Here is a 72,089-nt window from a genome sequence, read left to right on the forward strand (position 1 = left end):
TGCTGCCCCGGAGGGGGTCGCCGGGACGGCGCAGCGGCAGGCGCTGGCCCCACCCTTGGTCCTGCCGGCAGTTCCTCCAGCAGCAGCGACGACGCTTGGGAGTCCAGCGACTCTCCCGAGCCCTACAAGACTCTGGAGACGAGCGACGGCAGCTACGTGCCCCCGAGCTCTCGCCGTGCCCGGACGCGGTAGCGGCGTTCGCCTGTCGCCGCCGTTGATCTGGATGGGGTTGGCGTTGGCCTCCTGTGGCCCACTGTTGATGATGGCGTCGGCGGCGACGCCTGTAGATACGGCTCCTAGAAACCTTCTTTTTTTTGTTCCCTGCGAGGAATCGAGGTGAACCCCGTGGGGGTGTGTAAAGGATCTGTAGTGCCTTTTGCGTCAATATCATCCTTATTACGAAGATTTACAATTGTGTGTCTTGCTTCGGCTTGGTCCCCCCTTTCCAACCTCGCGGTAGCTTAGTGCTCTACGCCAACAGGTCCCAGTCCCCAGGCAGGCTGCAGCCGTCGCTGGTATGCTAGGTCGCGGTGCCATGGTCAAGGCCAGGAGGTGAGCGGCCCAAGGTCCGGTGAGAGCTCCCGAGGCGCGATGCTCAAGAGGTCCCCTTTAGCGTGCAAGCAACTAGCTGAAGGCAGGAAAGGAAGGTGGCATCGCCGTAGCAAGGCTGCAAGAGATGGAAATCATGTGTCACAGCGCTGGGCTGGCTTGAGTGCGAAACTTATCTTAGCGACTTTGGGTCGGCTTCTGTGTGCAGCGTCCGATTCGTGCATCAGTGGCTGTGGACGTTTGGGTTAGGCTCGCGCTGGCCTCTCTCCCTTTTCATGCTCTTCTGGGTGCTCTGCATCCTCGGGTCCCGACCCTCGAGTGAGCTCAGCCGCCACTGGTATGCCAGGTCGCGGTGCCGTGGTCAAGGCCAGGGGATGAGGGCTGGAGGGTCAGTAGGAGCTCCTGAGACGCGATGCTGAGGAGCCCCCCTTTAACGCGCAAGCGAATTGCGTGGAAAAGAAGGAGCCTGTGGCACCGTCCACCGTCGGCCTCCGGAGATTCCTGCACGTTAGCGCGAGGGAGGAGTGCAGACTGCAACCGTGTCTGCTGGTCTGCCGCCGGTCGTTCTGCAAGAAGATGAATGCACTGAGGGCCTGGTGAGGTGACGTGCGCGGGGCGTGCCGCGAGCCAGAGCTCGACCACTCAGGTTTGTCAGCGTTGTAGGGACGGACCCGAGCACAAGCGCCGTGCTAGCATGTATAGCCCTCGTTGCAGGATGAGCAGGAGGCCGGCCAGCAACACAGGTGGCCGCGAGGGACAACAGGTAAACATGTGATAATCATGAAATGACTCAAGCAATGAGGCAGGTTAGCTCAGATAGATGCAAGAACGATACATGCCACTGGGACGGACTCGAGCGGCCTGGGGATAATGCAGCCCGAGAGGCGCTCCCAACAGAATAAGCTAAAGATGCAAAAGGATACACGTCGCGGGGACAGGCCCGTGTGACTTGGGGATAATGCTGCCCGAAGGGCGCCCCCAACTGAATGAACTGGAAAGAGTCACCTGATACCGTAGCTGGAGTGACGTTGGAGTAGCCGAAGATGCATGCTGAAGAGGTTGCTCCTCACGAGCCGCCTGGGTCCTGAGCCTCAGGAGGCTCCGTAGGCCCAGGTGGCTCCTGAAGAACTGTCGCCATCTCCGTCAGGACGGCGTGATGCCTGGCCTCCTGAGCCGCCAGAACGCTCTACAGGTGGTGTTGGAAGGTGACAGCCACGTTCGGCAAGCCGAATGGCATGCGAACATAGCTGTGAGGTGGACCCTCGCACCGTCCAACGCGGAAAGGCCATAAACGTCCCTGGGACGCGACCCTGTTGAGCCCTGAAATATCGATGCAGATGCACAGCCCGCCGTCCTCGCCGGGATGGGGGGCTACGATGGGTGGTGGGCAACGGTCGCCGCGTATGGTCCTTGCCTCTTGAAGCTCCTGGGTCGCCTTGGGGATGAACTCCTGAGCACCGGGCACTCCACGCCTTGTGCACTCTTGAGGGAAACATGCGGCAAAGCATGCCTCCACATGGTGCCCGACCGCCTCCCTCGTGACGTTGGCTAGGTCTGAGGCCCTCCAGAAGAGAGCCCCCGAGCCCAGCCTGAGGAGGGCGCCGGGCGCGCCTTCCTATGCAAGGGAGGGAGGCGCCCCGGCTGCGGCGCTGATCTTGAGGTAGTGCCACTGGAAACGACGCTCTCTTGAAGCCCTGGGTGGAGTAGTTGCTTCTTCTTCTTGGGGATGGCCTCAGGAGGGTACAGGGTGCCTTCGTTGTCGGGGTCTTTGGTCACTGCAACTTGGTAAGCGCGCTCGAGGGAGCACACCGCATCTCTTTCTTCTCAGGGGACCATGATGATGCCGCCGCTCCCTGGCATCTTGAGGACGTTGTAGCCGTGGTGGGTCACTCCATAAACTTGGCCAAAGCTGGATACCCAAGGATGGCGTTGTACGGCAGGCGGATGTGGGCGACGTCAAAGTCGATGAGCTCGGTGCGGTAGTTGTTACGCTGGCCGAAGGTAACAGGGAGGCGAACCTGCCCTATCGGGGTAGTGGAGCCGTCGGTCACTCCTGAGAAGGGCTTGGAGGCTATCGAACGTCTGGACGGACATGACGTTGAGCCCTGCGCCACCGTCGATGAGGTTCTTGGTGACTTGGACGTTGCTGATGACGGGTGAGCAGAGCATCGGGAGGGCGCCGGCGGTTGCTGCGCACTTGAGCTGATCTGACGAGCTGAAGGTGATGGCGCACTTGGACCACCTGAGCGGGCGCGTGGCTTCGAGCCTGGGAAGGGCCGTGTTCACCTCACGAGCAAACTGCTTGAAGATACGCTGAGAGGCAGGGGCTTGAGCACCACCCAAGATGCATGCGATGGCACGAGGCTCTTGGAAGCCCCCAGCCCCCTCGTCCTGATGATGGTCGACGTTCCTCCTCGGTGGCGGCGGCAGTGGAGGGAGGCCGGCGTTGCCCTGAGGGCGGTCCTCACGAGGCTGGTCTCTCCAGACGCCCTCGCGAGGTTGGTCTTGCCAACGGTCCTCACAAGGCCGATAGCGCCACTCCTGGCGGGGGCCGCGGTCGTCCCAGCGTCCCCCAATTTGTCCTCCTCCTCGGTCGTAGCCTCGGTCGTTGCGCTCGGGGCATCGACCAAAGCGCCCATCACGGATGGCCCTAAGCTCCTGACAGTCCCTGATGTTGTGGCTGTGAACGTTGTGGAAGGCGCAGAATGGGCGGTTGGCCTTGGATGACTCGGGATGGTCGCGGCCGCGCTTCATCTCTGGCTCTGCCGCGAGCACGACAGCCCCCTTGAGCTTCACGTCCTTGATCTTGGCCTTCTTGTCCTCCTGGTCGGCAACTGGGAGCTCAAGGAGGGAAAGGCGCCCTTCCTCAGCCCTCGTGCACTTGGTTGCCATGTTGAACATCTCTAGGGCCGTGCATAGCTCCTCGTGGATGGCGAGCTCCTCCTTCATCTTGACGTCGCCGACGCCATCGGAGAATGCGGAGATGATGGCCTCGTCCGTCACCTTGGGGATCTTGAGGCGCACGCTGTTGAAGCGCTGGATGTACTTCTGCAGAGTTTCCCCTAGCTGCTGCTTGATGCACCGAAGGTCGCCTGCGGCCGGCGGGCGGTCGCGAGTGCCCTAGAAGTTGGCGACGAAACGCTTGCGCATCTCCCCAGGAGGAGATCGATCCCACGGGCAGGTTCAGGAGCCACGAGCGCACGCCATCCTTGAGAGCCGTGGGAAACCAATTCGCCATGACCTTCTCGTCACCATTGGCCGCCTCGATGCTTAGCTCATAGAGATGCAAGAACTCCACGGGGTCGGGGGTGCCGTCGTAGCGCGGAGGCAGGTCTGGCTTGAACTTGCCGGGCCAGACGACGCTGCGCAGTTCAGGTGTCACATCCCTAGTTCTGGTTTACTCTAGGCTAGCTAGTCATGTGTGCATCATGTTTAAATTTCAATGAATTTGAAATGGGGACATGTGAAAGCCTCAGAAATCATTTCTGAAAAAGACCAAGATAAAAATTGCTTCAAATGGGTCCAAGAAAATGTTCATGTTTCTCTATGAAAATATTGGCCAGAATTAAAATTCAAACCAATATTTTTAGGAGCTCATACATATTTATTTTGGGCATTTGAAGCTAATTTATACTTGCTATATATCGAATATGTGTCCAATAATTCTGAGAAATTGTGAGGGGCTTTGGGATAATCCTTTCAGTCCCTGCAAAATTATCAAAAGAAAGCAAAATGGTTTAGTGCTTAAAACTAAATCAAAACAAATAACAGAAAAGGAAAACAGAAAACAGAAATAGAAAGGTGAGAGAGAGGAACCTCACCTGGGCTTACCTGGCGGCCCAAGTGGCCGGCCCAGCCCACCACCGCAACCCCCTCTGTCGCCTTCCTCCTCGCGCCAGAAGGCAGGGGCGCGTGCCCGGCGCGCGCAGCCACACGTCGGCCACCTCCTCCCTGCCTGGCTGCCTCCTCCTCCCCCCGGATGTCTCTCGCAGCGCCAGGCAGCCCCCTGGTCCCTCTCACTCACTCCCGACCTCTTTTCCCTTCTCTGCTCTCTCTCCCTCTCTGCCCGAGTGGAGCTCGTCGACGCCGCTCGCCGTTGCCGTGGCCACCGAGCCCCCCTCGCCTAGCTAGGATGCCCAGCAGCTCCGCCACCTCGCGCTACGCCTCTCCACCGAAAGAAGCCACTCCGGACGCCCTGCAACGACTGCATCGTCATCGTCTTCGAGCTTCGGCCGCCGGCAACCCCATCGTCGATTCGACGCCGTCCGTGCCTCCCCGAGCTCGCCGAGAAGCTCTTCGTGACCGCGGTGAGCCCCCAGTCATTACCCCCTAACCCTGCCCCCGTTTGGTTGCCGTAGCACCGTTCCCCACGAGCACCGAAGCCGCCGTCCGCCATTGCCGATGCACGCATAGCCTCCGTGCTCCCCTGGCCTCACCGTGCTGCTCTTAGTGCTTACCCGTGCCTAGCAGGTGCTGCCCAGCCCCTCCATTTGCTCACTGATACACCGTAGCGACGCGCCCGTGCACCACCGAACACCGCCGCCGCCAAAGCTCGTCGCCGGCATGAATTCCGGTGACCCCGCGACCTCTCACTTGGTCCTTTGGATGCGCAAGATCAAGGGCTATCCCCTGGTGCCCTAAGCGTGCCAAGCTGACGCCTCTAGCGCAAGTCCGGCGTGCCCCGCCGTGTTCTGTGGTCGCCGCCGGATGGACTCCGGTGGCTGGTGACGTGGCACCGTCATCAGCGCCTAACTAACCCCCCCTAGAGTCACTGACAGTGGGCCCCGCCGAGCTAATTATTTTTAGTTAGGATTTAATAAGCCACATAATTAGCACCGTTACACTGACAGGTAGGTCCCACGAGTCAGATTTGACTTTGGTCAATGCTGACGTCACCCTGACGCAATGCTGACGCGGTAATTTAATTACTGGAATTATTCTTATACAGGAAATTCCAGAAAATCCCACAAACTTAAAAAATCATAGAAAATAATCTATAACTCAGAATGAAATAAATTATATATGGAAAATGATCAGAAAAATCCAAGGAATCTGAATATGGCATTTTCATGCATGTTTGAACAACTTAACCTCACTGTTTAGTCCAAAACATGATAATGCACTATTTGAATTCATAGTTTGAATTTGAATTTGAACCTTGAGTTCAAATCAACGCAAACCTTTCTGTTGCTAGTTGCATTAGGCCAGATCACATCATATTACCATGTCATAATCATGCATCATAATTGTTGCATTGCATTGATTGTGTTCTTCCTTGTTTGTCGGTGGTTGTCCCCTCTCGATAGACGTGGTTCCGACGATGAGTTCGATGACACCGATGAAGAACTATAGTATCTTCAGAAGTGCCAGGCAAGCAAAACCCCCTTGTTCATTCCGATACAATCCCACTCTCTCGCTCCTGGTCTCTTTTACTGCATTAGGACAACAACGATTCATCTGTTACTTGCTGCGGTAGCTGAACCCCTTTATCCTCTGCATGACCTGTCATTGCCACAATAAATAGGTGAAACCCACTAGCATGAGTAGGAGTTGTTTGAGCCCTGATGTGCCTACTCATTCATGCTTGTTTGTCATGCCTGCTATTGCTTAGAGTTGTGTCAGGTCTGATTCATCGGGAATGAATTGGAAAGTTGTGAACATGTCCTACTGTGTGAGAGCTAAGTGTGTGAACACGATTTGGTAAAGGTAGCGGTGAGAGGCCATGTAGGAGTGCATGGTGGGTTGTCTCATTGCAGCCGTCCTCAGGAACTGAGTTCTGTGTTTGTGATCCATGAACAGTTAATACCACACATTGGAATGCTTAAGTGCCCCTCTCGACTTATTAATCAACTTGATCTCTGTCCAGGAGTTGCAACTAGTTTCTGGTGTTTGTAGGTTGTGTTAGTAGTCTACCAAGTGGTACCCGGTACAGGTGGGCTTGGGACAGACTAGGCACCGTGGCACGGTGTACCAAGCGTAGATCCATCCGTCGAGGTGGGCTTGGGAACCCTGTATACATCGTTTGGGGCCGTGAGCAACACCCCGGCCGGATCTCCTTGCGGATGGAACCCGAATAGGCGATAAACCTGGACGAGAGACTCGTGTGGTTAGTCAGGTCGTGGCCGACTCCCTCGCCAGGCTTCCGCTTGAAGGTTGCCGAGGTACACGACGTGTACATGGTGGTAAGTGGCGAGAGCGTGTGTGAAGAAGTACACCCCTGCAGGGTTAACATCATCTATTCGAATAGCCGTGTCCGCGGTAAAGGACTTCTGGGTTGCCTGTACAGTTCATAGACAAGTGAAAGTGGATACTCTAAAATGCGCAAGATAAGCGTGAGTGCTATGGATAGCGTTCTCGTAGGGAGACGGGGGCGGAACCATAGTGGTGTATTGATATGGTGAATATGTGGACTCGTGTGCGCCACCTCAAAAGAGTTACTTGCAGTCATAGTTTAGGATAGCCACCGAGTCAAAGCTGGCTTGCTGCAGTCAAACTCCACCACCCCCTTTGTTGATACCGATGCATATGTAGCTAGTTCTGATGTAAGTCTTGCTGGGTACATTTGTACTCATGTTTTCCTATTTTATGTTTTGCAGAGAGACGTCAGTCTCGCTAGTAGTGCTGTGTGGACTTCGACGTTTAGCTTGATACCTCAGCTACGATCTTGTGCCCTCGGCAGGATCTTGTAGATAGTTAGGCTTCGCAGCCTTTTTCTTTTGTAGATGTCTGTACTCAGACATGTTAAGCTTCCGCATGTGCTTTGACTTGTATGCTCTGAATGTTGGGTCATGAGACCTATGTTTGTAATATCTCGCTCTTCAGAGCCTAATGAATAAATACTCTGAGTCGTAGAGTCTTGTTGTGATGCCATGTTGTATTTGCACATATCGAGCATATTGTGTGTATGATTGAAATGCTTGGTATGTGTGGGATCCGACAACCTAGTTGTTTATCCTTGGTAGCCTCTCTTATGGGGAAATGCAGTCTTGTGCTTCCATGAGCCATAGTAGTCCGCTACAGCCCGGTTCACCGGAGTCCTGCTAGCCCAGCACTACTGCTCCGGAACACTTGACTGGCCGGCATGTGATTCACTTCGTTCCTATGTCTGTCCCTTCGGGGAAATGTCACACGGTGACATCCGGAGTCCTGCCAAGCCTGCTACAGCCCGGGTTCCCGGAGTGCTGTTAGCCCAGTGCTACAGCCCGGATTCACACGCTGCTGACCAACATGCTCGATGTTGATTCATGTATGCCTGTCCCCGTAAGTTAGTGCCACTTCGGGTTCACAACTAGTCATGTCGGCCCGGGTTCTCTGTCATATGGATGCTAGCGACACTATCATATACGTGAGCCAAAAGGCGCAAACGGTCCCGGGCCATGGTAAGGCGACACCCGTGGGAATACCGTGCGTGAGGCCGCAAAGTGATATGAGGTGTTACCGGCTAGATCGATGTGACTTCGAATCGGGGTCCTGACATCAAGAGTGAAGGCACGGCAGCCTGTCGTGGTCACCGGAGCCTATCGCGGAGGCGGAGCCTGATCTTGATATCCACGCGCCGCCGCCGTAGGCGGCACGCGGGCTTGACGCAGTGGTGCAGGAGTGTTTTCTTGCGGCCGAGGGACTTCTTGGCAGCTTCCTTCTTTGTGCGCGGGCGCCCTGCGTGGCTGGTCGCGCCACGGGGCTGCGCGTCTTGGTGCGAGGGCGGCATCTTGATGAGGAGGTGGTGGAGGTGCTCCGTGGGCTACGTCGCCCGCTGCTGGAGGTGGTCGAGGTAGCGAGAGGGATTGTGTAGGAGAGCCCCCAGCGGCGCTGACGAGCTCAGCGATGCGTTCCAGCCAGTCGTCGTAGAGGTCGTCGACGGGGCGGTAGCGCAGGAGCTCGCGTGCCATGAGAAGCGCGGCCTGCGCATCCGTGGGCGCGCGACGAGCGTGGGACGACGAGCCGGCCGGAGTGAGCGACGGGGTGGCAGTGCATCCATCCCGCCGCACGGAAGGGTGAAACAACGAAGCTTGCTGCTCGTTCCTGGCCAGGCCAGTGGCAGCGTTGGCAGCAGGTGATGGAGAACAGAAGGGAGGTCCGCCAACGGGCGCTGTCTGAGCAACGCGGGCAGCAAGGGCAGCCCGGCGCTCAGCACGGGCTCGGCGGGCGTCAGCCATGGATACGGTGGAGCGGCGGAGCGTGGATCGATGGAAGAAAGGCTTCAGCGCACCCCTACTTGGCGCGCCAAATGTTGGATTACGGGTTTCGACAAACCCTTGAGGTTCGAACACTGGGATGCGCACGAAGATCTCTCTCTCCCTAGTTCGCTCTCGCAACGATCTCAAGGCCTAGCTCGTCGAACCCAAGGAACAAGAGACATGAGAGTTTATACTGGTTCGGGCCACCGTTGTGGTGTAATACCCTACTCCGGTGTGGTGTGGTGGATTGCCTCGTGGGATGAACAGCCTCCAGAGGAGGGGTGTTCTTGAGCTCGGTGAGCTTGTGTGTGCGAGGATGGTCTCAATGATCCGTCCAAGATGAGTTGCCTCCTATGGTGGTGGCTAGCCCTATTTATAGAGGCCTTGGTCCTCTTCCCAAATATAAGCGGGAAGGTGTCACATCCCCAGTCTGGTAGTGCTCTACGCTAGCTTTTGCATCCATGCATCATGTCTAAGTTTATTTTGAAAGTTGAAATGGGGATTGTTCAAACCCTAGCATCGGATCAAATCAACTAGGATCAAATAAAAATATTCTCAATGAACCCAAAATGCCCTTTAGAAAAGTTCATCATTTTTGGATTGGTTGAAAACCTCTGCCAAAAATGTTGCACATATTTCTAGGACAATTCTGGATTTTTGAATTAAATCGTAAAGTATTTGAATTTGGGCATTTAAATGCTATAAATATTTTAATTGCCTAAATAATTCTGATAATGGTTGAGGGCTGCTGAAAAACATTTCAACAGTGCCCAAAATGTATTTCAGGACTTTTAGAAAGGGTTTAGTATTTCTACTAAATCTAAACAAAGGAAGAAAAATAGAAAATAGAAAGAAATAAGAGAGAGAGAAACTCACCTGGCCTCGCCTACCTGGCGTACCTGGAGGCCCACTGGCCGGCCCATCCCACCACCACCGTCGTCCTCCTGGCGCCAGTCGGCCAGGCGCGTGGCCGACGCGCGCGCACGCACGGCACGCCAGGCCACCAGGGCGCTTGCTTGCCTCCTCCTGCCAGCGAGACGACGCGAGAAACCACCCCAGAGACGTCTGGATCTCGTCGACCGCTCCATCCCTCCCCCTCGTCTCTCCCTCGCCCTCCCGACGCCATAGCCGAACGTTGCCGTCGCCATCGCTCGCTGTCACCGCGTCCATCGTGATTCCCGAGCTGCCCCGAGCCGTCCCCGAGCTCCGCTACCTCGTTCCCAACCTCCTCACCGAGCCACGTGACCGGAAGGGCCCCGAAGCACCACCCCCGACGCCTTTCCCCTCCTCGGCTGCCGGAGATCCGCCTCACCACCCCATTCAGCTCCAGCCTTCCCCGAGCCCGCCTCGATGCCTGCTGCAACCGCCGTGAGCTCCTGCCCGTTCCCCCTCCTTCGTTTTGCTCGTTTCCATGCCATAGCACCCTCACCCGCGAGCCCCGAACTCCGGCGGCCGCAACCGAGCTCGCCGCCGTCAACTCCGGCCACCCCAGGCCCAACCACGGCAACCAACGGACGCGCCGTTGCGCCAGCTACCCGTAGAGCCCAACGACGCCTCGAACGGTGCCCCGTGGAGGAATCCCGAGCCCCTCCGTCGTCTCTGGCCTTGCCGGCGACGAGCCCCGGGTCAACTCCGGCGAGTTTGACCTGGGTTTGACCCGAGTTTGACCTCCCATGGGTCTTTGACATGTGGGCCCCAGCCCTACTAACTTTGGGTTAAGTTTATAACTAAACTTAATTAACCCACTGACACACTGACTAGTGGGCCCAGGCCCCACTGACAGTTTAGTTAGTATTAATTTAACGCTAATTAACCTTGCTAATTAGTGGTGACACTGACACGCGGGCCCCACTCTTTAGGTTTGACCTGGACCAGCCCTGTTGACCGCTGACATCACAGTGATGTCATGCTGATGCAGTAATTCTTTTCTGGAATTTAAATAAATCTTAAATGGTTTATTTATTTCAGAAAATGTTATAAACTTCTAAAAATCATATAAAATCAACCGTAACTCCAAATGAAATAAGTTATATATGAAAAATGATCAGAAAAATCCAATCTATCCATTTGTACTGGTTTCATGCATGATAAAGAAACTTAACCCTGCTGTTTAGATCAAAACATGATAATGCATTATATGAGTTCATAACTTGAGTTTGAATTTGAACCCTTGGTTCAAATAAGCTCAAACCCTTCTGTTCTAGTTGCATTAGCTCAAATCACAACATGTTGACATGTCATGATCATGCATCATATTGCGCATTGCATTGATTGTGTTCCTTCTCTGTTTTCGGTATTCGACCCCTCTCAGTAGACGTGGTTCCGGCGATGAGTTCGATGACACCGATGAAGAGCTATGTTATCTTCAGAAGTGCAGGCAAGCAAAACCCCCTTGTTCATTCCGATACAACCCCACTCTCTCGCTCCTGCTCTCCTTTACTGCATTAGGACAACAACGATTCAACTGTTACATGCTGCGGTAGCTGAACCCCATTGACCTGGACCGCGCTGTTGACCTGATGACGTCATCCTGACGTAGTGCTGACGCAGTAATTTAATTACTGGAATTATTCTTATACAGGAAATTCCAGAAAATAGTGCAAACTTCTAAAATTCATAGAAATTCAACCGTAGCTCCAAATCAAATAATTTATATATGAAAAATTATCAGAAAAATCCAATCTATCCAGTTATGCTACTTTCATGCATGAAAAACCAACTTATACCTGCTGTATAAGTGAAAACATTCAAATGGCATTTTAAATGCTCAAACTAGAGTTTGCATTTGAACCTTTGGACTCCCTTGCACTTGTTGCTAGCTGCATTAGCTCAATTCACAGCATATTGCCATGTCACATTCATGCATCATATTGTGCATTGCATTGATTGTGTTCTTCCTTGTTTGCCGGTGTTTGCCCCCTCTCGATAGATGTGGTTCCGACGATGAGTTCGATGACACCGATGAAGAACTATACTATCTTCAGAAGTGCCAGGCAAGCAAAAACCCCTTGTTCATTCCGATACAATCCCACTCTCTCGCTCCTGCTCCCTTTTACTGCATTAGGACAACAGCGATTCAACTGTTACATGCTGTGGTAGTTGAACCCCTTTCCTCTGCATGACCTGTCATTGCCACAGTAAATAGATGAAACCCACTAGCATGAGTAGGAGTTGTTTGAGTCCTGATGTGCCTACTCATTCATGCTTGTTGTCATGCCTACTACTGCCCAGAGTTGAGTCAGGTCTGATTCATCGGGGATGAATTGGAATGTGGTGAACATGTCCTACTGTTGAGAGCTAAGTGTATGAACACGATTTGGTAAAGGTAGCGGTGAGAGGCCATGTAGGAGTACATGGTTGGTTGTCTCATTGAACCCGTCCTCAGGAACTGAGTTCTGTGTTTGTGATCCATGAACAGCTACTACCACGCATTGGAATGCTTAAGTGCCCCTCTCGACTTATTAATCGCCTTGATCTCTGTCCAGGAGTTGCAACTAGTTTCTGGTGTTTGTAGGATATATGTTGGAGGCCGTGCGTAGCGCTGACCCTGGGGGTGGGCTATGATGCGGTAGATACACCGTGGCATGGTGTACCGAGTCGCCCGTTTGTGTGTCTCGGGAACCCTGCACACATCGTTTGGGGTCGTGAGCGACACCCCGGCTGGATCTCCTTGCAGATGGAACCCGAATAGGCGATAAACCTGGACTAGAGACTTGTGTGCTTAGTCAGGTCGTGGCCAACACCCTCGCCAGGCCTCCGCTTGAAGGTTGCCGAGATACATGACGTGTACATGGCGGTAAGTGGCGAGAGCGTGTGTGAAGAAGTACACCCCTGCAGGGTTAACATCATCTATTCGAATAGTCGTGTCCGCGGTAAAGGACTTCTAGGTTGCATGTACAGTTCATAGACAAGTGAAAGTGGATACACTAAAATGCGCAAGATAAGCGTGAGTGCTATGGATGGCCTTCTCGTAGGGGACGGGAGCGGATCCATAGTGGTGTATTGATATGGTGAATAGGTGGACTCATGTGCACCACCTCAAAAGAGTTACTTGCAGTCGTAGTACAGGATAGCCACTGAGTCAAAGCTGGCTTGCTGCAGTTAAACTCCACCACCCCTTTGTTGATACTGATTCATATGTAGTTAGTTCTGATGTAAGTCTTGCTGGGTACATTTGTACTCATGTTTGCTTAATTTATGTTTTGCAGAGAGACGTTAGTGTCACTAGTAATTCTGTGTGGACTTCGATGTTTAGCTTGTTACCTCAGCTACGATCTTGTGCTCTCGGCAGGGTCTTGTAGATAGTCGGGCTTCTTACCCTTTTCTTTTGTAGTTGTCTGTACTCAGACAAGTTAAGCTTCCGCATGTGCTTATTGCTTGTATGCTCTGTATGTTGGGTCATGAGATCCATGTTTGTAATACTTGGCTCCTCGGAGCCTAATGAATGAATACTTTGAGTTGTAGAGTTTTGTTGTGATGCCATGTTGTATTTGCACATATCGAGCATATTGTGTGTATGATTTGAAATGCTTGGTATGTGTGGGATCCGACAACCTAGTTGTCTATCCTTGGTAGCCTCTCTTATGGGGAAATGTAGTCTAGTGCTTCCACTGAGCCATGGTAGTCTCCTACAGCCCGGTTTACCGGAGTCCTGTTAGCCCAGTTGCTACTGCTCCGGAGCCACGCCCTGGGCCGCAGGTAGGCAAGTCTGTATTTTATAAGAGTAGAGATATGTAAGTGTCACTGCCCCCCCACCCACCCACAAACACACACTTCCCGACACCGAAGGAGTAGGGTGACACCTCGATCTTGATACTAATCTATCGGTTGGCTTCTCTCTCAAACACACACACACACGCACACTACCCGACAGCGAAGGAGTAGGGTGGCACCTCGATCTTGATAGTAATCTATCTACTCCTCTTTCAAACACACACACATACACAGACACTCGCTAGTTGTGCCTCTGTGCCTACCGCACACACTCTCGATACATCTTTCTCTCCCTTCCCCTCCCCACCCCCACCAAACCCCAAAATTGACAGCAGAAGGGTGACAACTCAATCTGATCTTAATCTGTCAATTGGTTTCTCTCTCAAACATTGTGTCTCTGTGCCTCGCTCAGGCACACTCGATACGTCTTTTTCTCCGTAGCCCCCTCGATATGTAGACTTCTCCCGCGCGCACATCTGTAGTGATGATGACGCTGAACCCAGCGTGCCCTGTTTTTACCGGCCTCATGTGATAGTTTTCACCATGTTTTCTGTTAATTAACAAGACAACCTTTTCTTTGTTACTACCAGTGAATCTGAAATCATTCGGGGCAGACATAAAATATATCACTTCAACCCAATTATCGCAGTAACTGTTTTAAAAGAAACTAGCTAGATGCCCGTGCGTTGCACGGAACATCAAGATGCATTTGTATGAGTAGTTTATCTTGTGAGAGACTAGCAAGATGCCCATGCGTTGCACGGGACATCAAGATGCATTTATATGAGTAGTTTATCTTGTGAGAGAAAAGGATGAACGAGGGAAGGCCTTATTTGCAAATGTGGAGAGGGGTGTGGGTATCTTTTTGCAAAATTGCCATAGTTTCCTTCCTATCTGTCAGATATAAATCGGACGGCCTATACTGCAGGATGGCAGGCACACCATCATCACCAACTCTGTTTTTTATCTCTACTCTTATAAAAAACAAATCTCGAGTTTGGCACGAGTTCGTGCAGCGGTAGCACCACAAGGCCTGGCGCAGGAGTTACATTTACCTCTCGGGGCCCTCGGGACTGAGCTTCAGCGCCTTACTACACCTGCCTTTGAGTCAATAACATGTGGACCCGATAGGTGGCTGGTCCACATGTAATGCTCCCGAAGGAAGAGGGGCAGTGGGGCCGAGAGGGGTGAGCCGCAGGTCAGGGGACGTGTGGTGTCATGGGTTCGAGCGGCATCGTGGGAATCGTGTGTGGCTGTGGTAGAAACTTGATGCTCGCCACATTTCAGTTGGCCCACATGTCATGCACATAAAGGCAGAGGGGCGGTGCGGCCGAGAGGGGTGAGGCGCACGTCGGGGGACGTGGTGCCGTGGGTTGGAGAGGCGTCGTGGGAATCGCGAGTGGAAGAGGATGAAACATGATGGTCGTCGTAGTTGAACTTCCATGGAGAAGCCGTCATGTCTACGGACACATGCATTGCATACCGATCACTGGAAGGAGTGGTAGAGAAAGCTAGGCGGATAAGGGCATGTACAATGGTGCTATCTTAGGAGTGCCACGCAGGATAAATGATGAGGTGGATGAGAGAGAACTCATAAGAAAAGGCTTGTCTTCTCTTATTTAAGAGAAGACAAGAGATGCTCTCTTAGCACAATATGTCTCACCATATTTTTAGGAATGACTAGTTATTGAAGATAAGGCTAAGAGATGACCATTGTAGACAATTTTTTTATCATCTCTAAATTACATGGAAGACTTAAGATAAGACTATCTTATCAACCATTGTACATGCCCTAAATAGTTCCTTATAGTCAAGCGGACCCACGCTACTACTTGTTCCAAAGACATGCACACCATCGAAATAGTCCATCTATATCAATATACACAGAGAGGGAATAAATTTTTTTACAAGAGAGGAAATAGTTCATCCATCCATAATGCCCTGCTGCTGGTGCAGCATCTTCTTCTTCTTCTCGTTCTCATTTTCTGTGGGAGACGGCTTCGCAACAAGCTCTCTGGACCTTGCAGCTGTCTCAAAAATCACAAGGACATCGAGGGCAGCATATTTTATTCGCTCGTACATCAAGGGATAATTCTCCCATCCAGACGACCTTAATGCCAGCGTCTCGTCACCCTTCTGAATATTTGTTCCGAGCACAAAATTTGCTATGTCGAATAGGGATGGTGTCGGTTTATCACAATCTTCTACAGGAATTTTTATTTTCGTTTGTACGTCAGCGATGCTTTTCAAATCAAGGTTGTACGGCTCCAACTTCTGTTTGTCCCCTGCGATGGCTGCCCCACACAAGTATATGTCCTCCCGAGACAAGAAATCGTGAAGCTCACCTGGTATGGAGGGCGCGTGTATGATGTGGTACACCAAAATATCATCTTCAAGGCATAGCTGAAGGACGGCGGCGCATTGGATCTTCCCAGTGGCATGCTCCGTGTACTCTGCGTCGAGACCGATGACCTTCATCTCCACCTTTTGGAGGGAGTTGGATACATTGTTGATCCACTTCCGAACAACCCTTGGGTCGTCAATGACTGTGGCAACTATGCTCAACGAGCCTTCGACGAGCTAAAAACCTGCATCTCAATCTCTTTCTTCATTTGGAACCGCTGGACCGGAGGGCTATGGTTTGGAGAATTAGGATTAGATGGCTTGTCTAACTGAAGAAGATGATTATTTATAGGGGCTTCGGAATTACTCCAGGAGGATGTGAAGAGGTTAAAACAATGTGAATGCAGTGTGGTTTGGATGCAAATGAACATGAAGGAGTAGTGAAGAAGCCAAGGAAAATCGGTTCCTGATGGAGAAGTAAATGGGAGAAGTGGCCTGCAGGCAGTTGATTAGACGGCTAGGTAGACTAAATGAAAAGGCTACGCGGGTAGACTGAGGAGTGGGGCCTGTCCCTGTACGTGCCCATCCTTCTAGCGCTACATATGCCACTGGCTAGTTGAGGTCACTCTTTCGAATCACTGTGGCGAGACATTTTATGATTCCTTTTTATTTCTGCACCCCTCCTGGCAGGTGGGACCTATGCAAACGGATACAAAAATGTGTCGTAGCTGGTTTGGATGGATATTGGCGCATGCGTGGGAGACACAACATTCTCTAGTTAAGGAATATGCGGTTATCCTCAAAAAAGAAAAGTCCTTCTCCGCGCTTCCGCATGCACGAGAATTTGGTTCTGCTCGCAATATGGATGCTACCTGGAGGATGAAGTGAACCCAGAGGCATGCTAGCACGGGAGTACTGCTCATGTTCCTACTACTCCTACTAGTAGTAGTAGTACCACTGTGGTACACTTGATGGTCAAAATACTATTATCCATCCGGTCCTCACAGTGAAGTGACAAGACCCTGCACCCGAGGTGACACCAGTCCAGACGGCGTGTCCGGGTTACCAAAGTCAGCCTCACCTTGTGCACTATGCAGTCACTGTCACCGCCGCTGTATAGCATGCCTCACCTCGTCTCCCTCTCCCCTAGCACCACTCCATCTCCATCTCCGTCTCTGTCTCGCCGGAGATCCTGAGGTCACTCTTCATCATCTCACTGTGCCCCTGCGTACCCTCGCCTCGCTCGCCTTCCCCAATACCACTATTCCCTCGCTAGCCGCTCCAGCACTGAGAGCCTTCTCCCCCGTAAATCAAGCCCCCCAAAACCCCACCTTCCAAACTCCACCATGGCCGAACGCGAACCGCGTAGCATCCATATGAGCCGCGATTGGAGCAATCTCCCCAATGATGTCCTCGACCTTTGTTGTTCGTGTATGGATATGTTGAGCGCCCTGCGGCTGGCTGCATGCTCGAGGGGCATGCACACGTCCATCGTCGAAGCGAGGCCTAAGCTTTTCAAGACACCCTGCTTGCTACTATCTGGTCTTGCGAGATTTGCTCACCATGATACGGAGGCGTACATGATGCCCCTCGACTTCAATCCGACCTCCATTAGCCGAAACTTCTTTGCAGGTATGTAGTGGGTCGCCGTACATCATTTCCCTCGACTTCGATCTGATCACCATCGCCCAAAACTTCTTGCAGGTATGTACTGGGTCGGCATGAACTCCCACTGGATGGCTGCCATCAGAGAAGACGGGAAAAAGTTGGTGCTCGTGAACTTCCAGACCTCCCATGAGATTATCCTTCCTCCGCTGGATGATATAGAGTTTTACCGTCGCGGTCCAAGTCATCTAGATTACATTGTTTGTTGGACGCACCTTGTTTTGCAGAAGATTGTAATCTGCCAAGTGCCCACACGACATGCGGATTACGCAGACTTCAAGCTAATTGCCTTGTTCGACAAGGGACTCGCCTATCTTTCCGTCGGTGCCTTCATTAGCTGGAGACAGCTCAGCTCGCAGTGGATCGTCGTCAAAGCTGATACACACTTATGTGATGCTATTGAACACAATGGCATCATCTACGCGATCGACAAAGCAGATGGCACCACGTATTGCTGGTACGGCGTGTGTAAGTTGTTTCCGTCTGATGTTAATGATGACGCTGACACTGTTTGAACTTTTTGTGATGATTGGCATATCCTTGTTTGAGCATAATTTGAGTAGAACTATGACAATGTATTAGAGACGCCGTAAATCAGCTATATTTGGAATGAGTTAATTCATGCGATTGTGACCATGTCATTACAGCCAATTTGTACCCCTGAATAATCAAACGGTTAGGAAGATATTGATATTCTCCTTATTTTATAGTAATCTATATACTACAAAATATGAGTGTGTATTAATGGTCATGTTAGTTTCCTCATTTTCATGATGTAGAAACATGCATCACACTGTTGGTTTCATCTAACCATACATTAGGGAAGTAAATGTGCATATGGAGAACTCTATATTTGGAAATAGTGAAATCCTGTAATGCTTACCATGTGTACATACCTATGTTCGCCCTTCAGAAATCAATGGCTAGAATAATATGCTCACAAAAATTTTGCCCACAGAACATGAGTATATAACAATGCATGGTCTGTTAGTTTCCTTGAAGAATTTGTTTGTGAGGACAGAACATGATTACATAACATGCATGACATGGTAGTTTCCTGTGAAGGATCTATTGCGAAATAACATGAGTATAACCATGCATGGCACTTCTATATTTTCGAACCCAGTATACATTTCCCTGTATTTTCCTCCCAGTTCCAACAGGGACATATCAATGGTGTTTCTTGCATTATCCTACTCATACTCTGAACAATGCTGATCTTACATTAACAATGCCTGTCCTTTTTGATATGATGCAGTGTCCTACAGTTACTGCCCTTTGTAATCACACCACCTTTGCCAAAAACAGGGAAGCACAACTGGTTCCTCGCTCGATCAGACGACGGCAAAAGACTGATGATCATTCGGACACATGAGCCGAAAAAGTTATATTGCAAAAAACCCACTGTATGCAAGCACCGTGAAATACGTGAGTATCCAGACAGTGGTTGTTACGTCTATGAGCAGGATACCAGCTTGTTGGGGCCTTCAGGATTTTTGAGTTGGAGGCGGGTAAACAACCTTGGTTCACACTCTCTATTTCTCGGACTCAATTATCCGATTAACCAGGAGATCACCATTGGCAAGGACCTTGATGGCAGAGAGGCTCTGTTTTCTATGGAAACATGTGTCTACATGGCGAGCCCTAGGAGTTCGGGAGCAAACTCCCCTGATTGTCAACGATACAGCCTGCAGCCAAAAGAAGGTGAGAATGACAATGGCATCTGGATTAACTTTGATCCTTGGATGTGTCGAGTCCGACAGGCAGTGATGTGGTTCAAGCCTTAAGGTTGAGAGGTAATTGGGTTGTTCCGTCGAAAGGGTGGAGTACTGGTGTCTCCGGATCACTAGTGGCTGAACCGGGGCTGCAAATTATGATGATGTTGGATCATCCCTCTTCGAATGACCTGTTGTCTTTGCTGCTTGTTCTGGATGGGTAGTTCTCTCTTTTGGGATGCATATTCCTTGTCATTTGGTCATCCTCGTCTTTGTCACTCTTACTATGTAATAGTTGCCTCTATTTAGAATGTCATTCTCTTCTGGATCACGAGAGTCTGAGCGCTGCAGATGGGTGCGTTTTGGTGGCGTATCAAGACTTCTTATGAACTATCTTGTCTTGATGTTTATGTCAGTAGTAGTCACTAGTCAGTGTTCGAATGTTGTATTTATTGTTGTTTCGAACTGTTTATTATCTCGAACTGCTGGTGGGCTAAATGAGGGCATCACGATTCTCCAGTGTTCAGAGTATATCTCCTTTTTTAAGTTATAATTTGAGCTCAGTGTCTTTTTGATGATGTACACTTGTTTGGGCCAGTGAGGTGTCGTTGAATATGGGCCGAGTAGTAACGCAATGCCAAATAGGTCAATTATGACTCTCAGGCCAGGCTCTCAAAAGATCCTAAAAAAGGCCGGGCTCTCAAAAAAAAGAATAGGGACACTTAGGCCAACATGTGGGCGCACCGGTGTTTTCGTGCGCTTGCGCGCCGAGAGCATATTGGCGCGTGTTCGAAATTCATGCTACCTTTTCATCCCCAATCTCCCGCCCCTCCCCCACCTCTGGAATCTCGATTCCTACTCCAGTTCCCCCAAATCCCCCTCCTGTACTCCCTGTACTCAAGCGCACTATCCTGTCGCCGGTCAACGCGGATCTCCGAGCCGGAGATCCTGAGGTCCGTCCTGCCTTCGGGCGCTGTGTGCTGTCGCTCAATAGTGGCATGGCGGCTCTTGACGACCAGTTTGCCGGCAAAGTGCTGATGGTTATGGCATGGATGAAGAAGCCGTCCACCATACCAAGGTGATTGGTGTTGAGATACCGGTGCAGGAACCGAGGTTGTACTATTCGTCGCCACCAAGGCCGCCGCAGACCATGTTAGGGATGTACCTGTATCGAGTGTTCGTGCATGTCGAAGAAGTGGTCAATCCATAAATCGAAGTCCTGCCGCCGCCGCTGGTGCCCGGGTCCATCGACGACGTCCATTATAGGAGTCAACGTCAGACTTTCCCCGTGTTGCTCGGAACGATGGATGGCACAGGGCCTACTCCATCGTGCGGCGGAGGCCACTGCTTTTTTGGGAGAAGAGGCAGGGCTGGCTGCCTGGATGTGCTCTCATTTGAGGTAACAACTGAATCTTGTCAGATAGTGTACTAGTTAAATCCGAGTTATGGGTGTGAAGCACTGATGTGCCAGTACATTTGATTGTGACCTATTCTATTTTTTACCTAATTTTTTTTAGAAAGGGTTGTACGTCAACTTAATGTTCTAGCAGAACTTTTCTGTTGTCTGTCTGTTTTCTTTGCACAACATTCAAGATATTTCCCCGTCATTGATAAAGACAATGAACCGTTATGTACGAGTTCGTTGGTTTCAACATAGCCCTACCTGTAGCGATCCACTGCTTCCACCCTGATTGTGCCACCTGCGTGAAATTTTGTATGCAAATTCAGCATGCTATGATGTTCTATATGATTGTGTCAACTATACAAGTTTTTACTGAGCATCATCAATGCATATGGTTGAAAGATGTATTTACGAGCATCGACCGATGGGTCTCTCTCTCTCTCACACACACACACAAACACACACACGCACACACACACACACGCACAAGTGGGACCCGTTGAATTATTTCTTCGCTTGTGACAGCTTTTAATTAGGTTCCACTGTACTCTAATTTTTTTCTTAAGTTATTAATTGAGCTCAGTGATTTCAAAAAGTTTTACAGAAGCCTTGTTTGGGCCTTTCCGGCGTTGCTGAATGTGGGCTGAGTAGCCATGTAAGGTTGTACTACAAATGCCTTTTTTTCAACATTAGCAATGCAACTGGGCCGACAGTTGTGCACAATCCGGGTCAACTTGTTATTCTCCGCCCCACTGGGCTGCAAATCTTTCCTAGAAGGGATGCATTAGGCTTGACAAGAAAATGAGCTTTAAGAAATAATAAATGGGATGTAATTATAAAAACTGGGCAGTAACTATAAAAAAATGCACCAAACACGTAATTAGTTTATAAAATATTACTTTTGAATTTTGAAATTTTTAATTTCATTAATTGTTGCGCGCGCGATGTTTCGTTGGATTTTTACATAATACAAATTTATATTAAAACCTATTATCTATTATCTATTATCTATTATCTATTATCTATTATTATTTAATTAAGACAGAAGACAAACAAGCCATCACATTAATCCACATAGGCTAAAAATATTACCCGTTGATCTAAATTACAACGATTGAGATTAAAAGATTTTAAGAGTTACGTACAACAATATAGGTGCCCATAGACACGTCTCATATGACACGTACAATGGACGATGCAAAAAGAAAACTTCATCGAACACCCATAGGACGATCCAACACGTCCTCATGTCTTGCATCCATTAGAAGCAAAGGATCAATATGTCCCTATAATAAAAATAATAAATCATACACGGTCCAACATGTCGAAGTGTTCGACATGGAAACCCAAAGAGACAAAGAATGTCACGACATGATGGCCGAACAAAAACAGACAAGGACACATATAGATACATGCAAATAGGACAAGGAAACTCAACACTGTGCCGGCTACAACAGCCTATACCTCAACACGATGTCTGCTACTCCCCGCAAAAAAAAAACACACGATGTCTGCTACAATAGGCTAGCCAAACCAACCAATATATACAAGCCCTGAACACCGACGCATATCCAACTGTACAGGCCGAACAACGACCGAAGTCCGTCCCGTGGGTGACGGTGTGGTCTCCTGTAGCGACGACAGGGCGATTGTGAGGTCCCCTTTGACCTCCTGGTGACCGCCGCCGCCGCCCAGCCCCGCCACCGTCCCTCCCTCCCACCCACCCACCCCCCCCCTCGCCGGGGCGCCGGGCACCCCGTTCCCCCTCCCCTCCTCCACGTACAGCCTTCGGAGCGTTGCAGGGGCGCGCCGTCATGCTCCACCACAAACCCTAGCTTTTCCTCTGCTTGAGATCTTGGTTCCAGTTTCAGATTCGAGATGGAGCGTGTTGAGGGGCTGATGAGCAGCTTGAAGTTGACTGATTTGGAGAGCAAGGGCCGGAAGATAGCATGGAGTGGAGGGGGGAAGAGGGGAGTAGTGGAACCACAGGCGCTTGCAAAGCTGATGTCGGATAAACCGGCCTTTGCAGATGGTATGGTGAATTCTTTGGGGAAGATTTGGTGCCCGCTGAGGGGCGTGGACTGCAAAAATTTGGGAGACAATATGAACTCATTACTAGTGTTGGAGGAGTATGATCCTAATAAGAGCATAAAGGAATATGAATTTAAGAGGTTTCCGGTCTGGGTCCGGGTCTTTGATCTGCCTTTGGGGTTGATGTGCCGTGATGCTGGACTTGCCATCGGAGATATAATTGGTGAAGCTCTAGAGGTTGATGTCGGGTCAGACGGTATGGCAGTGGGCAAGTTCTTAAGGATCAAAGTTCGCATGGACATTTCTAATCCAATCATGAGGGGCTTTGTCCTTGACATGGACGACGAGCAGGAAAAGGGAGAGAAGCCCCTAACTAAGGAGGAACAAAAGAAGAGGATGGAGGACAATTGGTGCCGTTTTGAATATGAGTTCATGCCAGATTTTTGCTACACATGTGGGATGCTCGATCAGTGGAGAAGGAATGTTCCATAAGGCTCAAGAGGGGAGAGGAGAAGCAATTCGGTCCTTGGCTCAAGGCACATATACCCAGGTCTACAAATGATAATGGTAGGGGTAGGTGGAACGAAGGCCACAGCATGTTCCCTGGGCATAGTGGTGGCAGCGGAAGGAACCTCAGCCTGGGCTATTCAAAGGGGAAATCGGGGAGCGATAGCGAGAACTGGAGGAAGGACAAACGGGGTGTAGGGCACCAGCCTACGAATAAAGTATGTCATGACCAGGAGGTGACTAGTCCCTTAAAAAAGCAAAATATAGAAGCACAAGCGGAAGAAGGGAAGACCGTGGCAGAAGGAAGAGAGGGACTGAATGATAGGAGAAAGCATCTAACCTTTGGGGTAGCGGGAGAGGGGTGTGTGCAGAAGGAGAACGATATGGATACATCTGGCGGGAATTATGACTCAGCCTCGATCGATGTGGGTGCGGATGGAAATGAGGATAAGGAGATAGAAGGGAATTCTGATGTGCCTCCGTTAGAAAAGACAGTGTGTGAGCAAGCAGGAAATAAGAACAGAAACAGCAATGGATAAAATTCCACAGGTACGACCGAAAGGGTAAGAACGGAGACAAGACGATCCTGGGTGTTAGCATGGGCAAGAAGAGGGGGAGAGGAGATGGAATGTGACGAGGTGGGAGTTGGAGAGGCAAAGAGGAACAAGACGGGAACTAGCACAAGCAACCAAAATGGAGCGGGGCTGTCAGAACAGCCCTGCGAACGCCAATGAAAGTTATTGCTTGGAACTGCCATGGGCTTGGGAACCCATCGGCAGTTCGAAGCTTGCTCGAGCTTCAACGGGCAGAAGATCCCGACATCCTCTTTCTCTCTGAAACGAAGCTGAGGGAGAAGGAGATTGAGTTCTTGAGGTGGAGATGGAGTCTAGTGCACATGGTGGTGCAGGATTGCGATGGGAGATGTGGTGGACTGGCGCTGTTTTGGCGAAGGGGTGTGGAGGTGAATCTCAGGTCGAAGGGCCGATGCCACATAGATGCGGAGGTTGTGGCGGAGGATGGTGTGAAGTGGAGGCTGACGAGGATCTACGGAGAATCAAAGGCGGGGGAGAAGGAGAACACGTGGAGGCTGCTGCGGACACTGCATGGCCAAACGGACCTGCCATGGCTGTGTCTTGGCGATTTTAACGAGATTCTTTTCGTGCGGGAGAAGGAAGGAGGGCCGGCTCGGGCCCAGGGCTGCATGGACGCTTTTCGAAGGGCGTTGGAAGCTTGCGAGCTGAATGATTTGGGGTATGTTGGGGACCCCTTCACCTGGAGGAACAATTGGAGAGATGCGGCCGGTTACACAAGGGAACGTCTGGATCGGGCGGTAGCAAACGTTGGCTGGAGATGTCTTTTCCCCCTATACAAAATTATCAAAGGTGACCCACGACACTCGGACCACCGGCCTGTGATCGCGGAGTTGAATGGGCAAACAATAGGGGGCTTTCAAGGTGGGGGGCAGAGGTGTTTTCGTTTTGAGGCTCGATGGCTGAAGGAGGAGGGGTGTGAGCAGGTGGTTACGGAGGCATGGGAGGCGGCGATAAATGAAGAATTCTGCTCAGTAGGGGCGGCGGTGAGGAGGATTGGTGGTAGTCTAGTTCGATGGGACAGGGAGGTCCTAGGGGAGCCGCGCAATAGGATAAGGAGAGCAAAAAAGGACTTGGAGAAATGTCGGCGCGGAGTCATTGACCAACATCAGGTTTCACGTGAGCATCTTTTGAGGTATAAGCTAAGTCGGCTGGAGGACCAATATAATCTCTATTGGCAACAGCGAGCCCACGTCAATTGGCTCAAAAATGGTGACCGCAATACAGGATTCTTCCATGCTCATGCCTCTGAGAGGAGAAGGGTGAATACTATCAGGAGCTTGAAGAGGGACGGGGGTGGTGTGGTGGAGAGGGAAGAGGAGATTGGGCCCTTTATCTCTAACTACTACAAAAGTTTGTTCATGTCTTCTGCAGGCCCCCTAAATGATGAACTTCTCCAACATGTGCCTAAAACAGTAACCCATGAGATGAACGAGCAGCTTATGAAGCCTTTAAGTGGGGACGAGATTACACATGCTCTGAACAGTATTGGGGATTTTAAGGCCCCGGGTCCGGATGGGATGCCGGCGATCTTCTACAAAAAGTTCTGGGAGAAGATGGGAGCTAAAATTCAGGAGGAAGTCCTGAGTGTTTTGAACGGTGGTGACATGCCCGCGGGGTGGAATGAGACAATTATAGTGTTGATCCCGAAGGTAAAGAACCCTGATCGTCTCACCCAATACCGTCCAATTAGCCTTTGCAATGTTCTTTATAAACTTATCTCAAAGGTCTTGGCAAACCGCTTGAAGGTCATCCTCCCGGACATCATATCCCCGACCCAATCTGCTTTCGTGCCGGGGCGCATGATCACGGATAATGTATTGCTTGCTTATGAGATCACCCACATGATGCATAGGAAGAAAGGAGGCCGAGACGGGCTGGTGGCGGTCAAATTGGACATGAGTAAAGCCTATGACAGGGTGGAATGGGACTTCCTTGAGAAAATGATGGTGCATATGGGCTTCTCGAGTGCTTGGGTGAGTATTATTATGAACTGTGTGCGATCTGTTTCATACCGAGTGAAAGTGAATGGAAAACTAACCGAGGTTTTCCTTCCTCAGCGGGGCCTCCGGCAGGGCGACCCATTATCACCGTACTTGTTCATCTTATGTGCGGAAGCTTTCTCCATCCTTCTGCAGCATGCTGAGCTTGATCATACGATTGAGGGGATCCAGATCTGCCCACAAGCACACAGAATCAACCATCTATTTTTTGCGGATGATTCACTCATTGTTATGAAAGCGACAGTGGCCAGTGCGGAGAAGCTCCAGCAAGTCTTGGCTCTGTATGAAGCTCAGTCGGGCCAGATGATCAACAAAGATAAGTCGTCTGCTTTCTTTAGCAAGGGTATGAGTGGACCTCGGAAACAACAAGTGCTCAATGCGCTCCACATTCCGTCTGAATCAAAAAAACGAACGTTACTTGGGGCTCCCAGTTCACCTGGGGGCTGCAAAAAGTAAAGAATTTGAATATTTGAAAGAGAAAATCTAGAAGCATATACAGGGCTGGATCGAAAAACTGCTCTCGAAGGCGGGTAAGGAAGTTCTCATCAAAGCAGTTGCTCAGGCCATACCCACCTATGCCATGTCTTGCTTTGATCTAACTAAATCTCTGTGTGAAGATATTGGCAAGATGATTTGCCGGTACTGGTGGAGTCAGCAGGACGGCAAGGACAAGTGCCATTGGGTCAGCTGGGAACGGATGACAAAATCAAAAAAGGAAGGGGGTCTTGGTCTCAGGGATCTGCACTTATTCAATATGGCAATGCTATCTCGGCAAAGCTGGAGGCTCCTGCAGTTTCCAGACACCCTTTGTGCAACTGTTTTGAAAGCAAAATATTTCCCTGAGTGCTCCATTCTTGAGGTTGTAGCTCAACCAGGCGCGTCGTACACTTGGCGGAGTATTTTACTTGGGCGTGATCTGTTAAAGGAAGGGATAGTGTGGAGAATTGGTGACGGCACCTCTGTGCGGGTCTGGACCGACCCTTGGATTCCGAGGGGTTCTTCTAGACAGCCAGCGACACATCAAGGACATGCAATAGTCTCTAAAGTCTCGGAGCTCATTAACCCAGTCACCGACCAGTGGAATGAGGCCCTAGTGCGTATGCTTTTTTCGGAGGAGGATGCACACTCAATTCTGGCTATACTCCTGAGGCAGGGCATGGAGGACTTCATTTCCTGGCATTTTGACAAGAGAGGTCAGTTCTCGGTCAAATCTGCTTATCAGCTGGGGGTTGCCATCCGAGAGAGAAGCCTACACCATGATGCCAGCACTTCTGCTATTCAAGAACAGGGATCCCCCCTCTGGAACAAATTGTGGCCTTTGGGTGTTCCGAGCAAGGTGCGCTTGTTCACTTGGCGTCTGGCTCATAATAGCCTACCCACAAGACTGAATATCAATAGAAAACAGATCGAGCTTGACACTCGTTGCCCCATGTGCCTGCGCTTGGATGAAGATGGTGGTCACCTGTTTCTTAAGTGCAAGAAGGTGAAAGCCCTGTGGCGGGAAAGATGCCTGGAAGATATTCGGGTAGCCCTATGTGAATGCAAGAGCCCAAAGGAGGTCCTCGGACAGATCTGGACGCTTCCCCAGGATAAACAGGTGCATGTGGTCTCTCTCCTGTGGGACTGGTGGACAGCAAGAAACAAGGTAAACGCTGGTGAAAAGGCACTATCAATTGCTGAAACTAGTGCTTTTATTACCAAGCATTTGATGGATTTCTCCCAGGATCAAAATACTACAGTTTCTCTTGCTCCTGTTGATCCTGATGCTCATGTTTGGAAGCCGCCTAAGCAAAATTTCATCAAAATAAATTTTGATGCAGCTTTCCTTCAGGACACAGGCTCCGGTGCATGGGGCTTCATTGCGCGGGATGAGGCGGGCTCTTTCATTGCTGCAGCAGCAGGCAAACTTGATCATGTCCAAAACGCTCTTCAGGCTGAAGCTTTGGCTTGTCTCAAGGCGATCGAGGGGGCTGCTGACCTGGGAGCTTATAGGATTGCGTTTGAATCAGACTGTCAGGTTTTGGTGGGGGCGCTGAAGTCAAGATATTATGATAATTCCTACATTGGCATCCTCCTGCGTGAGGCTCGTAGTTTATGCTATACCTCTTTTGAGGTCTCAGACTTCTTATTCTGTAGGAGAACCTGTAATACTGCTGCACATTTGTTGGCGCAGTTTGGTCTGAAGGCGTCGGTGCCTTTCACCATTTGGGCAGATGGTGCCCCTGACTGTGTTGCTGGTGTGGTGACTAGCGAAAGTGCTAGGAGCCAAGTATGAGTGGAATAGATTTATTCCTTTTCAATATATATAGCGCTATTCGTCACCCAGGGTGTTCACCCCAGCCCTTTCAGCGTCCAAACCATCCTTGCTGTAAGAAAATTGGACCTGGGTGGTATGGTTTGCCTTCGTGAGCCAACGACCAGCAAACTAGACGAGGTAAGATTATGGTTTGCCTTCATGATCCAACCACCAGCAAACTAGACGAGGTAAGATTATGGCCTTCGTGATCCAACCACCAGCAAACTAGCCAAGGTAATGTAATATTACGACACACCGACGTGACACCAGATTACGTACAGATTTCTTTTTTTCTTTTTGCCTCCTTGAGCCAATGACCATGAAACTGAAGTAACAAGTATACCGAGAGGTGACATTTCCCACGTAAAATTCTTGATACATACGCCATGTGGGACCTGGCCCCACATGTCATCCACACTACAGCACCATATGGTACTGCAGAGGATCTGAACCCGTTGTTGTAGAGATGAATGTAAGCAAACTGTCGTTTATTTATTTATAAAACCTGTATTTCACACGTCAGGACAAGAAAAAAAATGAAATATGCATCACTATAGCTTATTGTAAAATCACACGAAATAAGAATAATCAGCAAGACCAAAATCAGACGGCATAAGAACTTCTCACATGGCCTCGTGTGCCCATAAAAGTTTGCAATATAAAACTGTTTTCTACAGATTCGTGCAACGTAATGACTATCAACTAGTATATCTCCCATGCATTGGTACTATATAACTAAAACTAGCACATGTTGAGTGTCTCAAGATACTTAGTCTCCAAGTCGCTTACAAACAGCTTCTTCCTTCCTTGATTATAGCAGATTCACTATTTGCCATTTTCCTGATAAAATCACAAAACGTGGATCAAGTGAGATAAGGTCAGCTAAAAAAATACATGCGTATTTGCATATGGTGCAACCGATGAACCAGAATTGCTCATCATGTACATTCTACCAAAAAAACTTTCTTCCATACCTTACAAAAAATGCAAGGCAAATTCAAGCAGTGACTTTCATAAGGCAATTACACAAGTCCATTACACAATAGCCCTAAAGTCGATACACACTAGGGGAATTCTGCAAAGAGGAGAAAACATTATGTTTCCATGGAGTTCATCATGATTGATGACAATAACTAGAGCTTAGTTATATGGTGCGGCCTCACGTGGATCACTCCAAAAACAAAAACTGAACTAGAGAATGAACCGCGCTTCAATTGATATAAACCACATCAAGAAACAACGCTAGTTGGAAACAAATACCTTCCTTTTGACATTGGATATTTGTTCCTCCATGAGAATGACGAAACAGTAGAAGAACATGCCAACAAAATTAACACCTAGCATCCACCCAAACTACAAGCTGGAGAAAAATTGCAAGAACCCAAACTACAAGCTTAAGAAAATTTGCAAGAGGCTAGATACCAAGGTCGCAGCTATGCTTGCGTTGTGGTAGATGCCGCAGGACGCCTATGCACTTTCTGTTGACCAGCTCAATACCAACATAGAACTGCTACCTAACTAGAGGTCAACGAGGCAACACAGGACATGTAAAATTTAATATTGCTATGCAATTTTATTCCACTAGTTCCAAACAATCGAACACATTATAAAATATGCAACCCAAAAATCCTGGTTCTGAAATTGATAAATGGGTTCTTCCCCATTACAGTTTCCAGAAACCAGTGGCTCTAACATGATGATTTTGGCAGAAACTTTAGGAAAAACTTACAACAACTACTATTGTTCTATAGTGAAAGATCGCATTAAATATACATGGACATATTGTGCGAAGGTAGAGTAAAGGGTAATGCCATCATCAAGATCACGTTTTACAAGACATCTTTTTTGGATCAATAAACATGTACACAGTTCTATGAGGTAACTAAAGCCCATGTATCGTCATATGATGTGTTGATCCCAGAATGATTAGTTTTGCTAAGCATACCTAATGTTGCCATTAGAGTGTCCAAAACTGAAATGCATAGTGCTAATGGAAATAGTACAGTACAGATTAAACTCAAACTCAGAAGAGAATGAGTGCGTTTCCTTGAGAGGAAAAACCTAGACATGCCCATGCAAATGTGATGGTGTCGAGCTATTTTTCTTTAAAACAAACATCAATTGGTGAGATTTGCCATGTTCCTTCAATGGATCTTCCAAGAATGCAAGTGTGGCAACTTTATTATGTTTGTTATTGATCCTACTAATCAGTGGAGTTACTTTTTAGAAAGAAGATTAAAAGAAAGAGGAGCTACAAATCTGTAACAAAAACACTTAAGTGTCAACTGAACCAAAACTTGCAAAATCATCTTGCGCTTCTCGGTTGTTGTATCCATGAACAAGGTCAGTAGGAGCTAAAACAAGACGAACCAAAATAGAAACAGGATTGGGACCCTCAACAGTTAAACTAATACACTGAGAGGTCCTAATCCTGTTTGTAAGAATTCTGAGAGACAAAGATAAGAGATATAGGGCCAACAAAAAATAGGAGCATGTCCAACTAATACATTTTCCAAACTTGCATGCAACGTACTCCCTCCGTTCCTAAATGTAAGTCTTTTTAGACATTTCAAATAGACTATAAGATACGGATGTATGTAGACATATTTTAGAGTGCATATTCGCTCATTTTGCTCCGTATATAGTCACTTGTTGGAGTATCTTAAAAGACTTACATTTGGGAACGGAGGGAGTAGATTGCATCGCTTGTTTACATCAACGTAAAATTGGAGCATGTACAGTTTTATTCTTGTGCTGAGTGTGCATCAACAAATCAAAACTAGAAATAAATAGGTGCTTAACCATTCATCATTCTCCTTAAGCACATTGTAAAAATGTGAGAAGCAAACCTGAGAAAGGTTAGTGTACTGAAGGCGTATGCAGTGCTTTCACAGAGGTGACAAAGAGCTACAAAATGTACGATGAATTGTAAAAGGAAAACAAAATTCTGCACTTGTCATTTTCGCTAGTTGCTACTGTGTCTCACTAGTCTTCAGGTCTGCACCTACAGAAAGTTCTGAAGCGTCACTAGTGTTCAGTTCTGAAGCAGATTCAGAATGATGGGATACCATCCTAAATACAGTAGCAGCATCCCAAATCCATTCCAAGTGAAAATGGCCGGAACTGGTTCTATTTTTTTTTAGCAGTGGAGCTCTAAAGAAGAGATAAGGAATAACAGTTCATCTAAAACAGAGAAGATAGACAAGAAACAGGGCTATCACGTTTGGCTGGATCTAAGAAGATACTCTGGTGTTGTTCCTCCTCCGCAGCTTCTCCTCCTGCGTGATCCCCACCTCCTTGATTTGATCCCACTGACGAGCTAAGGTTTTCTCCATCACCCCCTTCAGTATGCAAGCTCATCTCTTCTCTTTCATCTCCTTAATTTCTTGGTCTTTTTACCCTTTCTTTACCCTGCTCCTCAAAAATCCAGAACCCTAACCCTAAAAATTAAGAAATTCATGGAGAAAAGGGAATGGAAGAGGAAGAGGGTGGTGTTACCAACGAGAAGACCGCTGACGATGGAGAGGGACGCCGGAAAAGATCGTTGCCGCCGCCAAGCTCGCACCAAATCGATGCACAGCCCAGTTCGCCTCCTGGTCGCTACCGCATGAAGAGGGAAAGGGGGGATAATCCACGCAGGAGAGAGAGGGGTAGCCCTTGCTTCAAGATTGTCCCTCCGGCGCCATCGACATGGCTGCCGCCGCCTCCGCAAACCGCAATCGCCAGCGAGGAGGGGCGGAGAGAGGAACGTGAACCGCTCGCACCTGATTAGAAAAGACATGGGTACGGGTGGAGACGTAGCGTGGGCTAGCTCCAAAGGACCAGTCAACCGTCGCATCAACGTAAGCAAGGTAAATTTACGGCGGTAGACGTGGAATAATATTTTTATCGGTTGAGGAGTCGTTAAGCCACACTGTTGCTCGGTCGGATGACTGGGTTGAAGAATTACTTATTCTTCATCCTGGGTCCTTAATAGACTTTCTATATATACATATATATACACATATATATATACAAGCCCTCCCCAGCCAGCCAAAGCATATCATGCCACCAAACCCAAGCCACCCAATGCACATCACGCCAAGGAGATTATCAAATTCTGCAGGAGCCGAAGTAAATTGGAACGACGGCCGGACATGCAACTCAACTCCTGACGAAGACACACCATCAATGTACAACTTGACGTCCAATGCAGTCTTGCCGACCAACTTCTCACATGAATCAGAGAGTTTGGTAATTATTATTTAGTATAAACTCATTTATTCCGAATATTTTTTTTGTAGTTACTTTGTCAATTGTGAACTATTTTTCTGTTCCTTCTGAAGGAGGAGCATTATGGCGTACAAGAAGTTGAGTGACTTAAGAACAAGGGGGGAAACTAGAACGCACAAGTGAAAGTAATGATTATGTGGGAATCGATCAATCCTACAACCGATGAACTAATCAGCCTAGATATGATTTTGATGGATGAAGAGGTATGTTCTTTCTATATATAAGTAACCGCACATTGTTCTATCTGTTTCAGCAACAATTGTTAAGTATATCCCATTGTTTTCACAGGGCCAAACAATTCATGCTTTTACCTGGAAGAACCTAATAGACACTTTTAGATCAAAAATTAAAGAGCAGTCTATTTACGCTTTCAACAATTTGAAGGTTGTGGAATCTACAAAGTGTCGTCCAACGAGCAATGAAAATAAATATTTTTTGCATACAACACAAAGGTAAAGGAGGTTAAAGGATCCGCAGAGGTTTCCCCAGATTTTTACTTCAGTTTCACAACCAAGGAAACACTACAAGAACGCGCAGAAAAAGATATACAATGCGCAGGTATGTTATAGTTGTACCTATGGCTTTGAACTATTAATATTTGTATCAGCCATGTAATTAATCTCCAAATATACAGATGTCGTTGGATTGCTCACGCAGATGAAGCCTGTGGAAAAAGACTTATTTTTTGATTCAAGCTCAATGATAGTAACATCAGCTTTGGCACACAAAATTAGTTAATAGAACATTTGTGCCTGATGATTGGCTCGAGAAACTCTACTTGAATGATAAAGACGACGGCCGGACATGCAACTCAACTCCTGACGAAGACACACCATCAATGTACAACTTGACGTCCAATGCAGTCTTGCCGACCAACTTCTCACCTGAATCAGAGAGTTTGGTAATTATTATTTAGTATAAACTCATTTATTCCGAATATTTTTTTTGTAGTTACTTTGTCAATTGTGAACTATTTTTCTATTCCTTCTAAAGGAGGAGCATTATGGCGTACAAGAAGTTGAGTGACTTAAGAACAAGGGGGGGAAACTGGAACATACAAGTGAAAGTAATGATTATGTGGGAATCGATCAATCCTACAACCGATGAACTAATCAGCCTAGATATGATTTTGATGGATGAAGAGGTATGTTCTTTCTATATATAAGTAACCGCACATTGTTCTATCTGTTTCAGCAACAATTGTTAAGTATATCCCATTGTTTTCACAGGGCCAAACAATTCATGCTTTTACCTGGAAGAACCTAATAGACACTTTTAGATCAAAAATTAAAGAGCAGTCTATTTACGCTTTCAACAATTTGAAGGTTGTGGAATCTATGAAGTGTCGTCCAACGAGCAATGAAAATAAAATATTTTTTGCATACAACACAAAGGTAAAGGAGGTTAAAGGATCTGCAGAGGTTTTCCCAGATTTTTACTTCAGTTTCACAACCAAGGAGACACTACAAGAACGGGCAGAAAAAGATATACAATGCGCAGGTATGTTATAGTTGTACCTATGACTTTCAACTATTAATATTTCTATCAGCCATGTAATTAATCTCCAAATATACAGATGTTGTTGGATTGCTCACGCAGATGAAGCCTGTGGAAAAAGACTTATTTTTTGATTCAAGCTCAATGATAGTAACATCAGCTTTGGCACACAAAATTAGTTAATAGAACATTTGTGCCTGATGATCGGCTCGAGAAACTCTACTTGAATGATAAAGACGAGGAGGTAAAGTTGTTTTCCTTGAAAAACAAAGTATCACGTTTATAATTCTCTAACTATACATCTTACACAGGAATTGATGGATGATGAAGTGGGCACCGTGTTAAAACATGAAATGAAGAAGCAGAACATGCTTGACAAAAAGGTGGTTTGTTTTTTCACAATACACACTTCTAAATTTTAAATATTTGTCTAATTTTGAAAATATTTATTTATTTTGCAGTCACAGAACAATAAAGTTTCAGCTACAAAATTATCATGTGAATTGGTTCCTGTTAAAGTGGAACCAGTCAATAGTAATGGAACTTCAATAATGAAAGATGGGCGCCAGGGAAAAAATACCATCATCGTCACATGAACTACGCAGTGACAAGAAGAGGAGACTGAGATCTGATGTAGTATCAGATGACTCAGAGGATGAATGCACCAAGACAAGTTTGTCAGAACGAAAGGAAAAAAAATGTCCGTGGAAACAAGAAATCTTTTGTAGCAATAGTAAAAAAACACAAGGCTTGAAGATGATGATGAAGTATGGGAAGCAAAGCCTAGGAGAACGAGAAAGTTATCTAGAAAATTGGGGATCTTATCAAATAGATATTGAGGCAACCTATTTGTATTACCAAGTTATACAAAAAGGATAGTAATTATATTGTAAGATTGAAAGTTATAGCACTATATCGTTACTCCAGAAAAAAATGAATGCTATATTTATATATCTACCAATAGAAGGGGAAAATAGAATGCTTTATTCATAGTATCTACCAGTATAAGGACGAGACATTAGCACTATGAAAAGCATGTCATCTTGTAATTATTTGAAATACATTCACACATACACTTTCTTGAGTTTTATGTCTTGGTGACAATTCTTCTATCGCATTGATTTTTAGAAAAGTTCCAGTAGTACAAGTAATATAAAAATATGAGGAACAGTACAAGAGCTGATTTGGATTACAAAGGACGCAGATCAATAGCACTTACAGTGGTAGAAGTCCGGCTGCAATAACGATTACAAAGGCCTGAAGATGAAGAGTTTGTCGTCGGCCATGCCAAAGGAAAATCCATTATTCGTGGCACCGTAAGGAAGAATACAAGTGGTAAGACAGAAGATAAAAGTAGGCGAAACAAATATATTGTTTTCTTTGCGGAAGTAAAACATCAATATCTCATGCAGCCTTTTCAGACTGACACATATGAACAAAATTATAATCAACAAGTTAAAAGTCTTCTTGCTAGGACATGGCGACAACAAATAAATAAATCTATTTTATAGTGATGTTTATGAAATATAAGACATAATCTGCATTAGGAATGATGTTTATCATGAACACTAACATTTGGTAGGAATCGAACAAGCCATGAGAAGGTCAACACAATAACAGCAGCCCGCCCATGCTGCTCATATAAAGCTTGGAAAAGAGGAGAGTGGATAAACTGCTGAGAAGATACGGAGGGATTCATACCTGTATCCTACTCCGCCTGAGAGAACCACTGCGCCGAGCAGTCCGTGCTGCAACTCCAATCCGCCTCGATCCAGACCACAGTGGCTAGGGTTTGAAGCCTTGACCAGAGGATGCATAATCAGATGAACTAAAACCAAGAAGAGGAGCGGAGGTTCATCGTGGATCCATTCTGTGGTCGCCAGCGACGAGATTGAACTTCGCCGACGAGGAGACCAGTCAACATCCCATTTGGGGGAAGTCTATGAGCCGAGAGAAGAGAGACAGAAAGGGGATCAACTGAGGCAGTGAGGAAAATACGAGTGTGTTACACGTGGGTAACCTGTTCAGAAAAATGATCCTCAATGGGCCTGCATGACGACTGCTCGGTGTATACCTTACTCAATAGATGCGTTCAGATTTGATTCTCAAAAAAATAGTTGGGTTCAGATTTCTTTTCATAATACCTTACTCAATATGAATTCGATTTCAACTCGGCATCAACGTGATATGCAATTCGGATCCTATTATGCTATATTATATATAGCTTAGATAATCACCCCGTTCAACACTACATCAAAACTGTTAGTCACAGTTGAGAAAAACGTTGCATGTGAAGCACATCAACGAGTACGACACTGTTTCGCACAGAAATATAGCCCATCATATACCTTTTTTAGCGAATAAACAATCATATACTGTGAAAAAAATATATATACTGTGACATAATCACTCAAATCTACTCTAATCAACCGTCTTGCTGTAACTCTCCAATGAAGCATGTATGTTTCCTTCACAAAAATTAGTACCGTCAAAGCAATCTTCCAATAATGTCATGACCTGCAACTGCAAACAAACTTATATAGTCATCACATCAACTTGAGTAATAAACAGGCACATGCATCTATATATTCCTTCCGATCCAATTTTTTTTGAAGATCTAGGTTTGCCCTGATTCAAACTTAAACAAGTTTGACCAAGTCCATAAAAAACACCGTGGTTATCCAAAGTAATCTGATTGGCCTATATCAATACCGAACGGCCGGTGTAGGCTTGATACGACGAACATTATTAATCCAATTTTCTAAATTTCAATTGAAATTACCTAATTTCATAAATTCATCTAGATAAATAAATTTTATAAAAAATATGTACACAAACGTTTCTTTTTTCACTGAAATATACACACAAATCCACCCATCCAAATGCACATATACTAGCAAATTCGGATATAAATCATACATTTGGTAAATAAGTGAGAAAAAAATAATGGTTCAGCGAATACATGAAAAAAGTGTAGTAACTTCAATCACGCGAAGTAAAATAATATTATGAATATGTCCTGAGTATATTATTATGTACAATATACAATAAACCAAATGGAAATTTGAGTTGATAAAAATTCAAAAAAATAAAAATAAATGGAAAGTTGTAAACCAATCATCCATATATACTAAATAAAAATATGTAGAAAAGTTTTTTTTGAATTCATTACAAGGATAGATCTTTTAGTATTCCTCTGATTGATTATAGCAATGTAGTCAAATGACATCAATGGAAAAAATAAATGGAAAAGGAACGAAGAATAGATGGAGATACAAAGAACCATATACAAAGCTAAACGAAAATGCATAGAGGGTACAGTGAATAAATCTATCAAAATCTAGCCGCGCAAATACGCGGGCGCACCCGCTAGTTGTATTTAATCTGACTAGAAATTTCGGGATAAAAATATTTCGGATCCCATCAAAATGTGGAAAATTTTATTGAATTCTGTTTTGAACGGTTGGTTGAAATTATTAATCGTTGTCCTAGCTAGAAAATGGGTTGTACTTTTAACAAACTATAAATGAGATGTAGTAAATTCCATTAGAATTCAAAAATGGGTTGTACATTCTTACAAACCGCAAATGGGCTATAAGTTCTCTGCCACACACTTGTGGGCCTACTAAGTTGACGTGTCCCCTAAAAAAAGTAAGTTGACGCGTATGCAAGGCTTTGTCAATTTATAGTCAACACACGGTTCTAGCAGCAGTGGCCGTTGGATGTCCATCCAACGGATGTCGTGCTTCTTCTTCAATCTCGGATATTCTAGCTTCAGCCGCCCAAAAATGATTCCTCCCCCTGACATCTGGGGCTCACTGTTTCGGAGGCTGACCTGTGGGCCTACTAAGTTGACGCGTAAGGGTTTTGTCAACTTAGTCAATATAAACGATTCTAGCTGCAGAGACCGTACGATGTCCATCCAACGGCCGTAGTGCTTCTTCAACCTCTGGTCTTCTTGCTCCAGCCGCCCAAACCAGCACCGGTGGGACTGCCTGCTCCCGCCTCCCGTGGCCGGCTGTGCTGCCGCACAGACCGCACTGCCCCACCCTACTCATTGCTGGCCAGACCATTCCTCTACTCACCCACACCTCCTGTTATTTTCCGGCGACGGCAGCCGGACCAGTAAACCCTCGTATTCCCATCGCGTGTGGGCATCCATTGCCGCGTCTTCCCCGGCTCCGTGTCGTTCCCTTCCTAGGCCTCGCCGTCTCCCACCGCCCTGGTGCTCTCGGCGTGGCGTGGTCAACATGGTCAAGGAACGACATCCATCAGACGTGGACTGTACGTGGAGAGGCTGACAGCTGGGTCCACGACCGCACACAAGGAAATGCCTCCTTATTACGCGCAAAACAATGATTCCTTCACCCGACAGCAGGGACCCACCGGACGAGCCATCGTATTTCGTGAAAAAAACGTTTACCCCTGACAGCTGGGACCCACCAGCTACATCTTCGCACGCAAGGAAGTGCGTCCATATTACAGGCAAAAAAATGATTCGCCCCCTGACTGCTGAGACCCACCAGCTACATCTTCGCACGCAAGGAAGTGCTTGACAGTCGGGACCCACCTGGTCGAAGCGTACGTAGCAATGTCATTCTCGTCGCGAACGTGTACGTACATACGATCGGTCTGTCTGCAGGCTGCAGCGATGAACCGTGGCTGTGTAAGGAAGGGCACGTGTCATAGTAGAAGCGCGCACGTGTCTTAGTAGAGGCGCGCACGTAGCATGTACACTTACGTACAGCGGCCAGGGTGCAAGAAAGTAAATATGGCCACGTACGTCCATTCGGACGGGGTCTCAAACGCCTACTCGCGCATACGTACGGCCAGGGCCCGTGTACATGGTTGGGTCAGAACGGAGAAACTGCGTCATCGTCGTGTTCATGGGGAGGCAAAGGAATGCGTCGTGTTCATCGGAAGGCAATGGAACACGTGCTGTTCATCGGGAGCCAACCGGCTTGGATGGAACAGCCGATGGAAACGAGGCCTGGCGTACCGCAGAACGGAGGAAAACGGCCTTGTGTTTGACCGGCCACAGTCGAAACGGGATCCTGTTCATCGGGAGGGGTCTGGCATACCGCAAAATGGAGGAAACGGGCCTCCTACGGTCGAAACGGAGTCCTGTTGATCAGGAGGGGTGTGGCGTACCGCAAAACGGAGGAAACAGACTTGTGTTGGAGCGCTACGGTCGAAACGGGGGTTCTGTTCATCGGGAGGGGTGTGGCGTACCGCAAAACGGGACTCCACACGATACTGTTCATCTTCATCGTCGACCTCCTCCAGCCTCCACGGGCTACTGTTCATCCACCGTCGACCTCCTCAGCCTTCACCTGCGACTGTTCATCCACGGGCTCCTGTTCATCCAGCCTCCACCGCGCTCCTCCACCGGCTACTGTTCAACCAGCCCTCTCCACGGGGTCCTGTTCAACCACCCCTCCACGGGCTCCTGTTCATCCAGCCTCCACCGCGCGCTCCTCCACCGGCTACTGTTCAACCAGCCCTCTCCACGGGGTCCTGTTCAACCACCCCTCCACGGGCTACTGTTCATCCAGCCCTCCACGGGGTCGTCCTGTTCATCCAGCCCTCCACGGGGTCCTGTTCATCCACCCCTCCACCGGCTCGATCGATCGGGGTACTGTTCATCCAGCGGCAACGGCCTCTACTACCACGGGGGTCCTGTTCATTCAACCCCCACCGGGAACTGTTCATCCAACCCCCCTAACAACGCTCACTGTTCATCCAGAGGCAGCATCGATCGGCTTCAGTTAGCAGCAGTAGCGAAGGAATCACTCGGGTTCAGTTAACAGCAAGGGATCGATCAATCGCTCGGGTTCAGTAATGGGTAGCGTGCAGTGCAATCGCTCGGGTTCAGTTAGAGCCCAACGCCTCGCTCGGGTACATTTAGAGCCCAACGCCTCGCACGCACGTGCGTACGTACGAGAGAAACGCGCATTGCTCGGCCCGCGACCACCCACCGTAACCGGGAACTCCCTGATATTTTCCTCGCCCTCGCTTCTACCACGTTTTTTTCCGTCATGGACGGCCCAAAGAATGTCATGCAGTTGCGTCTCCGGCTCGCACAGGACGAAAAGCCCATTTTCTGTCATGATTTTTTGTCATAGAAGTAGGAGCCCACCACATCTATGATGATACCGGGTTTTGTCACAATTATCGTCATAGAAGTGTCATAAGTATGACAGAAAAAAATTCGTTCGGCCCAAAATGTCACGGATGTGTCTTTTTTTGTAGTGACACCTGCGGACGTGCTTGGCGGGTCAGAGGAAGGAAAGGTACGAGACTGCCAAGACAGCATTCAAGCCAGAGGCATGAAGAGCAAAGGGAAGATGGACTTCCCCCGGCGACACCCTTGCTAGGGAGGCCTACATAGCCCCGGCAAGAGCCTTGCCGGGACGACTTGCCCAACACCAGCAAGGCCGCCACCCTTGAGCCTGAGAGTTCTGACACCATCGACAACGTCGAAACCAAGGCTCAGGGGCGCCTGCGTGGTGGCATGCAGATCTTTGTGAAGACCAAAGGCCTGCGAATCTACATAAGAACCAGAAGACGAAGACCCCCGACAATATCCTTGCCGGGGATGGCCGCGAGGCCCTGGCAAGACCCTTGCCAGGGGCATCTGCGTGGCCGCGGCCAGGCCCGCACCTGCCAAAGCTCCGCTGCCCCGCGGCCGTTCCAACGCGGCAACCAGCCCGCCAACTAGGCAAGCGCCTGCGTGGCAGCATGCAAGTTCTAGGCCAACTAGTCAAGCACCTGCGTGGTGGCATGCAGATCTTCGTGAAGGTCCTGTCACTGCACCAGCATAGCGACCAGCCAGCCAGCATCGCTGCATGCCTCGTCAGCTTGGATGAGCGTCGAAGCAAGGCGAGGCGGCGACGGACGGGACGAGCTTTGTTGCCGTCCCCGATAAAGCAAGAGCGCACGTAGGCAGTGCATTAAATGTGCTTGTCCTACGATGTCAGGCGATAAACTTGTACACTGTAGATACTTTCCACCTCCTGTGTGCCACTATGGCGACCCCTTTGACATATAAAAGGAGGCCCGAGGTGTATTGTGGAAGGATTGGGACTTTTTGGACTGGACACGCATAGTAGCTAGTCCTAGAACTGAAGAACACAAGATAAACACAAACAAGCAGGGCTAGGGTTTTACGCATCATTTGCAGCCCGAACCTGGGTAAAAATCCCCTCGCGCTGATCGCTAGACCTGCACTTTGCACAACTCTTCACCCCCGCCAACTGTAGTAGGGGTCCACGGGATCCCATAGGTGTCGTTTCCCCGACATGAACCAACTATAATAACAAAGCTCGCTGTACATCAAGATCATGCCAAATCAAGAACACGAGAGAGAGAGAGAGAGAGAGAGAGAGAGAGAGATCAAACACATAGCTACTGGTACATACCCTCAGCCCCGAGGGTGAACTACTCCCTTCTCGTCATGGAGATCGCCGGGATGATGAAGATGGCCACCGGTGATGGTTTCCCCCTTTTGCAGGGTGTCGGAACGGGCTCCCGATTGTTTTTTCGTGGCTACAGAGGCTTGCGGCGGCGGAACTCCCGATCAAGGTTTGTTTCTAGGGGTTTATGGATTTATAGGAATTTTTGGCATCGGTTTCACGTCAGGGGGATCCTCGAGTCAGCGACAAGGCAGGGGGCGCACCCTAGGGGGGCGGGCACACCCTCCACCCTTGTCATTGACTCAGGACTCTTCTGGCCCAACTCTTTTGCTTTGGGGGCTTCTTCTGGTCCATAAAACATCACCGTAAATTTTTAGGTCGTTTGGACTCTGTTTGATAATCCTTTTCTGTGAAACTCGAAAACAAGGAAAAAACAGAAACTAGCACTAGGCTCCAGGTTAATAGGTTAGTCCCAAAAATAATATAAAATAGCATATATATGCATATAAAACATCCAAGATGGATAATATAATAGCATGGAACAATCAAAAACTATAGATACGTTGGAGATGTATCAAGCATCCCCAAGCTTAATTCCTGCTCGTCCTCGAGTAGGTAAATGATAAAAACAGAATTTTTGATGTGGAATACTCCCTAACATATTTATCAATGTAATCTTCTCTATTGTGGCAAGAATATTCAGATCCACAAGATTCAAAATGAAACTTTAATATTGACATAGAAACAATAATACTTCAAGCATGCTAATAAAGCAATCATGTCTTCTCAAAATAATATGGCCAAAGAAAGTTATCCCTACAAAATCATATAGTCTGGCTATGCTCCATCTTCATTACACAAAATACTCAAATCACGCACAACCCCGATGACAAGCCAAGTAATTGTTTCATACTTTTGATGTTCTCAAACCTTTTAACTTCCACGCAATACATGAGCGTGAGCCATGGACATAGCACTATAGGTGGAATAGAATATGGTGGTTGTGGAGAAGACAAAAGGAAGAGATAGTCTCCATCTTCGCACGCAAGGAAGTGCCTGACAGTCGGGACCCACCTGGTCAAGGCGTACGTAGCGTTGTCATTCTGGTCGCGAACGTGTGCGTACATACGATCGGTCTGTCTGCAGGCTGCAGCGATGAACCGTGGCCGTGTAAGGAAGGGCACGTGTTGTAGTAGAGGCGCGCACGTGTCTTAGTAGAGGCGCGCACATAGCATGTACACGTACGTACATCGGCCAGGGTGCAAGAAAGTAAATACGGCCACGTACGTCCATACGGGCGGGGTCTCGAACACCCACTCGCGCATACGTACGGCCAGGGCTCGTGTACATGGTTGGGTCGGAACGGAGAAACTGCATCATCGTCGTGTTCATGGGGAGACAACGGAATGCGTAGTGTTCATCGGGAGGCAATGGAACGCGTGCTGTTCATCGGGAGCCAACCAGCTTGGATGGAACAGCCGATGGAAACGAGGCCTGGCGTACCGCAGAACGGAGGAAACGGCCTTGTGTTTGACCAGACACGGTCGAAACGGGATCCTTTTCATCGGGAGGGGTCTGGCGTACCGCAAAATGGAGGAAACGGGCCTCCTACGGTCGAAACGGAGTCCTGTTGATCGGGAGGGGTGTGGCGTACCGCAAAACGGAGGAAACAGACTTGTGTTGGAGCGCTACAGTCGAAACGGGGGTCCTGTTCATTGGGAGGGGTGTGGCGTACCGCAAAACGGGACTCCACAGGATACTGTTCATCTCCATCGTCGACCTCCTCTAGCCTCCACGGGCTACTGTTCATCCACCGTCGACCTCCTCCAGCCTCCACCTGCGACTATTCATCCATGGGCTCCTGTTCATCTAGCCTCCACCGCGTGCTCCTCCACCGGCTACTGTTCAACCAGACCTCTCCACGGGGTCCTGTTCAACCACCCCTCCACGGGCTACTGTTCATCCAGCCCACCACCGACTACTGTTCAACCAGCCGTCCACGGGGTCATCCTGTTCATCCAGCCCTCCACGGGGTCCTGTTCATCCACCCCTCCACCGGCTCGATCGATCGGGGTACTGTTCATCCAGCGGCAACGGCCTCTACTACCACGGGGTCCTGTTCATCCAACCCCCACCGGGAACTGTTCATCCACCCCCCCAACAACGCTCACTGTTCATCCAGAGGCAGCATCGATCGGCTTCAGTTAGCAGCAGTAGCGAAGGAATCACTCGGGTTCAGTTAACAGCAAGGGATCGATCAATCGCTCGGGTTCAGTAATGGGTAGCGTGCAGTGCAATCGCTCGGGTTCAGTTAGAGCCCAACTCCTCGCTTGGGTTCAGTTAGAGCCCAAAACCTCACACACACGTGCGTACGTACGAGAGAAACGCGCATCGCTCGGCCCGCGACCACCCACCGAACCGGGAACTCCCCGATATTTTCCTCGCCCTCGCTTCTACCACGGTTTTTCCGTCATGGACGGCCCAAAGAATGTCATGCAGCTGCGTCTCCAGCCCGCCCAGGACGAAAAGCCCATTTTGTGTCATGATTTTTTGTCATAGAAGTAGGGGCCCACCACATCTATGATGATACCAGGTTTTGTCACAATTATCGTCATAGAAGTGTCATAAGTATGACAGAAAAAAAATTGTTCGGCCCAAAATGTCACGGATGTGTCTTTTTTTGTAGTGACACATGCGGCCGTGCTTGGCGGGGTAGACGAAGGAAAGGTACGAGACTGCCAAGACATCACTCAAGCCAGAGGCATGAAGAGCAAAGGGGCAAGATGGACTTTCCCCGGCAACACCCTTGCCGGGGCGGCCTACATAGCCCCGGCAACACCCTTGCCGGGGCGGCCTACATAGCCCCGGCAAGAGCCTTGCCGGGACGACTTGCCCAACACCAGCAAGGCCGCCACCCTTGAGCCTGAGAGTTCTGACACCATCGACAACGTCGAAACCAAGGCTCAGGGGCGCCTGCGTGGTGGCATGCAGATCTTTGTGAAGACCAAAGGCTTGCGAATCTACATAAGAACCAGAAGAGGAAGACCCCCGGAAATATCCTTGCCGGGGACGGCCGCGAGGCCCTGGCAAGGCCCTTGCCGGGGGCATCTGCGTGGCCGCGGCCAGGCCCGCACCTGCCAAAGCTCCGCTGCCCCGCGGCCGTTCCGACGTGGCAACCAGCCCGCCAACTAGGCAAGCGCCTGTGTGGAAGCATGCAGCTTCTAGGCCAACTAGTCAAGCACCTGCGTGGTGGCATGCAGATCTTCGTGAAGGTCCTGTCACTACACCAGCACAGCGACCAGCCAGCCAGCATCGCTGCATGCCTCGTCAGCTTGGACGCGCGTCGACGCAAGGCGAGGCGGCGATGGACGGGACGAGCTCTGTTGCCGTCCCCGATAAAGCAAGTGGGCACGTAGGCGGCGCATTAAATGCGCTTGTCCGATGATGTCATGCGATAAACTTGTACACTGTAGATACTTTCCACCTCCTGTGTGCCACTGTGGCGACCCCTTTGACATATAAAAGGAGGCCCGAGGCGTATTGTGGAAGGATTGGGACTTTTTGGACTCGACACGCATAGTAGCTAGTCCTGGAACTGAAGAACACAAGATAAACATAGACAAGCAGGACTAGGGTTTTACACATCATTTGCGGCCCGAACCTGGGTAAAAATCCCCTCGCACTGATGGCTAGACCTGCTCTTTGCACAGCTCTTCACCCCCGCCAACCGTAGTAGGGATCCACGAGATCCCATAGGTGTCGTTTCCCCGACATGAACCAACTATAATAACAAAGCTCGCTGTACATCAAGATCATGCCAAATCAGGAACACGAGAGAGAGAGAGAGATCAAACACATAGCTACGGGTACATACCCTCAGCCCCGAGGGTGAACTACTCCCTCCTCGTCATGGAGATCGCCGGGATGATGAAGATGGCCACCGGTGATGGTTTCCCCCTTCTGCAGGGTGTCGGAACAGGCTCCCGATTGTTTTTTCGTGGCTACAGAGGCTTGCGGCGGCGGAACTCCCGATCTAGGTTTCTTTCTGGGTGTTTCTGGATTTATAGGAATTTTTGGCATCGGTTTCACGTCAGGGGGGTCCTCGAGTCAGCGACAAGGCAGGGGGCGCGCCCTCCACCCTTGTCATTGACTCGGGACTCTTCTGGCCCAACTCTTTTGCTTTGGGGGCTTCTTCTGGTCCATCAAAAATCACCGTAAATTTTCAGGTCCTTTGGACTCTGTTTGATATTCCTTTTCTGCGAAACTCGAAAACAAGGAAAAAACAGAAACTGGCACTAGCACTGGGCTCTAGGTTAATAGGTTAGTCCCAAAAATAATATAAAATAGCATATATATGCATATAAAACATCCAAGATGGATAATGTAATTGCATGGAACAATCAAAAACTGCATGGAACAATCAAATACTATAGATATGTTGGAGACGTATCAAGCATCCCCAAGCTTAATTCCTGCTCGTCCTCGAGTAGGTAAATGATAAAAACAGAATTTTTGATGTGGAATGCTCCCTAACATATTTATCAATGTAATCTTCTCTATTGTGGCAAGAATATTCAGATCCACAAGATTCAAAACGGAAGTTTAATATTGACATAAAAACAATAATACTTCAAGCATGCTAATAAAGCAATCATGTCTTCTCATTAACATGGCCAAAGAAAGTTATCCCTACAAAATCATATAGTCTGGCTATGCTCCATCTTCATTACACAAAATACTCAAATCATGCACAACCCTGATGACAGGCCAAGCAATTGTTTCATACTTTTGATGTTCTCAAACCTTTTCAACTGCCACGCAATACATGAGCGTGAGCCATGGACATAACACTATAGGTGGAATAGAATATGGTGGTTGTGGAGAAGACAAAAGGAAGAGATAGTCTCACATCAACTAGGCATATCAACGGGCTATGGAGATGCCCATCAATAGATATCAATGTGAGTGAGTAGGGATTGACATGCAACGGATGCACTAGAGCTATAAGCTTATGAAAGCTCAAAAAGAAACTAAGTGAGTGTGCATCCAACTTGCTTGCTCATGAAGACCTAGGGCAATTTGAGGAAGCCCAGCGTTGGAATATACAAGCCAAGTTCCATAATGAAAAATTACCACTAGTATATGAAAGTGACAATATAGGAGTCTCTCTATCATGCAAATCATGGTGCTACTTTGAAGCACAAGTGTGGTAAAAGGATAGTAGCATTGACACTTCTCTCTTTTTCTCTCATTTTTTTATTTTGTTTTTGTTTTTTTGGCTCTCTCCTTTTTTTGGCCTCTTTTTTCTCTTTTTTTGTATGGAGTCTCATCCCGAATTGTGGGGGAATCATAGTCTCCATCATCCTTTCCTCACATGGGACAATGCTCTAATAATGATGATCATCACACTTTTCTTTACTTTACAACTCAAGAATTACAACTCGATACTAGAACGAAATATGACTCTATATGAATGCCTCGGGCGGTGTACCGGGATGTGCAATGATCAAGAGTGACATGTATAGAAAATATGAATGGTGGCTTTGCCACAAATACTATGCCAACTACATGATCATGCAAAGCAATATACAATGATGAAGCGTGTCATAATAAACGGAACGGTGGAAGTTGCATGGCAATATATCTCGGAATGGCTATGGAAATGCCATAATAGGTAGGTATGGTGGCTGTTTTGAGGAAGGATATATGGTGGGTTTAATGCACTGGTGAAAGTTGCGCGGTACTAGAGAGAATAGCAATGGTGGAAGGGTGAGAGTGCGTATAATCCATGGACTCAACATTAGTCATAAAGAACTCACATACTTATTGCAAAAGTCTATTAGCTATCGAAGCAAAGTACTACACGAATGCTCCTAGGGTGATAGATTGGTAGGAGAAGACCATCACTCGTCCCCGACCGCCACTCATAAGGAAGACAATCAATAAATAAATCATGCTCCAACTTCGTTACATAACGGTTCACCATACGTGCATGCTACGGGAATCACAAACTTCAACACAAGTATTTCTCAATCCACAATTACTCACTAGCATGTCTCTAATATCATCATCCTCATATCTCAAAACAATCATAAGGAATCAAACTTCTCATAGTATTCAATGCATTTTATATGGAAGTTTTTATTATATCCCTCTTGGATGCCCATCATATTAGGACTAAATTCATAACCAAAGCAAATTACCATGTTGTTCAGAAAGACTCTCAAAATAATATAAGTGAAGCATGAGAGTTCATCAATTTCTTCAAAATAAAACCACCACCATGCTCTAAAAAGATATAAGTGAAGCATTGGAGCAAATGACAAACTACTCCAAAAGATATAAGCAAAGTATAATGAGTAGTTGAATAATTATGTAACTATGTGAAGACTCCTTCTCATAAATAAAATTTCAGATCGTAAGTAATTTATTCAAACAGCAGGCAAAACAAAATAAAATTACATTGCAAGGATATCACATATCATGTGAAGAAGCAAAAACTTAGGCTCAACCAGAACTGACCGATAGTTGTTGAAGAAGAAAGGTGGGATGCCTACCGGGGCATCCCCAAGCTTAGATGCTTGAGACTTCTTGGAATATTAACTAGGGATGCCTTGGGAATCCCCACGCTTGAGCTTTTGTGTCTCCTTAATCACTCTCATATCAAGGTTTCCCTAATTCTTAAAAACTTCATCCACACAAACTCAACAAGAACTCGTGAGATAAGTTAGTATAAATCAATGCAAAACCTTATCATTCTCTATTGTAGAAAATCACTAAGATTATAATTTGACATTGCATACTAAATTCCTATGCATATTTAAAATTCCTATCCTCAAATAGAATCATTAAACAAGCAAAGATATGCAAACAATGCAAACATAACAGCAATCTGTCTAAACTGAACAGTCTGTAAAGAATGCAAGAGGAATCATACTTCCCTAACTCCAAAAATTCTGAAAATTTACCAAACTGTAGAAAATTTGTTGTTACTCATTTTGTAAAAGTTTCAAGATTTTATCACATTCTGACTTTCCAGAAGAATTCAGACAATGGTAGAAAACTTTCTGTTTTCAAAACAGCAACATATAGACTTGCAAAATAAGCATGGTAAAGGCTAGACTTGAACTTTTTATTGAACTAAAAGATGAAAAACAATACTCTAAATAACATCAAGTAAATCCTAATAAAACAAAATGACGCCCTCCAAACAAAACACATATCACGTGGTGAATAAAAATATAGCCTCAAGTAAATTTACCGATGGATTGAAGACAAAAGAGGGGATGCCATCCGGGGCATCCCCAAGCTTAGATGCTTGGTTGTCATTGAATATTACCTTGGGGTGCCTTGTTCATCCCCAAGCTTAGGCTCTTGCCACTCCTTTTTCCGTAGTCCATCGAAACTTCACCCAAAACTTCAAAACTTCACAACACAAAACTCAACAGAAAACTCGTAAGCTCCGTTAGTATAATAAAGCATATCACCACTTAGGTACTGTTGTGAAATCATTCTAAATTAACATTGGTGTAATATCTACTGTATTCCTACTTCTCCATGTTCATACCCTCCGATACTACCCATAGATTCATCAAAATAAGCAAACAACACATAGAAAACAGAATCTGTCAAAAACATAACAGTCTGTAGTAATCTGGAAACTTTCCATACTTCTGTAACTCCAAAAATTCCGAAAAATTAGGAAAACAGAGGCAATTTGTATATCAATCTTGTGTCAAAAATTTAGAATTTTTCCTCGCTCTAGTGGATTTAAAAAATTCTGGCAATGAGCGCAAAAGTTTCTGTTTTTCAGCAAGATCAAATCAACTATCACCATAGACCATCCCAAAGGTCTTACTTGGCACTTTATCGAAACAAAAGGTATAAAACATCATTAATACAGTAGCCTAATCATGTGAACACACAAAAACAGTAGGGGTAAATATTGAGTTGTCTCCCAACAAGTGCTTTTCTTTAATGCCTTTTTAGCTAGGCACGATGATTTCAATGATGCTCACATAAAAGATAAGAATTGAAACATAACGGGAGCATCATGAAGCAAATTACTAGCACATTTAAGTCTAATCCACTTCCTATGCATATGGATTTTGTGAGCAAACAAATTATGGGAACAAGAATCAACTAGCATAGGAAGGAAAAACAAGTGCAACTTCAAAAATTTCAACACATAGAGAGGAAACTTGATATTATTGCAATATGAAAAAGCATATGTTCCTCTCTCATAGTAATTTTTAGTAGCATCATGAATGAATTCAATAATATAACCATCACATAAAGCATTCTTTTCATGATTCATAAGCACAGAAATTTTATTACTCTCCACATAAGCAAATTTATTCTCATGAATAGTAGTGGGAGCAAACTCAACAAAATAACTATCATGTGAGGCATAATCCAATTGAAAATTAAAATCGTGATGACAAGTTCCATGGTTATCATTATTCTTTACGTCATACATGTCATCATAGTAATTATCATAGATAGCAACTTTGTTCTCATAATCAATTGGAACCTCTTCCGAAATAGTGGATTCATCACTAAATAAAGTCATGACCTCTCCAAATCCACTTTTATCAATATTATAAGATTCAACACCCTCCAAATAGTGGGATCATTACCTAGAGTTGACACTCTTCCAAACCCACTTTCATCAATATAATCATCATAAATAGGATGCATGCTATCATCATAATAAATTTTCTCATCAAAACTTGGGGACAAAAGATATCATCTTCATCAAACATAGCATCCCCAAGCTTATAGCTTTGCATATCATTAGCATCATGGATATTCAAAGAATTCATACTAACAACATTGCAATCATGCTCATCATTCAAATATTTAGTGACAAACATTTTATAAACTTCTTCTTCTAACACTTGAGCACAATTTTCTTTTCCATCATTTTCACGAAACATATTAAGAAGATGAAGCATATGAGGCAACCTCAATTCCATTTTTTTGTAGTTTTCTTTTATAGACTAAACTAGTTATAAAACAAGAAACTAAAAGATTCGATTGTAGGATCTAAAGATATACCTTCAAGCACTAACCTCCCCAGCAGCGACGCCAGAAAAGAGCTTGATGTCTACTACGCAACCTTCTTCTTATAGACTCATGTTGGGCCTCCAAGCGCAGAGTTTTGTAGGACAATAGCAAATTTCCCTCAAGTGGATGACCTAACGTTTATCAATTCGTGGGAGGCGTAGGATGAAGATGGTCTCTCTCAAACAACCATGCAACCAAATAACAAAGAGTAACTTGTGTCCCCAACACACCCAATACAATGGTAAATTGTATAGGTGCACTAGTTCAGCGAAGAGATGGTGATACAAGTGCAATATGGATAGTAGATACAGGTTTTTGTAATATGAAAATATAAAAACAGCAAGGTAGCAAGTGGTAAAAGTGAGCGAAAACGGTATTTCAATGCTTGGAAACAAGGCCTAGGGTTCATACTTTCACTAGTGCAAATTATCTCAACAATGATAACATAATTGGATCACATAACAATCCCTCAATGTGCAACAAAGAATCACTCTAAAGTTTCTATCGGAGAACGTCGGGCGAAAATGTGCATCAACCCCTATGCATAGATTACCCCAATGTCACCTCGGGAATCCGCGAGTTAAGTGCCAAAACATACATCAAGTGAATCAATAGAACATCCCATTGTCACCACAGATATCCCATCACAAGACATACATCAAGTGTTCTCAAATCCAATATTCAATCCAACATAACAAAACCACAAAGAGCAAGACTCAATTCATCACAAGAAGTTAGAGGGGGAGAAACACCATATGATCCAACTATAATAACAAAGCTCACGGTACATCAAGATCGTGCCAAATCAAGAACATGAGAGAGAGATCAAACACATAGCTACTGGTACATACCCTCAGCCCCGAGGGTGAACTACTCCCTCCTCGTCATGGAGATCGCCAGGATGATAAAGATGGCCACCGGTGATGGTTTCCCCCTCTGGCAGGGTGCCGGAACGGGCTCCCCATTGGTTTTTTGTGGCTACAGAGGCTTGCCGCGGCGGAACTCCCGGTCTAGGTTTCTTTGTAGGGGTTTATGGATTTATAGGAATTTTCGGCGTCGGTTTCACGTCAGGGGGTCCTCGAGTCAGTGACAAGGCAGGGGGTGCGCCCTAGGGGGGTCGGCATGCCCTCCACCCTTGTCGACTCGGGACTCTTCTGGCCCAACTCTTTTGCTTCGGGGGCTTCTTCTGGTCCATAAAAAATCACCGTAAATTTTCATGTCATATGGACTCTGTTTGATATTCCTTTTCTGCGAAACTCAAAAACAAGGAAAAAACAGAAACTGGCATTGGGCTCTAGATTAATAGGTTAGTCCCAATAATATAAAATAGCATATAAATGCCTATAAAACATCCAAGATGGATAATATAATAGCATGGAACAATAAAAAATTATAGATACGTTGGAGACGTATCAGCGTGTTCGCCCCTGATTTCACTAAAGGCCGGTTTCCCACCCGCCGCTACTGCTTCTTTGTCCTCCTGGTCCCATATCAGTTTCATGCCGTAATATCCTGCCACACCCATACGGTGGGTGTGTGTGTTCGTATTCTGAAGTTCCAATTGCTTGGCACTCTTCTCAGCAAACTCTGTAGTTGCCCTGACCCTTTTGAATTCTTCCCAGTCTGCCTTTGTAATTTGGGGGTATGTGGGGATTGGGTCCTTGCCTTCACTCAAGTACTTCTTGTACAACACGTGCTTCTAGTTTCTCCAAGCATCCCTAGCCTTCTTCAGTACAGCGTGTTCCACATGCATTCTTCACTACTCTGGAACGTTGAAGTGATCCATGATCTCCCGGACTATGTTTTGCCGTGTTTCTGTGTCAGCCTTCCGAAACCCCAGCAGATTAATGTTGAGCCTTTCCCTGGCAACAAATCCGCACACACTCTTGAACCTCGTGCGTGCTTTATCTAGTTTAGTTGGAGCCCAAGACTTTAAATCGATCTCGGTTACTTCATATACACCTTTAGGCTGGTGTGTGGGCTTCCTTGGAGCGTTCCTCCATGTCCTGACCGGAAGGGTAATTGCTGCAACTCTATCCCATTCCAGATTACTTGATCCCTCACCATTTGCTGAAGACCTAGGTTTGTCGGAATCAAATGAAGATTCACCTGAAGCATGAGTGTTGTCGCAGCTACTCGGCATCTATAGAGAACACATGCGAAACTTAGCAAAGGAGGATAAGCATAAAACTAACAACTTGGTATCAAGCTGTCTAAACATGTCATGCAATAATTTAGAAAATGTACGGCTTATTTGTTAAGTTTGTTTGACTCGGGCGCCCGCGATCTATAAATCGGCAGTAACTTATTGGAACAAATACAACTTATATGTACTAGTTAGAAGGTAGATAATGAACATATATACACTCTCCGTTAGTTTATCGCCAATTTGGAAACATACAGAACGGAATAGGAAGAGAGATTGCAAGGAAATATACCTCACAGCGATGGAGAGCAGTAACTAATAGGTTTCTTAATGCAAACCTGGCAGGACAACAAGAGAGGCGAGGGTTACATGATCGATATTCTCGAGGGTGGCTGGCGAGCAAACGAACATGGCAAGGCGTGGCCAGCCGCATGTTGGGAACAATAGTGGAGGTAGGGTTGACGGCGAAGAGCAGGCACATGGTCGGGGTGAGCACGCCAGCGCCGGAAAGGGTTCTCCTGTGGATCTGGGGGAGGGGGAGCTGGCGATGGAGTTTGGCTGGACTAATTGAGTGAAACGCGGGCGGGCGATAGGGGGGTGTTGGCGGCCTGTGACGCTCCCGATTTGACCGTACACTAATCATACACGCAAACATGTACGATCAAGATCAGGGACTCACGGGAAGATATCACAACACAACTCTAGACATAAATTAAAATAATACAAGCTTTATATTACAAGCCAGGGGGCTCGAGGGCTCGAATACATCAGCTCGAAAACACAAGAGTCAGCGGAAGCAATAATATATGAGTACAAACATAAGTTAAATAAGTTTGCCTTAAGAAGGCTAGCACAAAAGTAGCAACGATCGAAAAGGCAAGGCCTCCTGCCTAGGACCTCCTAACTACTCCTCGAAGCCGAACTCCACATAGAATCATCCTCGGGATCTGGACTACAACATCTGGTTGCGACAACCGAGAAGATGCAAAGGGGGAAAAGAGGGAGCAAAGCAACCATGAGTACTCATCCAAAGTACTCGCAAGCAAGGATCTACACTACATATGCATCGGTATCTGTGTAAAGGGGCAATATCGGTGGACTGAACTGCAGAATGCCAGAATAAGAGGGGGATAGCTAGTCCTGTCGAAGACTACGCTTCTGGCAGCCTCCATCTTGCAGCATGTAGAAGAGAGTAGATGGTAAGTTCACCAAGTATCATCGCATAGCATAATCCTACCCGGCGATCCTCCCCTCGTCGCCCTGTGTGAGAGTGATCACCGGGTTATATCTGGCACTTGGAAGGGTGTGTTTTATTCAGTATCCGGTTCTAGTTGTCATAAGGTCAAGGGACAACTCCGGGTCGTCCTGTTACCAAGGATCACGGCTATTCTAATAGATAAACTTCCCTGCAGGGGTGCACCACATTACCCAACACGCTCGATCCCTCTGGCCGGACACATTTTCCTGGGTCATGCCCGGCCTCCGAAGATCAACACGTCGCAGCCCCACCTAGGCACAACAGAGAGGTCAGCACGCCGGTCTAAATCCTATGCGCGCAGGGGTCTAGGCCCATCGCCCATTGCACACCTGCACGTTGCGTGGGCGGCCGGTGAGCAGACCTAGCAACCTCCATTACAAAGGAAGTTGCGTTACGCGGTCCAACCCGCCGCGCGCCGCTCAGTCGCTGACATCAAGAAGGCTTCGGCTGATACCACGACGTCGAGTGCCCATAACTGTTCCCACGTAGTTGGTTAGTGCGCATAGGCCAGTGGCCAGACTCAGATCAAATACCAAGATCTCGTTAAGCGTGTTAATTGAAGTATTCGTGAACGCCGACCAGGGCCAGGCTTGCCTCTCTTCTAGGCGGTCTCAACCCGCCCTGTCGCTCCGCCACAAAGTAACAGTCGGGGGCCGTCGGGCACCCAGGCCCACCACTACCGGGATGGAACCACTTGTCCTTTCAGCCCCACATCGGAATCACTTGCGGGTACTCTACGAGCCGACCCGACTTTAGTCACCATCTGTATAGCATGTATGTATGTATGTATGTACTCGTGATCACCTCCCGAGTGATCACGGCCCGATAGTATAGCATGGCAGATGGACAAGAATGTAGGGCCACTGATGGTAAACTAGCATCCTATACTAAGCATTTAGGATTGCAGGTAAGGTATCAACAGTTGTAGCAACAATGACATGCTATGCAGCAGAATAGGATTAACCGAAAGCAGTAACATGCTACACTACTCTAATGCAAGCAGTAGAGAGAAGGAATAGGTGATATCTGGTGATCAAGGGGGGGGGGCTTGCCTAGTTGCTCTGGCAAGAATGAGGGGTCGTCGTCGATGTAGTTGTACACAGTGGCATCAACGCAGTCTCGGGGTGTGCCGGAAAGAAGTAACGGAGGGGGAACACAATAAATAACAGAGCAATCAAATGTAACACAAAGCAAGACGCGGCAATACGTGGTGCTAGGGGTGACTTAACGTAGTACTAGGTGATACCGACGAAGGGGAAAAACATCTGGGAAAGTATTCCCGGTGTTAGGCATTTTCGGACAGATGAAACGGAGGGGGACGGTTGCATGTTCGTTGTGCTAGGAATGTGTGGCAGACGAACAGACTGCGTATTCGGATTCGTCTCATCTTTCTGAGCAACTTTCATATATAAATTATTTTAATCCGGGTTACGGTTTATTTTATATGATTTTTTAAAGTTTTAAGGATTTTCTAAACTATTTCAATTCAAAATTATATACCTAAATACTTCTATCACATGGTGATGTGCTAGCCAGTGTGTATTACAGGTGGGTCCATGGGTTGGGTTGACCAGGTCAATTTGACTGGTCAACAGGATGTGTGGTCCACATGTCATTCTCAAAGTGTTAATAAAACAACTAACTAATTTAATCAAAGGGGAGTCCCACATGTCATGTGCTAGTAGATAACCTAACTACTAATTAACCCCTAAACTAATTAGACATGGCCGGAATAGTCACGGCCGGTCACACACACAGAAAATACACACGCACACACACATAGGCACACCCGGCCATGGCCAGCCGCAAGCAACAGCGTCCCGGCAAGGAGCAGCAGAGCAGTGGTAGCAGGGCAGCAGCAAAAGCAGCGGCGAGGCAAAGAGCAGCGCAGCAGGCGAGCAACAGGTAGGCACGGGGCAGGGGCGGCGAGCGCATGCGCGGATGGGCGAACTCCCAACGATGGATGCTGAAGCGCGGGGCGGGTAAACGGCAGCGGACGGAGCATGGGATGGACGGGGTCAACGCTACAACGATTTAAAGGCACGGGCCGCATCACAGGGATGCCCCTGGGCATGTTCGCGTGCTCAAGAAGGTGGCAACGACATCGACACGCACAACAGCGGTTGCAAGCTCCAGCGATGGCAGAAAAATGGGCTAGAAGCGCCGGGTTGAGCGCGAGGTAGAGGGAAATTAAGAGGAGCTCACGATGGGAGCGCAAGGAAGCTCGGTGTTGGATTAGTAGCAGCAACAGCGTCGGATTCGACGAGGAACACCGGCGGCAACAAGAGGAAGAAGTCCTTGATCCGGCGTAGCAGGGGCTTCTCGGCTTGATCTACTCCGCGTAGTCGAAGTAGAGGAGGCAGGTGGAGTTCCTACGCTAGCTCAGCCTGCGGGGATGAGGGCGGCCACGGGAACGAGCGTGGTCATGGCGGTGGTGGCGGCTGCACCTGCTGTGGAGAAGGGGGCGCGCGAGGGGGGGGGGCTGGACGTCTTGTAGGTGGGATGAGGGGGCCGGATGGCCGCACGTGGCTGGGGGCGGCAATGGCCGCGGGATGGCCTCCACGACCCCCCTGCCTCCCTGTAGCAGAGGAAGGGGATGGGCTGGGCCAGTTTTAGTTAGGTGGGCCAAGTGGCCCAGTAGGTTAGGTCCTCCGTTTTCTTCTCTGGCTACTTATTTCTCCAATATTTAGTCTATAGTTTTGGTACTACATGATGTTAGTAAATGTTGAGATTTCTCTCATAATTACTTTTCAATATTTTGGTGCTGCCCAAAACGTTTGAGGTTAAACGGAAATGTTTGAGATTAAATTTATATTTAAATGGGCATAATAAGTGATGTTTGGCCACTTTAAATATTTCTAGGGGCAATTTAAAAATCCATTAAATGTTGGTCCTTACATGTTCATTACTTAGTGAATATTTGCAACCCATCGGACATTTTTATTTTGCCATTTGAAAACTTTAATTATTTGACTTTAATTTAAACTCAAATTGGAATCGGGTCAGGATCAAAGTGAGGTTTAGCAAAGTAATTGTGATGAGAAGGCACCATTAGCATAGGGTTACTGTAGCTTAATTATCGGGGCGTCACAATTCTCCTCCACTACAAGAAATCTCGTCCCGAGATTTAAGAGGTGGATTTAGGGGGAAAGGTCTGGTTACGAAATTCTAACGGATCTTCTCGGTCTTGGATGCTGTTCTCGAAGAAGTTAATCCCTTTCGATGATTTCTTCAATTCTCTATTCCAATGCATCATGATGAAGTTGTCGTCCTTTCTTCGGGAACTCCATTGTACTTACGAATAGGTAAGGGGCAGCTCGACAACGTTAGAATGTTATAAGGGAAAATCATCTGGGGTTATCCCAAGAATGGACACATGAGTATCTCTCGAGTTGAACAACTGAAACACATCGAGAGCAAAGTAAGAAGGTACCATAAGAAGTTTCAAGCGGATAGACAATCGTCGTTGCGTGAAACAGGGTGTGAAAGGGGTTCAAAGCAACAGGAATAAGTATTATGTTTAATATCAGATTTGATGATCACACGAAAGATGGCTCGTGAATTACATACGAAGCCAAGCGTGAGGAATAACTTTGGAAACAGGGGGTGTACAGGAGAGTCAGGTTTCGATCCTGTGAACTGTGGGTTATGGTCCCACCATGTGGGTTAAAAGTAGAAAAGGCGCTGACAGCTTGCATGGCCATGATAGCAAGGCACATCAGAGAAGAGACTATCAGTTATGTCGAGAACAACCTCGGTATCAAGGGCGAGGGACAAAGAGAACCATTTTCCTACTCGTTGAAACGAGGCGGACCAATAGGCAAAGTTCTCGTCCATCGGTGGTTACCGGAATGTCATCAACAATATTAACAGGGTCTTACTAATAGAGTGGTACAATGACATGCTTAACTAAGCAGGGAATTATCACTGCTCAGTTAAGTCAGATTACAAGAAAGGTTAATCAAAACAATGGACAGGAAAAGTGATTAGTATACTAATCAGAACAATGAAAAGGAAAATGTGGTGATACCCGAATGTCAAGGGTATATCTTTCCCATCCATGACAAGATATAAAGTAGAAAACCCTTTAGGTAAGGGGAGAGAAATTTCATGATATTACCCATACAACAGTGTTTGGATAATTGAGTAAGAAACATTTAGCATTGGGCTTCAAATGTTCTTGTTGAAAATCGGAGTACCACAGACATGATTCAACATAGCATTGACATGGTCTTCAAGCAAAGGTCAGACTTGGATACACAAAGGATTCATCAGGACAACTTATAGAATAAGTCTTACAATTTCCTCATGGAAGAATGGTTAACCTTGTTAAAAAGGAAACTATAACAACAGGTCCTCCCGCCAGGTGTGCTAGGCATGACATCACCTTACCGGGTCATATAAGGACCAATGTTATGACTCTTGGAAAATATCCCAACCATCATATCTGACCGAGTTTCAGATCTGGTTGGGATCAGGATACCTCAGACTCAGGATGCCTAAGAATAAAAAGGTGTGACACAAATTGACGAGAAGACATCGCAAGATTCTAGGGAAATGAACTATGGAAGCGAGTTCCGAAACAAGAGTTCATCAGTAAACCAAGGAGAGGAGGAGGAGGTGGCTGATGGACCTAGCGACCATTCCTCGAGATTTCCAAAAAGATGGGTTTCCACAATCATGTGAACAAGGAGATAACATTTGTCAGATCAAATGATATAATGGTGTATGCTCGAGGAATGCATACACAATTAAACATTGATTGAAAGGTGCACCCAAAATATGGGCTTAGGTAGCAAGATCAATGTTAGAAGGGTGATTCGATATCCAATACACAAAGAATGTAACTATTGTTCATTAACTTACAAGCAATAGGGTTGCTAGAAGTTTTGAATTCACACATCATAGTTAAATGGATGGTATCCCGGTTAGAAACAACACGGGGACCAAGATATGAACGGAGATGGCGAGAAGTATTACTATATCAAGAATCCTTAAGAGGTGGTGAAATTCTCACGACATTCTTGACATAAAAGATGGTAATACTCCAAGGTAAAGAAGAACAAATGCTGGATAGCAAGGATCTCACGGTGATACGTCTCCGTCGTATCTACTTTTCCAAACACTTTTGCCCTTGTTTTGAACTCTAACTTGCATGATTTGAATGGAACTAACCCGGACTGACGCAGTTTTCAGCAGAATTGCCATGGTGTTATCTTTGTGCAGAAACAAAAGTTCTCGGAATGACCTAAAACTTCACGGAGATTATTTTTGGAAATAATAAAAAATATTGGCGAAAGAATCAAGGCCAGGGGGCCCACACCCTGTCCACGAGGGTGGGAGGCGCGCCTGCCCCCCAGGGCGCGCCCCCTGCCTCGTGGGCCCCCTGGTGCTCCACCGACCTCAACTCCAACTCTATATATTCGTGTTCGAGGAGAAAAAAAGCAAAGAGAAGGATTCATCGCGTTTTACGATACGGAGCGGCCGCCAAGCCCTAATCTCCCTCGGGAGGGCTGATCTGGAGTCCGTTCGGGACTCCGGAGAGGGGAATCCGTCGCCATCGTCATCATCAACCATCCTCCATCACCAATTTCATGATGCTCACCGCCGTGCGTGAGTAATTCCATCGTAGGCTTGCTGGACGGTGATGGGTTGGATGAGATTTATCATGTAATCGAGTTAGTTTTGTTAGGGTTTGATCCCTAGTATCCACTATGTTCTGAGATTGATGTTGCTATGACTTTGTTATGCTTAATGCTTGTCACTAGGGCCCGAGTGCCATGATTTCAGATCTGAACCTATTATGTTTTCATGAATATATGTGAGTTCTTGATCCTATCTTGCAAGTTATTAGTCACCTACTATGTGTTATGATCCGGCAACCCCGAAGTGACAATAATCGGGACCACTCCCGGTGATGACCATAGTTTGAGGAGTTCATGTATTCACTATGTGTTAATGCTTTGGTCCGGTACTCTATTAAAAGGAGGCCTTAATATCCCTTAGTTTCCACTAGGACCTCGCTGCCACGGGAGGGTAGGACAAAAGATGTCATGCAAGTTCTTTTCCATAAGCACGTATGACTATATTGAGAATACATGCCTACATTACATTAATGAATTGGAGCTAGTTCTGTGTCACCCTATGTTATAACTGTTGCATGAATAATCGCATCCGGCATAATTCTCCATCACCGATCCAATGCCTATGAGCTTTTCACATATTGTTCTCCGCTTATTTACTTTTCCGTTGCTACTATTACAATCACTACAAAACCCAAAAATATTACTTTTGCTACCGTTACCGCTACTTCCATACTACTTTGCTACTAAATACTTTGCTGCAGATATTAAGTTATCCAGGTGTGGTTGCATTGACAACTCAACTGCTAATACTTGAGAATATTCTTTGGCTCCCCTTGTGTCGAATCAATAAATTTGGGTTGAATACTCTACCCTCGAAAAGTGTTGCGATCCCCTATACTTGTGGGTTATCAAGACTATTTTCTAGCGCCGTTGCCGGGGAGCATAGCTCTATTCTTTGAGTCACTTGGGATCTATATCTGCTGGTCACTATGAAGAACTTGAAAGACGAGAAAACTAAAATTTATCCCTCAACTACGAGGGGAGGTAAGGAACTGCCATCTAGCTCTGCACTTGATTCACCTTCTGTTTTGAGTAAGCTTGCGACACCTAAACCTGCTTCTGCTATTAATTTTGATATGTCGCATGTTATTGATGATGCCACTTCTGCTATGCATGATACTTATGATGAAACTACTTCTATGCTTGATACTACTGTGCCACTTGGTGAATTTCTTGATGAACAACTTGCTAGGGCTAGAGAGAATGAAATTATTGAGACTGATAATATTGATGAAAGTGATGATGAAGATTCTCCCCCTAAATATGAATTGCCTGTTGTGCCTGAGGGTTACGTTATGGATGAAGAAACTGCTAGAGACTTTGTTGCTTGCAATGATAGGAGTGATCTTAAGAAATTATTAGCTAAGCCGAAAGAAAAAACTCTGAATGCTAGAATGAAATATGATCCTACTTATGCTACTTCACCTATCTTTGTTACTGATAAGGATTATGAATTCTCTATTGATCTTGATATAATTACTTGGGTTGAATCTAATCCTTTCTATGGCTATGAATCTGAAAGTGTTGTGGCACATCTTACTAAATTAAATGATATAGCTACCCTATTCACTAATGATGAGAAAACTCGCTACTATTATATCCTTAAAATGTTTCCGTTTTCATTAAAGGGTGATGCTAAAACATGGTTTAATTCTCTTGATCCTGGTTGTGTGTGTAGTCCCCAGGATATGATTTATTACTTCTCTGCTAAATATTTCTCTGCTCATAAGAAAGAAGCTGCTTTAAGGGAAATATATAATTTTGTGCAAATTGAAGAAGAGAGTCTCCCACAAGCTTGGGGGAGGCTTCTCCAATTACTTAATGCTTTGCCTGGTCATCCTCTCAAGAAAAATGAAATACTTGATATATTTTATAATGGACTAACCGATGCTTCCAGAGACCACCTGGATAGTTGTGCTGGTTGTGTTTTCAGGGAAAGAACTGTTGATCAAGCTGAAATTCTATTGAATAATATGTTGACCAATGAAAATAATTGGACACTTCCTGAGCCAACTCCTAAGCCAACCCTGAAGAAAAGGGGTGTTCTATTTCTCAGTCCTGAAGATATGCAAGAGGCAAAGAAATCTATGAAGGAAAAAGGTATTAAAGCTGAAGATGTTAAGAATTTACCTCCTATTGAAGTAGTACATGGTCTTAATTTGCCGCCTGTGGAAGAAATACATGGTCTTGATAACTCGACACAGGTAGTAAAGGTAAATTCTCTCTATAGATTTGATGAAGGTGATATTCCTCGTTATAAGTCTGCTAGCCAATGCTTAGAAGAGTTTGATAATTTTATTGTCAAACAAGAAAACTTCAATGCTTATGTTGGTAGACAATTAAAACATAATGCTTATATGATTGAACACTTGAGTGATTATATGTCTAGAGTTAAAGGTGAACTTAAACTCATTAGTAAACATGCTTCTATGGTTACCACTCAAGTAGAACAAGTACTTAAAGCTCAGAATGATATGCTCAATGAATTGAATAGTAAGAATAATGACTTTGTTGTTAGAGTTGCAACTAGAGGAGGTAAAGTGACTCAGGAACCTTTGTATCCTAAGGGCCACCCTAAGAGAATTGAGTAAGATCCTTAGAGAACTAATGTAGATGCACCTAGTCCTTCTAAGAAGAAGAAAAAGAAAAATGATAGGACTTTGCATGCTTCTAGTGAACCTGTTGTAGACAGACCTGAGAATCCCAATGATATTTCTATTTCTAATGCTGAAACACAATCTGGTAATGAACATGAACCTAGTGATAATGTTAATGATGATGTTCATGTTGATGCTCAACATAGCAATAACAATGATGTAGAAATTGAACCTACTGTTGATCTTGATAACCCACAATCAAAGAATCAACGTTATGATAAGAGAGACTTTGTTGCTAGGAAACATGGTAAAGAAAGAGAACCTTGGGTTTAGAAACCCATGCCTTTTCCTCCCAAACCATCCAAGAAAAAGGATGATGAGGATTCTGAGCGCTTTGCTGAAATGATTAGACCTATCTTCTTGCGTATGCGTTTGACTGATATGCTCAAAATGAATCCTTATGCTAAATATATGAAAGAAATTGTTACAAATAAAAGAAATATACCGGAATCTGAGGTTTCCACCATGCTTGCTAATTATACTTTTAAGGGTGGAATACCAAAGAAACTTGGAGATCCAGGAGTACCCACTATACCATGCTCCATTAAAAGAAACTATGTTAAAACTGCTTTATGTGATCTTGGAGCCGGTGTTAGTGTTATGCCTCTCTCTTTATATCGTAGACTTGATTTGAATAAGTTGACACCTACTGAAATATCTTTGCAAATGGCCGATAAATCAACTGCTATACCTGTCGGTATTTGTGAGGATGTGCCTGTTGTGGTTGCAAACGTTACTAATTTAACGGACTTTGTTATTCTTGATATTCCCGAGGACGATAGTATGTCTATTATTCTTGGAAGACCCTTTTTGAATACTGCAGGGGCTGTTATTGATTGCAACAAAGGCAATGTCACTTTTCATGTCAATGGTAACGAGCATACGGTACACTTTCCGAGGAAACAACCTCAAGTTCATAGTATAAACTCTATTGGAAAAATTCCATCGATTATTTTTGGACGTTTTGAATTTCCTCTACCTACTGTCAAGAAGAAATATGATATTCTTATTAATGGGGATGTGCATATCCCCATTGAGGTAACTTAGTGCTATTCGAAAATTCTTCGGTTTCATGTGATTCGGAATGAGTTTGTTAACAAGACTTGATCAACCTTGTTAGTTGATTCCTTTTGATGAGCGTGAGATGGATGAAGTTAGAAAGCACAACCTTCTGTATCCTCCTTCTACTTTCTGTTATTTAGAATAAATAAAGCAAAAATAGTATTTTTTGGCCGTTTTCTAAATTATCCGTGCAATAAAAAATACCCCAAAAATAAAAGTTCTCTAAATGCCCCGAAATTGAAATATGATTTTTTCTGGAATATTTGAGAATATCTGGCACTGAGAACATAGCAGGGGGAGCAAGCACCTGGCCACGAGGGTCCAGGGCGCGCGCACCCCCTTGGCGCGCCCCCTGCCTTGTGGGCCCATGGTGGCACCCCTCCACTTATTCCTGCACCCACACACTCCTTCTTCCTCCCAAAAAAATCACCAACCAGCTCAAGCATGAGTTCTAGCTCATTTTGCTGTGATTTTCAATCTCCTTGCTCAAAGCTCCACTCACGAAACTGCTTTGGGGGATTGTTCTTCGATATGTGACTCCTCCAATGGTCCAATTAGTTTTTGTTCTAGTGCTTTATTCATTGCAAATTTTTGCTGCCTAGGTGACCCTGTTCTTGAGCTTGCATGTCAAATTTATATGGTCCCAAGTAGTTCTAATGCATGATATAGTCTCTAGGCACTTGTAGGAGTAGTTGCTATCAATTTTGTTGAGTTTGGTTCACTTTTATTTGAAGTTACTAAAAATTTCAGAAATTTTTCAGAGGAAGAAATATGTTTAGGAAAATGTACCAAGGTGGTCCTTCAAGGAAGCAAGGGCCCAGGCCCGCAATACGCAATGCGGACGATGAACCACCAAGGGAAGCTCAAGTGCGGGCTTGTGAATGGCCTTCAAAGGACTTCATGGATCGAGCAGGAATCAAGGAAGAATTTAACGCATAGCGTAACGCTGATCTTGTGAGCTTTGAGGCAGATAAGTGCCGCCAGTACCACTATCTCACTGATTCCTTTGTGGGAAGGTTTAAATATTCATCATCACGCAATTCTCAAACTGTCCTGTTTGATCTTTATGAAAATTCTTATACAATGGACTTAGAGGATTTTAATACTGCTTGCAAACTTCCACAATGGGGTAGCACTAGTGAGCCTCGCAAATCTGAATTTAGAGATTTTCTTGCGAGTACAACTGTGGGGGAGTCTAGAGATTTAACTCAAGCTACCATAGGGAGCATTCATTTTCTGCTATACATTATTTTGCTCTCTTCATAGGTAGGTGCATAAATGGTAAGGATGAAGCATGCCACATGTGTGTCCCTGGCCTCAGTGTTCTCGGGAGTGCTGTATTAGGAGATAAACATTATAATTTGGGAGCCATTGTTGCACGTAGGTTGCATAACAATAGAATTAATGGGGATTTCTTTGGCGGAATTTATGCAACCCGTCTAGCTAATTTTCTTGGAATACCTATTCATGATTATGATATGGAATTGCCTCCTAGTTTTCTAGATTTTAATGCTATGGTTCACCATCAGTTTGTTGAGAGGAATGAACTGCCTCTCCAGTACCGACTAATCTTTGACAGGCGTCACGCCGTCAATATTGTCCTCCCTGCTCCTACTCTCTTTGACTTTCAGGCAAAGGGGAGATATGTCATAACCAGGGAGGAGGCAAATGAGTATGAGAGGAGGACGAGGGCAGCTCGCCTCCAAGCTGCAGCCCACGATGCAATAGCCGTTGCATCTCAGTACGAGCCCAGTTACAACTTCAGATATCCGCCAGGCCAGCCGTGGCAATAGACCAACTTAGGCCAAAAGCCTAAGCTTGGGGGAGTACGTATCTCTCACCGACATTACATTCATGTTTACACACTCATTGCTAGATGTCGGTGCTCATACTTTTTCATTGTAATATCCATACTAGTTTATTTCCTTTTTATGCTTTCTTCTTGTGTGCTTGAAAAACTTTAAGAAAAACCAAAAAAAATTAGTAGTAGCTTTTAGCTAGTTTACTTCCATGATGTAGTAGTAATAATTAAAAAGAAAACCCAAAAATATTTCCCCTTCTTCTTTTGCTTGTTGGGAGCTTTCCCGTGTAAATAGTTTTATTTCTTTTCTTTTCTTTGGGGGTCGAGAGGAGAAGACCATAATGAAAATGTTAAAGTGGCTCTTATATGCATTATTGTTGATTTAACCAAGAGCTCATATTGCCTTGTCTTCTCTTTTGTATTGAATTCTTGCAGATTCCAGCTTAGTCCAATGCACGTGCACTACTATTATTATACACACCGTTCGGTCGTGCAAGTGAAAGGCAATAATGACGATATATGATGGACTGATTGAGATAAGAAAAGCTGGTAACTCGACCTCTCTTGTTTTGGTAAATATGATTAGTTCATCGTTCCTGATTCAGCCAATTATGAATAAACATGTTTGCAATGAAAATTAGAGATTATAGTTGCTTATGCCATGCTTAATTAGCTAGGAGTTTATAATGGTTTATCTTGCATGCCAACATGCTATTAAAATGGTTGTGATGTGGTATGATAGGGTGGTATCCTCCTTTGAATGATTCGAGTGACTTGACTTGGCACATGTTCACGCATGTAGTTGAAACAAAATCAACATAGCCTTCATGATATTTATGTTCATGGTGGATTATATCCTACTCATGCTCGCACTCAATGTTTATTAATTTTAATGCATGTTCATGACTGTTGTCGCTATCTAGTTGGTCGCTTTCCAGTCTTTTTCTAGCCTTCACTTGTACTAAGCGGGAATACTGCTTGTGCATCCAATCCCTTAAACCCCAAAGTTATTCCATATGAGTCCATTATACCTTCCTATATGCGGTATCTACCTGCCATTCCAAGTAAATTTGTATGTGCCAAACTCCAAACCTTCAAATGAAATTTTGTTTTGCATGCTCGAATAGCTCATGTATCAACTAGGGCTGTCTGTATCTTCCATGCTAGGCGGGTTATTCTCAAGAGGAGTGGACTCCGCTCCTCACTCACGAGAAAATGGCTAGTCACCGGGATGCCCAGTCCCATGCTCTAAACAAAATCAAATCAAAATAATTGCAAACAAAACTCCCCTGGGACTCTTGTTAGTTGGAGGCACTTGTGGTTTCGAGCAAGCCATGGATTCATGCTTGTTGGTGGAGGGGGAGTATAAACTTTACCATTCTGTTTGGGAACCGCCTATAATGTGTGTAGCATGGAAGATATCGCCATCTCTTGGTTGTTATGTTGACAATGAAAGTATGTCGCTCAAAATATTATTTATCTCTATTTCAAAAACCGAGCTCTGGCACCTCTACAAATCCCTGCTTCCCTCTGCGAAGGGCCTATCTATTTACTTTTATGTTGAGTCATCACCCTCTTATTAAAAAGCACCAGCTGGAGAGCACCGCTGTCATTTGCATCCATTACTATTAATTTATATTGGGTATAACTATGACTGGATCTCTTTTACCATGAATTACAATGTTTAGTCAGTCCTTGATCTTTAAAGGTGCTCTACATTTATGTTTTGCGGTCTCAGAAAGGGCTAGCGAGATACCATCTTGTTATATCATATCATGATTGTTTTGAGAAAGTGTTGCCATCTGAGATTTGCTATTATTGCTCGCTAGTTGATTATGCCATTGATATGAGTAAACATGAGACCTAAATGTTATTGTGAATGTGGTTAGTCATAATCTTTGCTGAAAACTTGAATGCTGGCTTTACATATTTACAACAACAAGAGTAAATGGAGTTTGTAAAAGTTTTTCTTTATCACTTTTAGTTTATCAACTGAATTGCTTGAGGACAAGCAAAGGTTTAAGCTTGGGGGAGTTGATACGTCTCTGTCGTATCTACTTTTCCAAACACTTTTGCCCTTAATTTGGACTCTAACTTGCATGATTTGAATGGAACTAACCCGGACTAACGCTGTTTTCAGCAGAATTGCCATGGTGTTATCTTTGTGCAGAAACAAAAGTTCTCGGAATGACCTGAAACTTCACGGAGATTATTTTTGGAAATAATAAAAAATATTGGCAAAAGAATCAAGTCCAGGGGGCTCACACCCTGTCCACGAGGGTGGGAGGTGCACCCCCTGCCTCGTGGGCCCCCTGGTGCTCCACCGACCTCAACTCCAACTCTATATATTCATGTTCGGGGAGAAAAAAATCAGAGAGAAGGATTCATCGTGTTTTACGATACGGAGCCGCCGCCAAGCCCTAATCTCTCTCGGGAGGGCTGATCTGGAGTCCGTTCGGGGCTCCGGAGAGGGGAATCCGTCGCCATCGTCATCATCAACCATCACCAATTTCATGATGCTCACCGCTGTGCGTGAGTAATTCCATCGTTGGCTTGCTGGACGGTGATGGGTTGGATGAGATTTATCATGTAATCGATTTAGTTTTGTTAGGGTTTGATCCCTAGTATCCTCTATGTTCTGAGATTGATGTTGCTATGACTTTGCTATGCTTAATGCTTGTCACTAGGGCCCGAGTGCCATGATTTCATATCTGAACCTATTACGTTTTCATGAATATTTGTGAGTTCTTGATCCTATCTTGCAAGTTATTAGTCACCTACTATGTGTTATGATCCGGCAACCCCAAAGTGACAATAATCGGGACCACTCCCGGTGATGACCATAGTTTGAGAAGTTCATGTATTCACTATGTGTTAATGCTTTGGTCCGGTACTCTATTAAAAGGAGGTCTTAATATCCCTTAGTTTCCACTAGGACCCCGCTGCCACGGGAGGGTAGGACAAAAGATGTCATGCAAGTTCTTTTCCATAAGCACGTATGACTATATTCGGAATACATGCCTACATTACATTGATGAATTGGAGCTAGTTCTGTGTCACCCTATGCTATAACTGTTACATGAATAATCGCATCCGGCATAATTCTCCATCACCGATCCAATGCCTACGAGCTTTTCACATATTGTTCTCCGCTTATTTACTTTTCCGTTACTACTGTTACAATCACTACAAAATACAAAAATATTACTTTTGCTACCGTTACCACTACTTCCATACTACTTTGCTATTAAATACTTTGCTGCAGATATTAAGTTATCCAGGTGTGGTTGAATTGACAACTCAACTGCTAATACTTGAGAATATTCGTTGGCTCCCCTTGTGTCGAATCAATAAATTTGGGTTGAATACTCTACCCTCGAAAACTGTTGCGATCCCCTATACTTGTGGGTTATCACATGGTATAACACAAAACACGAACAAGTTTGTGTTGAACGGAAGGCAATAAAGTGGTCGATGATAACACAAATCATCGAGGGCAAGGATGGTATTTCTCATCATGAATTCAGTTGATATCGTGGAAGAGCTCAGAATGTTGACGATGATCACGACACATTTGTCGAGATATTTCATGAAGATGTAATTGATCGACGATGGAATCAAGTCAAAGGAATGATGAAGCGAATGGCTATTGGAACCATGGGTACGACACAAACTCGAAATCAAGTTTGTTGTTCAAGAAGAAATGGTATGACGAGGAAGATCGACGTAAGATTAGCTCGCCGTCAAAATTTGTGCTCCAGGAAGAAGGATCAGGTAGCACAGTTAAAATTAGCACGATAATGGTGTAGCCGTTCAGGTTAGGAAAGACATGATGGAGTATTAAACTTGTAAGCAATGAAGATCTCTAATCCTCGTTGAATCGCAGTGCGGACTCGATTCCGTTATCGGTGTCCTTGAGTGTCTAACAACTCAGAATCCCGGAGAAAAATTGGAATCAGTGAGAATAATAGTAGATGAAGAACTCATAAGGAGTTATGTAGTTCCGTGATATTCCCGAGATACCAGAGGGTAAAACTCGAAGATAGAGCAGAGTAGAGGCTGGGCAGGCATATTAATCTGCAGAGTACTTTAACTTGTCTGAGAAATAGAACCAAAGGAGAACAATCATGGTCGTAACCACGGTTGCACAGGACCAAATCCCAGATATAAGATGAACTTATACCAAAGGGGTAAATAATTTTAAGAGAAGCTTCCATGATAAGATCAGCATCGTGTCCATGGGCATGAACACAAAGTTCAAGGTGGACTCCCACTTCTTCAATGCATAACTGTTCATCCACTTTTCGCTTTCGAAGAAGTTGTAGCGTTGAAATTTTACATGACCAAAAGTCAGTAGAATATAACCCGCATAACTTTCGAGTTCACACAGACTAAGGAAGGCATAGCCTCAATCCATCGGGGCATCTTAGGAACATACAACGCAAACTTCAGGAGTCAATTATACAACCTCGAAAGCAGAGCATGGTTGAGAAGCAGAGGATACAATTTACCAAAGGCATTACGTATCCGAGAAAAGGCTCACAAGGCTAATGATAATGAAGGACGATGTCGGATAAAAATCCAACAAAGGATCTGACAGTCCATAATGGAGCTGATGTGAGCATCGACACACAATCAGAGGAAGAAATAATGCAAATGCATTGGATTATAGAAACAACTGACTAATTCAAAGCTCAAATGCAAAGGAATTATGATTTCAAATTCAAGGGATCAAAAGCAAACGCTCTGATTAAGGATGGATAAGTTGAATAGACTTAGGGGTACAATCGACGGCAATTTGATTGGTCGAGATCCAGTTCATGTTTAAAATGACGTCTGAGTCGGAAGAAAGAATTCTAAGATTCTTCTGAGGATCGCAAGCAATCGCAACACATTGAATCAACAGACTCAAAATGATAATGACAATGGATGTCAACAAGATTACTAGACTTATGAGATTAATCATAATGCAAGCAGGTAAGGAAGAACAAGAGCAATAGGCTACTGAGGATTTTCGAAAGATCGAATAGTATTCCAAAGAATATTGTGAGTCACATGAACAACTGGGGATGAATGGATACTTAGTAAGTGCAAGAATTATCCATAGGGGTATTCAGGTGGCTTAGAACTGCAAGGCAGTAGGCACAAAGTATTCTCGGAACAATAGAGAGAATTTCGAGGTATCTTATAATAACAAGATCAACGAGTAATGATTGTATGAATGTCAAGCTATGTGGTTATCCATAAAGGTTTATCGATGGATGGGAATTGCAAAAGTGATGGCACAAAGTCTCAAGAGAACATCACAGAGTATCCTCGGAATCTTCTGGTGCAGCAGACGATCATCGGTAATAAGGTGCTCTCCGGGTGAAACAACAACAACAACAACAACAACAAAAACAACAACAACACCCAAACAAGTTGGGGTAGGCTAGAGGTGAAACCCATAAGATCTCGCAACCAACTAATGGCTCTGGCACATGGATAGCAAGCTTCCACGCACCCCTGTCCATAGCTAGCTCTTTGGTGATACTCCAATCCTTCAGGTCTCTCTTAACGGACTCCTCCCATGTCAAATTCGGTATACCCCGCCCTCTCTTGACATTCTCTGCGCGCTTAAGCCGTCCGCTGTGCACTGGAGCTTCTGGAGGCCTGCGCTGAATATGCCCAAACCATCTCAGAGGATGTTGGACAAGCTTCTCTTCAATTGGTGCTACCCCAACTCTATCTCGTATATCATCATTCCGGACTCGATCCTTCCTCGTGTGGCCACACATCCATCTCAACATACACATCTCCGCCACACCTAACTATTGAACATGCCGCCTTTTAGTCGGCCAACACTCAGCGCCATACAACATTGCGGGTCGAACCACCGTCCTGTAGAACTTGCCTTTTAGCTTTTGTGGCACTCTCTTGTCACAGAGAATGCCAGAAGCTTGGCGCCACTTCATCCATCCGGCTTTGATTTGATGGTTCACATCTTCATCAATACCCCCATCCTCCTGCAGCATTGACCCCAAATACCGAAAGGTGTCCTTCTGGGGTACCACCTGGCCATCAAGGCTAACCTCCTCTTCCTCACACCTAGTAGTAGATCTAGTAAAATTCATTTAACCCAAATAGAAGAGAGATCGGAGTCCCAGAGTATAGATGAGGAATAAAAGATCCTAATACCAACAATGGCGATGTGGGCCCATGGGCCGCACAGCCATGTTAGTAAAACAATTTTCATCGACTAGACTCAACTTCGGCCAAGGAGTGTGGAAGGGGGATTCCTATAGGCAGTCGGCTCTGATACCAACTTGTGACGCCCCTGATTTCACCGTACACTAATCATACACGCAAACATGTACAATCAAGATCAGGGACTCACGGGAAGGTATCACAACACAACTCTAGACACAAATTAAAATAATACAAGCTTTATATTACAAGCTAGGGGCCTCGAGGGCTCGAATATATCAGCTCGGAAACACAAGAATCAGCGGAAGCAATAATATCTGAGTACAGACATAAGTTAAACAAATTTGCCTTAGGAAGGCTAGCACAAAAGTAGCAATGATCGAAAAGGCAAGGCCTCCTTCCTGGGACCTCCTAACTACTCCTCGAAGCCGAACTCCACGTAGAATCATCCTCGGGATCTCTAACTCCTAGACTCCAGCATCTGGTTGCGACAACCGAGAAGAATGCAAAGGGGGAAAAGAGGGAGAAAAGCAACCGTGAGTACTCATCCAAAGTACTCGCAAGCAAGAATCTACACTACATATGCATGGGTATCTGTGTAAAGGGGCAATATCGGTGGATTGAACTGCAGAATGCCAGAATAAGAGGGGGATAGCTAGTCCTGTCAAAGACTACGCTTCTGGCAGCCTCCATCTTGCAGCATGTAGAAGAGAGTAGATGGTAAGTTCACCAAGTATCATCGCATAGTATAATCCTACCCGGCGATCCTCCCTTCGTCGCCCTGTGTGAGAGCGATCACCGGGTTATATCTGGCACTTGGAAGGGTGTGTTTTATTCATTATCCGGTTCTAGTTGTCATAAGGTCAAGGTACAACTCCGGGTCGTCCTGTTACCGAGGATCATGACTATTCGAATAGATAAACTTCCCTGCAGGGGTGCACCACATTACCCAACACGCTCGATCCCTCTGGCTGGACACACTTTCCTGGGTCATGCCCGGCCTCAAAAGATCAACACGTCGCAGCCCCACCTAGGCACAACAGAGAGGTCAGTACGCCGGTCTAAATTCTATGCGCGCAGGGGTCTGGGC

The 72,089-nt window shown here is 46.1% G+C and overlaps 1 protein-coding gene and 1 long non-coding RNA gene across 6 annotated transcripts; one reads left to right on the plus strand and one right to left on the minus strand.

Moving 5' to 3' along the window:
• Window positions 1-27,124: 27,124 nt before the first annotated feature.
• On the plus strand, window positions 27,125-27,970 carry LOC141022666 (uncharacterized). The gene has a single exon (XM_073498928.1). It carries the CDS (start codon window positions 27,125-27,127, stop codon window positions 27,968-27,970), a length of 846 nt encoding a protein of 281 aa, XP_073355029.1.
• A 623-nt stretch (window positions 27,971-28,593) lies between these two features.
• LOC109741184 (uncharacterized) lies at window positions 28,594-35,797 on the minus strand. Of its 5 annotated transcripts, none has more exons than XR_012184456.1 (5): window positions 35,462-35,797; window positions 34,980-35,017; window positions 31,490-33,147; window positions 28,966-31,425; window positions 28,594-28,831 (listed from the first exon to the last, which is right to left on the minus strand). It is a non-coding gene; the product is annotated as an uncharacterized lncRNA (long non-coding RNA). The 5 variants fall into 5 exon arrangements; XR_012184457.1 differs by having other exon boundaries at window positions 28,594-29,066; window positions 31,213-31,402; window positions 35,462-35,796; XR_005756669.3 differs by having other exon boundaries at window positions 28,966-31,402; window positions 35,462-35,796.
• Between the last annotated feature and the right edge of the window lie 36,292 nt (window positions 35,798-72,089).

The sequence above is a fragment of the Aegilops tauschii genome, chromosome 5 (assembly GCF_002575655.3).
Source record: "Aegilops tauschii subsp. strangulata cultivar AL8/78 chromosome 5, Aet v6.0, whole genome shotgun sequence".
In the NCBI taxonomy this organism is placed as follows: Eukaryota; Viridiplantae; Streptophyta; class Magnoliopsida; order Poales; family Poaceae; genus Aegilops; species Aegilops tauschii.

Coding starts and splice junctions, on each gene's coding strand:
- LOC141022666 (XM_073498928.1), top strand. CDS start 27,125: ATGTGCCTGCGCTTGGATGAAGATGGTGGTCACCTGTTTCTTAAGTGC.